Source organism: Nothobranchius furzeri, chromosome 3, assembly GCF_043380555.1.
Source record: "Nothobranchius furzeri strain GRZ-AD chromosome 3, NfurGRZ-RIMD1, whole genome shotgun sequence".
In the NCBI taxonomy this organism is placed as follows: domain Eukaryota; kingdom Metazoa; phylum Chordata; class Actinopteri; order Cyprinodontiformes; family Nothobranchiidae; genus Nothobranchius; species Nothobranchius furzeri.
Window position 1 is genome coordinate 89,029,267 of NC_091743.1, and position 71,628 is coordinate 89,100,894.

The 71,628-nt window shown below is 44.3% G+C and overlaps 3 protein-coding genes across 7 annotated transcripts in view; all 3 read right to left on the minus strand.

Moving 5' to 3' along the window:
* il13ra1 (interleukin 13 receptor, alpha 1) overlaps positions 1-6,821 on the minus strand; it is a 32,235-nt gene extending 25,414 nt beyond the window's left edge. The window contains exons 1-3 of one of the 2 annotated variants that reach the window (XM_054736408.2): positions 6,610-6,821; positions 6,146-6,279; positions 4,518-4,613 (exon numbers count right to left, since the gene is read on the minus strand). In XM_054736408.2, the coding sequence (XP_054592383.1) occupies positions 4,518-4,613; positions 6,146-6,279; positions 6,610-6,679 (300 nt within the window). In that variant the 5' untranslated portion in view covers positions 6,680-6,821. The remainder of the gene's footprint in view (positions 1-4,517; positions 4,614-6,145; positions 6,280-6,609) is intronic. The other variant, XM_054736413.2, reaches the window with a different exon arrangement.
* A 3,636-nt stretch (positions 6,822-10,457) lies between these two features.
* LOC107384779 (uncharacterized) lies at positions 10,458-37,523 on the minus strand. The gene is made up of 10 exons (XM_015958231.3): positions 37,237-37,523; positions 25,972-26,120; positions 22,455-22,611; positions 22,266-22,365; positions 19,741-19,904; positions 19,513-19,643; positions 19,295-19,439; positions 15,535-15,631; positions 10,826-10,895; positions 10,458-10,736 (listed from the first exon to the last, which is right to left on the minus strand). Exons 1-10 carry the CDS (start codon positions 37,490-37,492, stop codon positions 10,650-10,652), a joined length of 1,356 nt encoding a protein of 451 aa, XP_015813717.3. The 5' UTR covers positions 37,493-37,523; the 3' UTR covers positions 10,458-10,649.
* A 4,024-nt stretch (positions 37,524-41,547) lies between these two features.
* dock11 (dedicator of cytokinesis 11) overlaps positions 41,548-71,628 on the minus strand; it is a 129,646-nt gene continuing 99,565 nt past the window's right edge. For 3 of the 4 annotated variants that reach the window (XM_054736296.2, XM_054736303.2, XM_054736311.2), the window contains 19 exons: positions 70,952-71,072; positions 70,809-70,875; positions 70,563-70,610; positions 70,209-70,354; positions 68,795-68,910; positions 68,568-68,705; positions 64,689-64,871; positions 64,349-64,462; positions 57,702-57,917; positions 56,678-56,735; positions 55,008-55,114; positions 54,744-54,866; positions 53,106-53,219; positions 52,038-52,184; positions 50,323-50,533; positions 48,540-48,730; positions 48,336-48,436; positions 48,103-48,241; positions 41,548-41,804 (listed from right to left, as the gene is read on the minus strand). In XM_054736296.2, coding sequence (XP_054592271.1) covers positions 41,715-41,804; positions 48,103-48,241; positions 48,336-48,436; positions 48,540-48,730; positions 50,323-50,533; positions 52,038-52,184; positions 53,106-53,219; positions 54,744-54,866; positions 55,008-55,114; positions 56,678-56,735; positions 57,702-57,917; positions 64,349-64,462; positions 64,689-64,871; positions 68,568-68,705; positions 68,795-68,910; positions 70,209-70,354; positions 70,563-70,610; positions 70,809-70,875; positions 70,952-71,072 — 2,430 coding nt within the window. In that variant the 3' untranslated portion in view covers positions 41,548-41,714. Of the gene's footprint in view, positions 41,805-45,822; positions 45,839-48,102; positions 48,242-48,335; positions 48,437-48,539; positions 48,731-50,322; positions 50,534-52,037; positions 52,185-53,105; positions 53,220-54,743; positions 54,867-55,007; positions 55,115-56,677; positions 56,736-57,701; positions 57,918-64,348; positions 64,463-64,688; positions 64,872-68,567; positions 68,706-68,794; positions 68,911-70,208; positions 70,355-70,562; positions 70,611-70,808; positions 70,876-70,951; positions 71,073-71,628 lie in introns of all 4 variants that reach the window. The other variant, XM_054736313.2, reaches the window with a different exon arrangement.

The following is a 71,628-nucleotide window of genomic DNA, read 5'->3' on the forward strand; positions in this document are numbered from 1 at the left end:
CGAGGATGCCAACGTTCACATTTTGGACAGAGAGGACAGATGGTTTGAAAGAGGAGAAAAGGAAGCCATTTATGTCCACTGTGAGCAACCATCTTTGAACAGAGGCGGTGGTTTACGACACCAACTGTCTGCCATCTATAATCCAGTTTTGAGATCCCTTCCCAGATGCCTCAACGCCCATGCATATCCTGGGCCATCTGACCTCAGGAATTCACATGATAGGGTGGGGCCAGGCTTCACAATGAGCTCACCCGAAACTGAATAGGACCCACACCCACCCTCACACCTTGGCTCATAGAAGATCATCAGGGAGTCTTTTGTTCCCTCTTCGGGGGGAAACTCCCACGGGGTTTAAATCTGGGACTCACCACCATTTGACCTCAGAACTGAAGAAGCCCCTCGGATGAGAGGTGAAACGTCTCCAAGCAACTCAAAGAAGTCCAGATGCTTTTCTTTCAAAGCTCATTAGACGAAAAGGTGAGAAGAGAGGGGGGAAGGGGGTGGGGGTTGGGGGTTCCACAGTGGTCTCCTTTAAAAAGCAGCTGAAGACTCACTTGTTCAAGCTGGCTTTTGTTGGACCTTCTTCACCTCTCTCTCTTTATTCTGCTCTCCCCACCTATTCCACCTTCCTCAGGATCCACTGATTTCCCTCTTTCCTGTTCCCTCTCTCTCTTTCTTAACATTTTTTCTTTTAAATCCCAATTGCCGATTTTTGCTCATTTTAAATATATTTTTAAACATTTTCTAAATGCTTTTTTATATTTTTACTTTTTTTTTTTTGTTTTTGTAAAGCGCCTCGTGATATTTATCTTGAGAGGAGCTATAGAAATGATACTTTCTTCTTCAGCTGATAGAAGACGGCTATCCTGTTTGCAGCACGTGCAGAAAAAGTGTCTGTGAAAGGCAGCAACGCTTCAAATCTCATGACACATCTGCGTGACCATCACCCACAACTCTACAGTCAAGGCAAGGCAAGCTAACGTTAGCGTTTTAGCTAAAATGCGTGATCCGAGGATTTGGGTTGAGGGAGAACGCAACGAGTCGCTATATAAAGCAGCCGCAGCGCCGCTACCTGCATATAAACCGTGTCGCGGACCCCCCCATGTTGAAATGACGCTATCTATGCATTACGGGGCTCCCAGGGGCAGATAAGAGTTGGTCTCTCTCCGAGAATAATTATGAATTTAACAATGATTACTGCCTGATGACATTTTCCCACATCTGCAAAGCTCACTGGAAGGACACAAACCGAGGACAATATGTTCCTGATATAGGGTTTATTACTCAAGTAAGGGTAAAAAAGTATCTGATTAGAAGGCTACTTGAATACTGAGTATCATCTGATCTAATATTTTTAAAATGATGACATCAAACAGACATAAAATAAGAAGTTATGGGCAAATATTAGTATTTTAAAGACTAAAGGGGGAAAATGTAAACAAATAAACATAATTACTAAATAAACAAATTTTAGGCTAAATTTAGACACAAAATGAGGACAATATTTTCCTGACATACAGGGTTTATTTTGAAAATGTAACACGTTTAAAAAATACCGCGATAATACCGAAAACCGTGATAATTTTGGTCTCAATAACCGTGAGGTTACATTTTCACACCGTGACAACCCTAAGCAGGATCTAACCACCTGGCTAATGTGAGAGTCCATCCGCAGCTCTGGGTCCAAAACCACCTACAGGTTAGTGATGGTTGGCTTCACTAAGCTGTGAAAACAGGGTGGCAGGACAGGACTACCTGCAGTGGGAGAGGGAGGAACAAATAAAAGAGCCTCCAACTTCGACTCGTTCAGGTGTAAAAAGTTATTATAAAGCCCGTCACCTCATTCAGGCGATCCACAGCCGGTTGCAGCGACTCTTGAGGTTTTAATTAAACATAAAATTGAACGTAATATTTTAACATTTCATAAGCGGTTATTTTGGTTTAGATAATGTCAACAATAATATCGTTAATCGTCAATCATTTATTGGACAACATTTTGTCCAACTAAATTTGTTATCGTCCCAGGCCTAGGCGTGAGTCTCACTGATGAACACCTTCCTCAGCTCAGAGCCCAACCCCAGAGCTGCAGGCTTGAGCCACTGAGCCGATGATTTTCCATCAACTTTCTAAATGTAGAAGTGAGTCAGCTGTTTGGGTGTCTGTTGGAAGAGTAAAAAAAGCTCGCAGACAAATAAATACCATCAGAACATGAGTAACAAAACCAGAGACTAAATCTGACAGTAAGGAGGCCACTGTAAAATACACACACACGCACACACACACACACACACATACACACACATACACACACAAACAGACACCCCCCCACACACACACACACATACACACACACCACACACACACACACACACACACACACACACATACACACACACGCACATACACACATGTCAGTAATCAGAACATTATATCACCGAGCAAACATAATAACAGAAGAAAGAGACTGTAAACAAGAGGACAAACACATACAATACGCTTTAAAGACCTGCGCATGCCCGACATGGGCAATAAACAAAGGAAAACAACAAACAAAAACAGAAAGCAAAGAACAACCCAAAAAAAGAACCAGAAACCCAGAAAGACAAGAACCAAAACCAGTGATAACCCTACCATACATCAGAGGCATAACGGAAAAAATAAGAGCAACAATGAAAAAACACAACATAAACACACCAACAAAGCCATACACAACAGTTAGAAACAGACTAGTTCACCCAAAAGACAAAATATCAGCTGGACAAAAATGTGGAGTCATCTACGAAATCCCATGCAAAATATGCAATAAAACATACGTAGGAGAAACCGGACGCCAACTCAACACACGGACAATAGAACACAGAAAGGAGTGTGAGAAAGAAGCAAGTCGAAAACACACAAGAGCAGCAAAAGAAGAAGCAGAAAGTACAATAAAAAAGTCAGCCGTAACAGATCATTGCTTAAGAGAAAACCATATAATGGACTGGGACAGCACACGGATCATAACCACTGAACAACAAAAATACAAAAGATGGATCAAGGAAGCAATAGAGATAAGGAGACGTGGATGTGGGACCATGAACAGGGACGACGGAGTTTACACGCTGGACCACGCATGGGACTGCATCGTCGGAGAGGGGAGAGCGGGCAGTAGAGGGCGACAACGTCCTCTGCTGCCCGCAGATAAACGGAGAAGGAAGTGACGTCGCCTCTTCCGATGGCGTCCCGTCTGATGGCGTCGCCTCTTCCTCTGGTGGCGTCCCGTCTGGTGCCGTCGCCTCTTCCTCTGGTGACGTCCCGTCTGATGCCGTCGCCTCTTCCTCTGGTGACGTCCCGTCTGATGACGTCGCCGCCTCCTCTGACGACGTCGCCGCCTCCTCTGATGACGTCCCCGAAGTCGGCTCGTCTGACGACGTCGCCGCCTCCTCTGATGACGTCCCCGAAGTCGGCTCGTCTGACGACGTCGCCGCCTCCTCTGATGACGTCCCCGAAGTCGGCTCGTCTGATGACATCGCCGCTGCCTCGTCTGGGGATGCTCTTTGCACTCAAGAGGCCGACGCTCCATCCGGCCCGGCGTCTCCACGGTCTCCGGTTCCGATGGTGGTTTTGAGGGCAATGCCGGCCCAGCCTGCAGTGACTTTGTCGCCAGCCCAGCCTGCAGTGACTTTGTCGCCGGTCCAGCCTGCAGTGACTTTGTCGCCTCCTCTTCTGCCGCAGGCGCCGGCCTCCAGAGGCCCGTCGCCTCCTCTTCTGCCGCAGGCGCCGGCCTCCAGAGGCCCGTCGCCTCCTCTTCTGCCGCAGGCGCCGGCCTCCAGAGGCCCGTCGCCTCCTCTTCTGCCGCAGGCGCCGGCCTCCAAGGGCCCGTCGCCTCCTCTTCTGCCGCAGGCGCCGGCCTCCAAGGGCCCGTCGCCTCCTCTTCTGCCGCAGGCGCCGGCCTCCAAGGGCCCGTCGCCTCCTCTTCTGCCGCAGGCGCCGGCCTCAAAGGGCCCGTCGCCTCCTCATCTGCCGCAGGCGCCGGCCTCCAAGGGCCCGTCGCCTCCTCATCTGCCGCAGGCGCCGGCCTCCAAGGGCCCGTCGCCTCCTCATCTGCCGCAGGCGCCGGCCTCCAAGGGCCCGTCGCTTCCTCATCTGCCGCAGGCGCCGGCCTCCAAGGGCCCGTCGCCTCCTCCTCTGCCGCAGGCGCCGGCCTCCAAGAGCCTGTCGTCGCCTCCTCCTCTACCCCTCTGCTGGTCCCTCTGTTCCTCTGGGCCCTTCCTCCTGGTTCCCCTCCTCCCGCCCTGCTCCTCGTTCCTGTGGGCGTCTGGGATCCGCCCCTTGAGGGGGGGGTACTGTCACACCCGGTCATGTCTCCCCGTTTAGTTCAGCCTTGTGTCTCGTTGATTACTCCCACCTGCCTCTCGTTTCCCAATCACCTTAGCTCCCAACCCTCCTGTATTTAAACCCTGTCTGTTCTTTGTACTGTGTCGGATCATTGTTTCATTGTCCAGCGTGCTTAATAAATCCTGGTTGACCGTTCCTACCTGCTGCCTGTTTACTCCCCGGTCTGGATCCAGGCCTTTCCTCCGCTCCACTCCGCAGCGCGCTGACACTGCTACAGACTCAACTGAAGATGGATGCTTGAGTCGACACAAACACAAACAACTGTTTCTCCTGTTGAGTTTCTGTCTGACGCTCAGCTAAAGTCACATCCAGCATGGCAGCATGCAGGGTATCTGCAGGTTTAAGGGAGCCAAATTTAAGACTTTAAAGACCTTTTATAAGGCCACTTTGACCAAATTTAAGCTTTTTTTTTTAAATTAAATTTAAGCTATAATTTCCAGCTATTGCCTGGAACCGGTGCTAACCACGTCGCGAACATGGGATTAGCCATCCAGTTACCATTAAACTTGCACTTCCCCATGGCGCAAGCTCCCACTAGCATGCTCATCTAAAAATAGCCCCCTTTCACAACCAACCGAATGTGTACGGTTCCGCTTACGCCAACATCGTACACAAAAAATGCTGAACTAACTAGAAATTCACGAAAATTTTATAGAAATAAAATAATCTTGTTTATTGGGTTTTTGGTAATTTAAGACCTTTGGAAACTGTATTTAAGGATTATTTGTCATTTTTAAGGATTTTTAAGGCCTTAAATTTGGAAAAGCAAATTTAAGACTTTTTAAGACTTTTTAAGGACCCGCAGATATCCTGTGCATGTCATGGGGCCAAACCAAGGAAAGGAGGTGTGATATCAGTAGGAGGCTCGTGAGCTGGGAGCTGAAGAAGGGTTAGTTAATACTGAAGCTGTTTTACATGAAGATGTTATGAAATAGTTATAAAAGACTGGATGAACGTTAGATGTTGCTGTTGGGTTTTATATATTATTACATCCCTGTTATGCATTTTTCAGTAGAATGTGTCGTTCTATTCTAAAGGTGCATTTATTTATACTTACATGGAAACGTGTACATCCCTATAAAACATCTGCTTAATAAACGCTTTCTCCCTGTTTTGTATATTTAATTCTTGGTCAGTTTATTGGTATTTTTACTAATCTTATCTGCATTGAGCAGTGGCTCAATTAAGATTCAACAGTTGGTTAAATTTAGTGTTTAAAACAGCTTGGGTTCAGAAATCTTGTGCATCCACATTTATAAGTGATAATTAAGCAACCTGATGGTGCCAAACATACAGATATCGGCCATTGGCTGACCACGACCGCCTCATATCGGTACCGGCAATAGAAAAGCCAATATCGGCCGACCTCTAGACTTTATTATCGTTGTCTTGTTCAGCTGTCATAGCCTGTTGTAATGTAAAAATACTGAGTTTGGTCCACGACTTCGTCCCAGTTTTTCATTTCAGCCCAGTGTGAATTCTAGTTGGACACCCAGACAAAACAATCATGCAACCATTCATGTTTGTATTTTCAGAAACAAATGACAAAAACACTGAAATTTTTCGTAACCAACTAATTATTTTGTCATTTTCAACCTTGCAGCTGTTTGTTGTTGTTGATTTTAAGAAACCACCCTCTCTGAGGAGTAAACTCACTAAGCTAAACATACAGAAAAGGGGATCAGCCCCTAGGAGGACTGGGGGTTCTGGTGCTGGGTTAGGGTTAGTCGTTGGTTTGTTCACCACCAACATAAACATGTTTACTTACCATATCCTTATATCCTGTTATGTCCACTTTATATTTGCAGCTCGTGTCTGAACGTGGCGGTGGATCCCAGGAGAACCAAGGCTGGAAGTCAGTTTCCCAAACCAGAGTCAGATTTTGTGGCGGTAGAATTTTCCCTGAATGTGGAGACGGGAAAGAAGATGAGTTGTAGTCTTGTTACAAGAAGTGTGTGAAAGTTCCTGTTAGCAGCAGAACAGTAAAACGGTGTAGTAATCTAGGACACACACACACACACACACACACACACACACACACACACAAGCACAAGGAAGTGAGCTGTGGTTGCTTTAGATCCGGGGGGGCAGCATTCCCACCTCCCTGTCTGAACACGTACCGTCCTTGGAAAAAAAATAGCCTTGACGTCACTGCTGGGAAAACCGGGAAGAGGAGCGAAAGAGATGAAGAACTCGTGAAAAATCAACCTGAACTTAGTTAAAGTTTCATACCTGCTGCTGACGCAAACATTAGAAGCAGAAAGTCCATAAGGAGCAGGTCAGAGCTGTGAAACATCCTCATTCCCACCAGCTGCGGCGCACTTCCGGGGTCTGGAGTGGATAAACGATCCTAAACACGACCGAAGGAAACGGCTCTGTCCCAACATCTCACTTTCGATACGGAGTGAAAAAAGAGGAACGGAGGATCGGCTGGAGGCGGGCGGGAAGCGGGAAGTTACCTGACGTCACGCATGGTTACGTACCGAGACGCAGAGCTCCTGGAAGGTCAGAAGTGGGTAGAGAAGCCAAAGATTGCGTTCATGTTTTTACTCAAGTAAAGGTACGGTTGGGGTGCTCGTGTTTCATCTTATAGCAGCAGATTTCATTTGTAAAATTAACAAATAAATTACTGTGGTTGAAATATTTACACAAAAATGAGTGAAAATAAAATAAGTAAGCAGAAGAAACGGCTCTTATTCACAGCAAAGCCTTACAGACAGGGCCAGATTAAGACTTCGTTGTACCCTGGGCAACAATGTTCAAGGGCCCCATCATCACGACCCAAGGATCACCATAATATGGTCACATACAGAATATATTACTGTAATATGCAGTAAATATACTCAATGCTTGAATGCCTGACATCACGAAACCCGCTCAGGGTAACCTTTGACCCACCTCGTGTGGACTGACCAATGAGGAGAGGGTCTAAACTTGAGGCCCTCTCTTCATTGGTCAGTCTGCATGAGACTGACTCAACTGACGTTCAGTCATAGGCAGCAAAGCGTCTCTGTGCAGCGCAAAAGCCCGGGTGGACAGTTTGTTTAATATAGGGTGACCATATTTCCATTTACAAACAAGAGGACAGGGGATCTGTGCCTATGACGTCACACTATGGCAACGCCACACAAACCATGTTGGGACCCATTTTTTTGTAAGAACTAAATTAATATCAGATTCTGCCAATAAAAGGGCTCTAAAACAATTCATATGTAAATATTTTGCATATTTAATGCAAAATCTCATTTTTCTGCTTAAGTGCTGAAACTACATTTTATTAATAATAAATTATTATAACTTTTGTTTTACTACAGCATCAGTGTCATTTTGCCTTGGCCCCCAAAATATCTTGAAACAGCCCTGGTTGTGTGACAGAGTTTTGAAGGTGATCTGAACTTTGTCAGATGTATAAATATTACATGTGTATAACTCATTGTTTTATACAGGTAAAAACGTGTAGTGGAGATAAATCTACCTACATTTTACGTTGTTTTCTTGTTTTTATTTAACTATCTTCCTGTCCTGTCTGTCTCTCATCTTCCTGCATCTCCTCTAAACTCCAGAAAAACTGCTGCCTGGATTCTTACTTTTTCACCTCATCAGTTACTTTTGAGCAGATCAAAGGGATCTCCTGACCGCAAAGCGGAGAGCGTGTTTCGATGCTGCGTCAGTGAGGTGAAATCACCGCAGCACAGGTGATGAGCTCCGCAGTAGCAGAGCGCTTCAGACACAAATAAGACAGAAAGTAGAGAACATGTGCGGACATTAACTATTATGTGTTAATTATAGTTTTTTGGTTGCGCCTCTTTGAGAATGGACCGTGCGCTGGAAGCAGCAGCCTGGAGCGCACCAACGATCAGCGCTCTGCCGCTCTCTACTCAGAAGAGTCCATAAATGATGTAATATAGGTAGAAAACGTTTTTCCGGCTCCCCTGGATGTGTAGGATTTACAGCTCCCCCATAATTCGATCCCTGCACCTGGATGAAAATCCAGACATTTCCATCAAGAACCCCCCGGACGCCCCGGATAGAGAGTGAAAAGCGGACATGTCTGGGGAAAAGTGGATGTATGGTCACCCTAGTTTAAACCACCGTAAATATGGTCATGTGGTAAGTAGCAGCTACGCTAGGAGGGACTAGACTCTGTGGTGACGTCATAAATGCGACGTGTCTGATTAGCTGTCCTTTAAATAGAATTACAACATGTGAGCGACCCAGGTCGTAAGGCAAAGCGGATTAGCAAATAGCTCCTTTTGCTCCGTTGACTGGCATTCATTTTTTTGTTCTTCCGAGAACCCATGAGCCGACCGGAAGTGGAGCAGAACCCTGTTTTAGAACTGGGTACATTGAAAGAAAATACCCAAATCACTTACACACAAAGTCTTTAATAGGAAGTTTACTGATATTTACACAGTTCTTGCCCCCATTTATCTGTCAAAACATTCAGAAACTGAACACCACTGCTATATCTTTTGTAATAAAACCCTTATTTCCATAGGAAGCATTTAAGACCGTAGATGTTCATGAGCCAACCTGCAAAATTCCTGTAGGTCAGCAGATATCCAAAGGTGCATCAGCTTTGTGTCAACACTGGAAATAAAACCAGTCTGTGAGATTTTCCTTCTAATCATTATTTCGCTCTTGAAAAACTGTGCCAGTCTTCTCGATGCACTAATGCTCTCAGTTCCTTTCCGACGTCCAGACCAAACACACAGGAGGCTCTCCATGTGTGGAGACCAAGACATGGGCGGAGGTCAGCAAATAACAACAACAGTCACAAGATCAACGTTTAATTTCACACCACTCAGGAGCAGGGGCGGATTTAGGACTGAAGAAGATCCGGGGCTTAACACACACACGCGCACACACACACACACACATGACACGCACAAGTCAACATCATATATATTACAAATCACAAATATTTTCAAATAAGATTCACAAACCTGAGTCAACACCAGTATCATCAAAGCTGGGGTTCTGTCGCGGTACTTCTGTTCTAAAAACGCCCTCATGTCCATCTTCACTCATGCGTTTCAGGCAGAGTGTAGAAGAAGCCGGCTGCTGAAGGGCTTCTTCTTCAGTGGTGGAGGCTCAGGCAGGCTGTATACAAACTACTGCCAGCTGCTCCCTCTCTGTTGGACTTTGGTACTGCATGTTACTTCCACGTTTTAGATCCGGGGCTTTTCATAAAACATTCGGGGCTTGAGCCCAAGTAGCTGGGCCTAACTCCGCCCCTGCTCAGGAGATCACTGGCTACTTTAGTCTAGCTGCCACTCTGGCATCTGAGTGTGGATCAAATTTACAACATGTGCAATCCTTCCGTCTTCTCCTTGGTGCTCCATTGGAGGCTGTCAGCTGAGTGCCTCCTCATTCTCATTTCCAGTCCATGTCTGGAAAGCACCTGTTAGTTTAGACACTTCACTGCATTTCCGTACCTCGTTCAGTCACGAGGCACTTCTTCAGACATGTGCTCTGGGACATGAGGTCTTGAGCCACTCTACTTTCTTTCATTTGTCTTCAAAAGAACAAGAAGTTCTTCTCTATCTTTCATGTTTTTAGTCCAAATTATCTTAGAGAAGAAGGTTGGCTCTCTTAAGAAAAGTAAACCAAAAACAATGAAGTGTGCCACGTCATACAGGGACTGGGCAGAAAATCAGGAGCAGTGAAGGAAAGTTGCAACATACTTTATCAAATTATTTACTGTAAAAATAAAAACTTCCAGGTGCTTAACCATGACACACCCATCTGTCTCTCACCTTGGTGAATAGGACACCAGGATGCCTAGACACTCCACACCAGGACGGAACACCCCACCCTTTTCAAGGTTTCCAAAGACACCATAGAAATATACCTGAACAGAAAACCACTCAGGACAGCCCTTGTAGCAGAAGCTGTGTTGGTCCATTCAGACGGAAAATAGTAAGGTGGACAGAAACATCCAAAGAAGACCTTTGAAATGTCCTTTGAGGAGCTGGGAATGCTGTTAACCCCGAGGAGAAATGAACTCCGGCTCATGGATGTAGATGGATGAAGGTGGTCACACCAAACATTGGCCTCCTTGTCATGTAGTTCTGTTTATATTGTCATGTTTCAGTAGCACGTTGCACTTAGTATAAAATAGAGGGGTGACGAGACTATTAGACTCCACTGTGCAAGAAGAACTCTTCCTCCTTTAGTCGTGAAAGTCCAGTCCAGCTCAGGTAGCTCACACAGGTTCAGCAGGTTCAAGGCTTTGCAGCCTGACATTGTCCAGTTGCCATGCTGATGGTTCAGGCTTCATAAAGACATTTGTTGGGGATCGCAATCACAGACTCCGTGTTCTCCACGGGTTCTGGCATCACAATGCCAGTCTGGGGCTGAAAAATAAAATTACAAATAAAAGATTTTTGTGGAGACAGAGAGGCAGAACAGAGCAATGACGTTCTTGTGTTCGACTGAAACCCACCTTCTTGTCTCTGATCAAGCTCTTGATTTCAAAGTGGTTTGGGATTTTTGGACATAAAATATCTTTGTTCCTACAAAATGATACAAAGGATGTGAGTGCACAGAGCCACAGTGTTAAAGCTGCAGCAATGGAATATTTTACTCGTTGGGAACCCTGTTAGGGCTGGAATATTCTAAGTCCTTCATGCAGAAAATCCACAAGTCCAACAATGTGTGATTCCAAAAATATGTCAGTGACAGACAAGTGTGTAAAGCTCCGATAGAAGTGTAACGGGAACAAAAACACAGCCGATCACTGCTCCCATACAGAAGTAGGCTTGTTTTACTTAGCTGGATACTGGCAACAACCATGACGGAATTAGAGGAAGTGAAAGCATTCAGCATCATGAATGGTTGCTTCTCAGTGTTATGCTGAGGATTAAACATCAGCTAGGCAGAAAGGTTTCCTGATGATTGGCAACAGCAGCAAGGAGCCAGTGTTGTCATTCAAGGTGCATGTTAAAAAGTACCAAGGACTCATCTAGACGACATGTTTTCACTTCAGGAGAATTTATTTAGTTTTAGTTTGCTTCAAGTTTAGATAAAAAATTGAAGCAAACACTCCCTGGTTTTTTATTTAGCTTTAGTTGTTTTGTGTGAGAAAACAACTGTAAAAATCTTCTGGAGTTGATCAAACTTCCTTTCTGACTCGTGTCTTGTAGTTTATGGTTCTGATTGGATGGAAAAGACAGACAAATGTCCATGCATCCATCAATCCTCCATCCATTTTCGGCCACTCATCCGGGGTCGGTCTTGGGGGCAGTAGCCTAAGCAGGGAGCCCCAGACTTCCCTCTCCCCAGCCACTTGGACCAGCTACTCCGAGGGAATCCTAAGGTGTTCCCTGACCAACCGTGAAACATAGGGTGTTTCTCGATGCCAAGGAACCTCGCGTTGATGTCTTGGCCCCGCCCCAGTTGCCTAGGAGATACGGCATCAGGAACCGCCAAGACGTGTTCCAATGTTCATGTTCTACCGAGGTGTGTGTTCTCCATTTGTTAGCCGTTTAGCTAGCTGATCAAGGACACATGGGTCTGCTAGGCTACAAGACACCTGTCTTGTAGCCTAGCAGAATACACCGCAGTATATTCAAAAGTATGGCGGATCAGAAGCCGACGGCTACTTTGGGGGTAAATTTCAAGTTAAAAAGTAAATCAACTAAATGTTTTTTTAGAACAAAAGAAGCTATCTATGGTTGGTTAGTTGCCTGGTAGTTGCAGCTTCGGTGGCTAGCGGGTAGTAACTCGCTTATATGTTTAATTTAACAAATATATACGCTATTTAAAAAGTAAAAGCCCCATTATGTATTTATATTGCAACTTATATGTATAAAATATAACGTTATCTCCCGTGTCACGTGATGTTACATGACCGCCGTGGAAGTTGCGGTCACGTGATGCAAGTCTGTTCCATTTAACCATTTTCTTTGACCAAGGAAGGACAGTGTCCTCGTAAGCAAGGCGCCTTGCCTCGCAAGACATCGCCTCGCAAGGCCATGCGCCTTGACATTGAGAAACACCTTTATTCTCTCCAGCGTGTCCTGGGTCTTCCTTTAGACCTCCTTCCGGTTTGACATGCCCGGAAAATCTCACCAGGGAGGCGTCCACGAGGCATCCTTACTAGATGTCTGAGCCACCTCAACTTGCTCCTCTCAGTGTGGAGAAGCAGCAGGTCTACTCCGAGCCCCTCCCAGATGACCAAGTTTCTCACCCTATCTCTAAGGGAGAGCCCAGACACCCTGCAGAGAAAACTCATTTTGGCGGCTAGTACCCGCAATCTCATTCTTTCTGTCACCACCCAAAACTCGTGACCATACGTGAGGGTAGGACTGTAGATCGACCGGTAAATCGAGAGCTTTGCCTTCTGGCTCAGCTCTCTTTTCATCACAACCGATTGGTGCAATGCAAGCTGTACTGCAGACGCAGCACCAATTCGCCCGTCGACCTCATGCTCCATCTTCCCCTCACTCGTGAACAAGACCTCAAGATACTTAAACTCCTCCACTTGAGGCAGGACCTTGTCCCTGACCTGGAGAAGGCATTCTACCCTTTTACAACACAAGATCATGGTCTTAGATTAAGAGGAGCTGGTTCTCATCCCAGCTGCTTCACATTTGGTGGCGACCTCACTCCAACGAGAGCTGGAGATCACGTTCTGATGAAGCCAACAAGACCACATCATCTGCAAAAATCCGAGACTCAATTCGTTGGCCACCAAAATAGATCCTCTCAACATCTTGGCTGCACCTAGAAATCCTCTCCATAGAGGTTATGAACAGAATTGGTGACTAAGAGTAGCCTTGGCGGAGTCCAACTCTCACTGAAAATGAGCTCGGCTTACTGCCGGCAATGCAGACCAAGCTCTGACACCAGTCATACAGGAACCTAAAAGCCCGTATCAGAGAGCCTGGTACACCATACTGTCGAAATACACCCCAGAGGGCCCCCCGAGGGACGTGGTCAAACGACTTTTCCAAATCCACAAAACACATGTAGATTGGTTGGGCAAACTCCGACACACCCTCCAGGACCCTCCTAAGGGCTTAGAGCTGGTCCAGTGTTCCATGGCCAGGACAAAAACCACATTGGCCTTCCTGAATCCAAGGTTTGACAATCCGCCAGACCCTCCTCTCCAGAACCCTGGAATAGACTTTACCAAAGAGGCTCAGAAATGTGATCCCCCTGTAGTTGGAACACACTCTGTGGTCTCCCTTTTTAAATAGGGGGACCACCACCCGGTCTGCCAATCCAGTGGAACTGCCCTCAATGTCTACGCGATATTGCAGAGCCGCGTCAGCCAACACAGCCCCACAACATCCAGAGCCTTAAGGAGGCCTTGCCACTGAGGAGCTGTTTGACCACCTCATTTACCTCAGCACCAGAGATTGGAGAGCCCAACCCAATGTCCCCGGACTCTGCTTCCTCACTGGAAGATGTGAGATTGAGGAGGTCTTCTAAGTAATCTGTCCACTGATCCACAATGTCCCGAGTCGAGGTCAACAGCACACCGTCCCCACTATAAACAGCATTGGTAGGGCATTGCTTTCCCCCTCCGAGGCGCCGGATGGTAGACCAGAATCTCCTCAAAGCCATAAGGAAGTCCTGTTCCATGGTCTCATCGAACCCCTCCCATACCCGAGTTATTGCCTTTGTGTCCACTCGGGCCGCATTCTACTTGGCCTGCCGGTACCCATCAGCTGCCTCTGGAGTCCCAAAGGCCAAAAAGACCCTATAGGACTCTTTCTTCAGCTTGACGGCATCCCTAAATGTCGGTGTCCACCAGCGGGTACAGGGATTGCCACCATGACAGGCACCAACAACCCTGTGGCCGCAGCTCCGGTCGGCTGCCTCGAAAATGGAAGCACTGAAGATGGCCCACTCTGACTCAATGTCTCCCACCTCCCCCGAAACATTTTGGAAGTTCTGTCTAAGGTGAGAATTGAAATTTCTTCTGACAGGAGACTCCACCAGACGTTCCCAACAGACCCTCACAATACGTTTGGGCCTGCCAGGTCTGACCGGCCTCTTCCCCCACCATCGAAGCCAACTCACCACTAGGTAGTGGTCAGTTGATAGTTCTGCCCCTCTCTTCAACTGAGTGTCCAAGACATGCAGCCGCAGATCAGATGAGACAACAAAGTCAATCATTGTGCTGTGACCTAAGATATCCTGGTGCCAAGAGCACCTTTATGTCTGAACATGGTGTTCATTATGAACAATCCATGAGGAGCACAGAAGTCCAATAACAAAGCGCCGCTCTAATTCAGATCAGGGTTCCTCCCAAACACAACTCTCCAGGTCTTACCGTCATTGCCCTTGTGAACGTTTAAAGTCCCCCAGCAGAACGAGGGAGTCACCAGAAGGAGCGTTCTCCAGCACCTCCTCCAAGGTCTCCAAAAAGGGTGGGTAGTCTGAGCTGCAGTTTGGTACATAAGCACAGACCACTGTCAGGATCTGTCCCCCCGCATGTAGGCGGAGGAAGGCTACCCTCTCGTTCAACGGGGTAAACCCCAACATACAGGCACCAAGGTGGCAGGGGCAACTAGCTTGCCCACCCCTGCTCAGATATATATATATCCTGTGATATTTTTTATTAGAATGATGATTCCATCTGACCAATCTGTTGTGGTCTGCGGTGAGTGGCCTCTCCAAATTCTCTGAGGTGAGCAGTGCCAAGGAGCAGACAGCTGCGGTGAATCATCTCATCCACCATCTTGGATATTTTGTAGGAGTGAGACACAAACAAATTTTTGGATGATTATTCAACTTGGTATTATCTGCCTTGGGTGAATCTAGCCACGTCCCAAGCTATTAACCTTTTTCTCTTGTTGTCTCCCGAGCCATTTGACCAACACTTTTATCTTTTTACTCAACCTTCAGGAAACCTGCTTCCAGCCTCACCTACCCAGCAATAACAAATAATACCTCTGTCAAATATGAACAAATATCTAACCTCTCCACACACATCAGGAACAGCAAATAACCAACATACCGAGGTGTCCCAGGTTCCCTAAAGGGTACCACTCCCTTTGATGGAATGATACGTTCGTCACAGCAAAGCTCACAACAATGTTCTATGTTCTAGGAGCTCTAGTCACACATGTCGCTGTTCCTTAGGAATGTCACACAGTGTTGACCTGTATCAGTAATGAAAACAGATTTATAAACACTTACCTGTTGAAGCAGTAGATGGACAGGAAGACACAGAAACAGAAGAGGATGGGAAGGACGATGGCCACCATGTTTGTCTGTATACAAGGCATTGTGTTACCTGTGATGAAGATGACACACAGATTATACAGATTTAACAGAAAGCATTACTTTAAAAAGCTCATCTGGCTGGGATTGGTCACAGACAAAAAGTTACAAGTTAAAACTAGACATTATGGTACCATGGCAAAAAAAATGCTAATGCTGTGTGATTAAAAACTAAGTCCACCCTGCAGGTTCCTGAGTGTCTGGTTGAACAAGGATCTGCTGATCAGATGTACAGAGTATCTAACTGATCATCAGTCTGGGCTTCTCTAGACAAACAGGACTTTCTTGCTCCGGAGCATACCGGTGTGTGTTAACAAAAATCTGAGAAGAGTCAAAAGTCTTTTCCAAACAACGTGGAGTCCATCCTACCACAGAGAGGAAAACCTTCATGACTGGTCACATCTTAACAAGGTCACTCATATCTCGTCCTGGTGAGATTTTGCTGGCCTGCTTGAGTCCACCGTGAACTTATCTATCCTAGAGCTGGGCTTCCTGAGCGTTTCAACACTGATCCACAAAAATACAACATTTGTGAACCCAAATATTACCTTTACAACCATGGCCATAAAGCTAAATAAACAATGAAACCACAAACACCTTGAGTCTTATTATACAGCTTCTAACTGTAGGGTTAGCATACCTATGTATTTGGGTGCTTTTTAATCTAAATATACTACACTACATTTGGCCAATAAGATGTGATTTTCTATACAAATATGGAAATCCAGTCTGATTGGTCTTCTAAACAATTAAAACATGACAACTAGGAAACACTTTATGTGATGAATGAATCTGAGTGGATGGAAGGTGAGGTGTGATGATGTGTGAATGTGATGTTATCAGAACCCTCGTATCTGGAGAAACTGAGTTCTGAGTGGGAGTGAATTTGGTCTGCTATAAACTATAGTGATGGTTTATAAAACCACATCAGACTCAATCTGTCAAGTCTACGTACCCTCTTGAAGACCCTCGTGGTAGATCCAGAATGTGTGGAAGTCCGTGGACCCCAAAGGTACCGAAGTCCGTAGAAGAAACCACAGTGCCACTAGACCGGTCTCGAGATGTCTCCAGGTCATGACAGGTAGTTATTTGCGTCTATGGATGACTCTTAAGGAGTTGGAGCTGGTTCAGCTTTGTTCTGAAGGAACCGTTTGCGGTCAGCTGTAGCGTGCAACAGGTTTTGACAGCTTGTCAAAAGAAGCGACGGGAGCAGAGGTTTCCTCCATTGGCCAGTCAGAGTTAGGCTCAACTGCATCACTCAGGAAGTGATTCTGTTTAAATAATGGCCATATTTTGGTTTACTGACGAATCAGAACTTGCCATGAAAAGGGGGTTTTGCCAACAAACCTAAGAACACTCCTCCCTCAGATACGACGATGCTGATTTTGTGGATAAGAAAATATCTATGTGCAGTGATGTTAACTTTAACTTGCGTCATAGATCATGGTGAGTGTGTCTTGTCCAGTCACATATGCTGATTAAATATATGGGTCATATATTTAATTTCATCCTTATTAATCTGAGCACAGATTAATCAAAACATTCCATTTAACCATATTGTTCATTCCATTTCATCATTATTTTAACACTTCATTATTTATAATTCATTCTTATAAAAGTTCATTTCATCACATGATCTAATTATGAAAGTTCATCCTTCTTATTCTGTGAAGTAAAGCAGTCTTAGATAAGAGGAAGCTGGAGAGAGACCTTGGTCAAGCAACAGTATCTTTCTTGCAGATTAAAGGCACCAGTTAAGACTTATGTCTCCATATGACCAGATACTGAAGAGGTCAGACTGTAGGTGGAAAACTGACCATTTCTGGAGGCTACATAACAATTTATGGTAATGAGTTTTAGCTTTTCACTTTAACTATAGTAAAAATTCACCGTTATTTTAACTTTGTCAACCAACTATTTGCACAGAACATTTGCTGACAGCTGTATGCTAAAGCCAGGTCTCTGCTTTTTGCAGATGATGTGGTCCTGTTGGCTTCATCGGAACGTGATCTTCGGCTTTCGCTGGAGCGGTTTGCAGCCGAGTGTGAAGCAGCTGGGATGAGAATCAGCTCCTCTAAATCTGAGACCATGGTCTTGATTCAGAAAAGGGTAGAATGCCTTCTCCGGGTCAGGGATGAGGTCCTGCCCCAAGTGGAGGAGTTCAAGTATCTCGGGGTCTTGTTCACGAGTGAGGGAAAACTGGAGCGTGAGATCGATAGGTGGATTGGTGCTGAATCTGCAGTGATGCGTGCGTTGTACCGGTCTGTCGTGGTGAAGAGGGAGCTGAGTCAGAAGGCGAAGCTCTCGGTTTACCGGTCGATCTACGTTCCTACCCTCACCTATGGTCATGAGGTTTGGGTAGTAACCGAAAGAACGACATCACGGATACAAGCGGCCGAAATGAGTTTTCTCTGCAGGGAGGCTGGGCTCTCCCTTAGAGATAGGGTGTGCAGCTTGGTCATCCAGGAGGGGCTTGGAGTAGATTCGCTGCTCCTCCACATTGAGAGGAGCCAGTTGAGGTGGCTCAGGCATTTGGTCAGGATGCCTTCTGGACGCCTCCCTGGTGAGGTTTTCCGGGCATGTTCAACTGAGAGGAGACCTAAAGGAAGACCCAGGACACGCTGGAGGGACTATGTCTCTCACCTGGCCAGGGAACGCCTTGGGATTCCCCTGGAGGAGCTGGCCCAAGTGGCTGGGGAGAGGGATGTCTGGGCCTCTCGCCTTAGGCTACTGCCCCCGCGACCCGACTCCAGATAAGCGGATGATAATGGATAGATGGATGGATTTGCTAGCTTTGGCAGATCAAAGTAACACAGTGCTGTTTGTCACTGTAAATACCAGTAAGTGTGCAGTAACAACAGAGGAATAACGCAAGTCAGGTCATGTTAATATGGGAGAAAAACACACACGCTGAATACAAAGCTTCTAATCTACACCGAACACCCGACACCGAACAATATATAAAATATTGTTCCATCTTGAAGTTCTAATCTGGATTTAAACATAAAAAGTATGCTAAAGCCAGTGTTGCTCTTGGTGGGCACCTTCGTTTTAGTCGTAGTCCTAGCCTTTACGACGAAAATGCATTTCAGTCAGTTTTAGTTGACTAAAATTCAAAAAGGTTTTAATCGACAAAGATTTTTGTTATTTGTTTAACAAAAATTTTTTACAGAGTATTAGTCTCTAACAAATAAATGTATAGTTCAGACGTGCACTCTGAGCTACTGGAGTGTTTCATACCAACGTCATTTATTTTAGGGCTATGGGACAATCTGCCCCAGTAAAACAATAATCACTAGACTGGTATCTGAGTTCACTACTTTATTGATAATCACTATGGTGTGAATACCGTAAATCTGTAAATTGAGGCCTGCCTCTAATTCTGGCCCTCCTTCCAATAAAGGCCTGGAGCTCGATGAGCTTGAGTAAAATACAGGCCCGGGCCTGTATTAGAGGATTTACGGTAAGTTATTGATGCAGATCTGTGCATTATTCTGTAGATTTCCACAAAAGAAATTCATGATTTTCTTTCTTTAACAGAATGGACTCACAGAGTATTATACACAATTTTTAAATAGAAATAAAAAAATTGTTTCTTTAATTTGTAATAAAAGAAATTTCAAACGCACATTCAAAGTTAAACAGACTAACAGTCGAAGGAACGCTGGGCATTTACCGTAACTTGTCACTTTGCTGTTGTCGCTGGTAACTTTGGGGCAGTGTGCAGTCGTGGTGAGGTTGTACTGAATTTTGTACTCGCAGCATTTTTTATAGGGAATTGTTTTTGTGTCGTTTCCTTTGATGTCGTAGCACTGCGGAGGCTAGGGCACAGAAACAGCAGGATTAATAAAAACACATGTCAGCTCATCACAGCCACACCAAATAAACACTCACTATGTCCTTGTTGCACTCCTTGTACCACAGACAATATGTCCACGTACACATCTGTCCCACTGCAGGAAGTGACCACGCCAGTGAGAGGTAACCTTCCTCCTCCTTGACGCTCAGCTCTGTCACACCTATGACTGAAAAGAACAGAAAGCTCATTTAAAAAACTGCTAACTTCTAGATTTTACTCAGCACCAAATGATATCTGTAACACCTCCAGAACCTCACACCCACCTAACTTTGCCTCAAAGGAGGCGATTCCAGTTGGAGACTCAGCCACAACAAGGACAGGTAGAAAACTGTTGGCCTTCAGGAAACACCCACCCCTCCCATGACTCCAGTAGGCATCAGCGCACTTCTGCACACCTTTAAAACCTTCTTCCTTTTCCCCGTGGTACCTGAAAAAACAATAAAACGATGATTCTGTCAGGCGCTTCCAACTGATCCAGAGTCCTGCTGCCACAGTGATGAGAGTTAACAGAAGAGATCTGAGTTATCCAGTTTTTGCATCACTTCATTGGACATAATGTTGTTCCAGATGTTCCTAACAGAACACCTGGCTCTGAGACAGCAGGTTGGGTTCCTAGAGAACATGTGACAGAGCGTTTAGGCTTGATTTATGCTTGACGCATTTACTTTCCGCTTGGTGATGCGGCTCGCGGATGGAACGCGCTTCACAACTCGCAGCGTTTATGGTTCGTGCGGCTCGTCTCTGCGGTGAGCCAATATTCTCCCAAACTGTAGGGGGCAGCATGGAGCTCTACGGCATGCATCCAACACTACACCATAGTAGAAGTAGAAATTACTGTTTACAACATGGCATTCCAGCATTTTAAACAGCGTCCTCGTCTTTTCCGACAGTGCGAGCTATTTCTCTCCAAGAATTATTTACAACATGTTGATCACGGTGATCTCTGAGAGCTGAATCATACAAATGTCTGTATTTACGAACCTCTGCCATACTAGTTCTTGCCGGTCCGCCATGTTTTTCCGCGTCCGACCGTCCACGTGGTTAGAAAATTTCCTAGGTGCGTGGTGCGGAAAGTTTGGGCCGTGCAGAGGCGCGGTGGAGGGGCGTGGTTGTTAAAATGACGCAATTTTGCTGCGCGGAGCCGTGCGAACTTCGCGGACGTGTCAAGCATAAACCAAGCTTTAGTCTGTTTCCAGCTTCTGAGGCAGACACCTGCCAGCTTTTAACACTCAGCTTCAGACTTTCCTTTGTGATGAATCTTCTAGTTTAGGTTAGGTTGGATTATCTTGGCTCATCCCTTTTATGCTGTAATAGGCTCAAGCCTGTTTGTTTCCAATGTTGTTGTCGTTTACGTTGTTCTCTCTTTTACAGAGTAACGATGATGGATCCCTTTCTTTTGGGTTGTCTCGGTTCTGTTCTTTCAGACCCAGTTGGTCCATCCTGGTTCTGGTTCTGGTAATTCTGGAGGTTTCTCCTAGCTCTTTTCGACTGTTCCCATTCATTCTCTGCTCAGAATGGATGATTACAATATAGTGAAGCTCCTTTATTTAGGAACAAATAGTTTAATTGGTATTTTATAATTACAATTTAATATAATTTACAGGAAATAATTATTAGCCCTTATATAAATCGAACTTATTGCTTTTCTTGAAGAGCAAGTCACGACCAAATAAACTTTTGGTTTTTGCTGATAAACGATATAAATAAGTGTCTAATCGTGCTGTCGACACGTGAAGTCAATAATTTGGCACTTTGGTGCTTCTTGGTTAGAACTTAAATATTCTGTCTAAAACTGTCAGTGTTGCGCCATCGTCAGGTGTGTGTGTGTGTGTGTGTGTGTGTGTGTGTGAGCAGCTCCCTCCTCTCAGTCTGCCAAGCAACAGCATTTGTTGCATTTTTGAAACATGAAGTGGGAGTGGAGTACGACTCTGGTAAGGGGTGACTTGCTCTTTAACTGCTGAGGGAAGAAGAAGAAGAAGAAGAAGAAGAAGAAGAAGAAAATATCATTTCTATAGCGCCTCTCAAGATAAAAATCACGAGGCGCTTCACAAAAACAGAAAATGTAAAAATATTAAAAAGCATTTAGAAAATGTTAAAAAATATGTTTAAAATGAGCAAAAATAGACAATTGTTATTAAAATAAATGTTTAGAAAGAGAGAGAGAGGGAACAGGAAAGAGGGAAATCAGTGGATCCTGAGGAAGGTGGAATAGGTGGGGAGAGCAGAATAAAGAGAGAGAGGTGAAGAAGGTCATACAAAAGCCAGCTTGAACAAGTGAGTCTTCAGCTGCTTTTTAAAGGAGACCACTGAGTCCACTGATCTCAGGCTCAGGGGGGAGAGAGGTCCAGAGTCTGGGGGCCACAGCAGCAAATGATCTGTCACCTTTGACCTTTAGCCTGGTGCTGCACAACCAGTAGGCTTAGATCACTGGACCTCAGGGACCTGCTGGAGGTGTAGGGACTAAGAAGATCACCAATGTAAGATGGTGCTTGTCCATGTAAGGCCCTATAGACCAGAACCAGGATCTTGAAATGAAACCAGAACAAGAAGATACTTGTGTGCTGACAAGGAGCTGATTTGAGCGGCCACCACTACTGAGGAACAATCAGGCTCTTATGTCATACGCTTTATGCTGAGGTAAAGCTGTAAATTGTTTGTTGCCACACTATTTTTATTTATTTCAATCCAACTTATTTAGTCGCTTGTGGACGTGGTTTCCCCTGAGATCCAACCAGCTGAGGAACAGAGTAATCAGGAGTCTACAAACCAGCAGAACTGGGTTCCTCACCGATAAGAGACGTCCACTTTTGTTGATGGGTTGACTGGGATCCAGGAACAGTTGGGACTTTTACTGTCAATATAACATTTGAAGTCCTTCACCAGCTCCACTGGAACAAAAACAACAACATGTCAAAAAACAGCCCCTCCCCCTCAAAACCAGATGGAGACAAAGAGTGGTCTATGTCCTGGCTCTTACCACGTTTCTTTGGTCTTGTAATGGTTTTAATCACTGGTTGACTTCTGTTCCAACCACTGCAACTAGTGGTAGTCTGGACCGAGAGCTCCCACCAGTCCGACGGCACCTCCTCAGTTAGATAATCATCACTGTAGTATGTTTGAGTTGTTTTAGCATTCTGGAAGATAAAGACACACAAAGTCTGATTTAAGAGCTCTAAAGTGCAGAAAACCAACAAGAAACACGAAGATTTCCCCGTGTCGTGGTGTAGTTACAAGCTGTAAGTCAGGAAAGAGCTTCGTGTTCAGCTTTCACACTCAGATGGGTCCCAACTTAGTTGCTCTGGTCAAGAAACGCACGCCTACTTGGTGTTTCTACATTTAAATGTAGAAACTTATTTTTGTTTTATTTTAGTTTGAAAATTTTAATTAAATAAATGTAATGATGTGAAAACTAAAGAGACAGACAGACAGACAGACAGACAGACAGACAGACAGACAGACAGACAGACAGACATAGATAGATAGATAGATAGATAGATAGATAGATAGATAGATAGATAGATAGATAGATAGATAGATAGATAGATAGATAGATAGATAGTAAAAGTTTGGGCAACCTTGCTAATCTTCATGATTTTCTTCTATAAACTGTTGATTACTTCGATCAAATTTTTCATTTAAACATATCATGTAGGAGACACACACAGTGATATTTGAGAAGTTAAACAAAGTTTACAGGATCTACAGAAAATGTGCAATAAACGTTTGAACAAAATTAAACAGGTGCACTAATTTGGGCACCACAAAAAATAAACGGTCTCAATATTCAGTAGATCTTCCTTTTGCAGAAATAACAACCTCTAAACACTTCCCATAGCTTCCAAAATAAGAGTCTGTTTCTGGTTGAAGGTATTCTGGAACATTCTTCTTCCCAAAACGTTTCTAGTTCATTCAGGTTAGATGCTTCCGAGCATGGACAGCTCTCTTTAACTCACACTACAGATCAGGACTGAGATGGCCATTCCAGAACGTTCTACTTGTTCCTCTGCATGGGTGCCTCTGTGTATGTTGTTATAAGATCCAGCCCCGGTGCAGCTTCAGCTTTGTCACTGATCCCTTGACATTGGTCTCAGAAGCTACGCGTCGCTCAACTTTAACAAGATCCCAGTCCCTGCACTGCCACACAGCCCCACAACATGATGGAACCACCACCACGTTTTACTGTAGGTAGCAGGTGTTTCTCTTGGAATGCTGTGTTCTTTTTCCTCCATGCGTGTTATGCCCAAAGAACTCTATTTTAGTTTCATCGGTCCACAACACCTTGTTCCAAAATGAAGCTGGCTTGTCCAGATGTGCTTCGGCGTTCCTCAAGCAGCTCTGTTTGTGCTGTTGGCGGAGAAAAGGCTTCCTACGCATCACCCTCACATACAGCATCTCCTTGTGTAAAGTGCACCGAATAGTTGAACGATGCACAGTGACTCCATCGGCAGCAAGATGATGTTGTAGGTCTTTGGTGATGTCTGTGGGTCGACTGATGGTTCTCACCTTTCTTCACTTCTGTTCATCTCAGATGTTTCTTGGTCTGCCACTTGGAGCCTTAACTTGAACTGGTCTTCCATTTCCTCAATAGAGCTCCCAACTGTGGAAACTGATAGCTGAAATCTCTGAGACAGCTTTCTGTGTCCTTCCCCTGAACCATGATGGTGAACAGTCTTTGTGTTCAGCTCATGTGAGAGTTGTTCTGACACCCCTGTGTTGCTGCTCTTCAGAGAATATTCAAGGAGGAGGGAAACTTACATCTGCCCCCTCTCTAAATACTTTCTCATAACAACACTCACCTGTGTACAGAGGTCAAGGGTCACTGATCTTACCAAACCAATTTAGTTCTGAAGGTTTTAGAATAAATAAAATGACAACAGAAACCTAATTTATGCACCTGCCTAATTTTGTATAAAAAAATGATTGCACATTTTCTGTAAATCCTAGTTTCACTTCTCAAACATCACTGTGTGTCTCCTATCTTATATATATAAATGGAAACTTATCATAACGACCAACAATTTATGTAGGAAAACCATGAAGATTAACAAGGCTGCCCAAACTTTTGTTCCTGTCTGGGTTCTACCTATAGTAAATGGACCTCTTCACCCCACTTTGATTTTAAGAAGCTTCTGATTTAACACAGTATGAAATAATACATTAACTAGATCTTCAGTTGAAACGCTAACTCTGGATTCAGCTTTGAATTTAAATATTTATTTAAACTGTGTGTGTTCAGATTCCTCTATAAGCCACACGTGGTAGGCGTCCCACGGGAGCACAGTGAAGCAGGTCGGATTAACGTTTCAGCCGAACTGTCTCCTGAGTGATGCACCACAGCAGACTGAGAGGGTTAGCGATGGGTACCGAATTCGGTACTTTTTTTTTTCCATATTACCGACTGAGCACCGATTCACATCATTTGAAATGGTGCCTCGTTTCGGTACCCGGCCTTCATAACAGCTGCGCATGCGCAAGAGCGTTAAGTCGTCGGTCGCTACGAGCCAGTTGTAAACAGCAGCATGGTAGAAAGAACGCACGCTAACGCTTGGGTCCAGTTCACTAAATGTGATGGGTAACTGGGTGATGATGAAACCAGCGACAACGATCTAAGTGAGACATCCTCATCTTAATCTGCTCCGGTAGGTAGATAAAATGTTTAAGATAACGTTAGCTTGATTTGTTAGCTTCCGTTCCGCTAATGGTGCGTTCACTTTCTCCTCGGAACTCCGAATTTCCGACTAGCAGAACGTGAACGCGCTCTAAAGTTTGGCTTCACTTTACTAAATGCGACGGGTGATTGGGTGAAGATGAAACCAGCGACAACGATCTAAGTGTGAGGCATCATCGTTTTAATCTGCTCCAGCAGCTAAATAAACTGTTTAAGATAACATTAGCTTGATATGTTAGCTTCCATTGCCACCATTGTTATCAGCTAATGGTGCGTTCGCTTTCTCCTTGGAAATTCTAACTTCCCAGTAGGAAAAATCAAAGTAAAAAGGATACACAGTAAAGATGATACACAGTAAATTTAGTTCACAGTAAAGATGTTTGCTTCAGTTTAATTATCAGCTTATAAAACTACAAGGACGATGTTAAAATACAAACAGTTGTATGTTATTTATCATGATATTTATCAAAGATGGTCATAAATTGAGAAAAATATATAGTAAATTATAAAAGAGAATTAAAATATTAAACACTCAAAAGTATCTAAAATTGGTACCGTTAAGTACCGGTATCGATTCCTAGGTACCGGGAATTAGTACCGAATCGATTCAAATATCAAAGGTACCTATCCCTAGGAGGGCATGGAGAGAATTTCCAGCTAATTTTAAATCAGGTAAACACCCGACCACGAGACGAGTGTGTCACAGTGTGAGACATGAAGGCGTCTGGAGAAATGCGTCTGCTGGAGGCATCAGAACACCTCAAACCGATGTGTTGTTTGTCTTTTCTTCATCAACACAAACATCATCACCTATTTTCTTCCTTACTGATTTCTTGTGATCTACATGGTGGATGAAATATTCGACCACACAGCTGGGCGGCAGGTTCTCCGGCCTGTTCCAGGACCAGGTCAGATTCAGAGTGAACAAACTGATCCATTTGTAATCCAAGGATGTTGGTGCAGGAAGGACATGATCTGCAAAAGCAAAAACAGCAATTGATGCACATCCAACTGAATCTCTGGTGTTATGACCCATGACTAACCCACACACACCCATGAACTGTATTGATCTGTTTATTTCCTCCCATAATTTCAGTATTTATATAGAAACAATCTGAAAACATTTGCAGGATTTGGAACACTAAGACAAGCGATGCAGCAACAGAGCTGATCAGAGGGATAAATGCAACTGAAAACAACAATACATGCTACTCGGCTTTACTTGTAGCTTTTTTAACAGTTTGAGCTTATTAGTGTTTATTAAAGAACAAATTTGAATGAACAAACTGACATCATTTCTCCTATATGATTTTATTGAGTGAACTTTCACAGGTGAACACATTCAAAAGGGCAGACAGTCCCACATTCAGGTTTTAGATAAAAATATTATACAACTGTTGTTTTTAGGGCATTTGCTTAGTTTGTTTACTAGGGAATGTGTGAAAATAGGAATGTGACAGATGTGATTTTAGGAGATCGTCCAAAAGGCTGATTTAGGGTAAAGATGGAGTGGGACGGGGCACGGTGGTGGAGCAATTCAACTCAATACTTTGTAACATAACCTTTGTTAGCAATAACAGAGGTCAAACGATTACTATTGGTCTTTACCAGGTTTACACACACAGGGACGAAATTTTGATTTCAGAAGTGGGGGGGACACAGCAGGCTTGTGCGGATTTGGGGTGGGGGGTGTTATGTAAAGACCCCTTGACACGTCATGTGCCCATCTCAATAATTTTTCCATCCTCAATATATATATATATATATATATATATATATATATATATATATATATATATATATATCAAAGTTAAAAAATTTACAGCTCTATTATTATTTTTATTTATTATCATTATTGAAGTGCAGTTTTGGCTGTTGACAATGGATAGGCCATTGTATTTATTGTTTTGGGTATTTTTTTATTGTTTTTGGTGCAACATTTTCTAACAGGGAGTGAGATTCCTTTTTTATTTAATTTTTGTTTGTTATTTTGAATTCATTTAGAAGTTCTGGTTCTGGACATTTCAATGTTAAATGAAGGTTTCTTTGTTGCATTTTAAAGGGTGTACTTGCATTATTATGATATATTAACATTATATTAGTGGTTATTTTGGTCTAGATAATGTTGACAATATCGTTTATCATCAACAATTTGTTGGACAAAATATCGTCCAGCAAAATGTGTTACTTTCCCAGGCCTAGTCAAAAGTATAAAAATTATTTATACATAAACGGTCCCTCCTGAGATCTGGCCGTTTGTTCATTTGCTGTGTTAGAGGACATGCTGAACTAATGTTTTACACATGATCATCACCCTAACATTTGAGTGTATAAAAACATATTAAATATGTTTTTTTCCCTTAAAAGTGTTTAAACAGTTGTTGCATTTCAACACACAAAAAAAAATGGAAAAAGTAAGATAAATCTAATGAAAAGTGTACATCTTTGACATTAAGCTTAAAAAAATCTGTTGACGATGATGATACTGTTCATTTTTCGGAGCTTTTTAATGTGAACATATACATTGCAATAGATAAGTTTACAATAAAGTTAAATGATAAAAGTTTGAAGTTACACTTCTACTACTACTACTACTAGTAATAATAATTATGATGATAATAGTAATAATAAAAAAATAATAATTATAATAATATGAATAAATTGTGTCTGAGGAGTCAGTTATGTGGAGGAGATGAGTTTGTAAAAGTTAGTTTTGAGTATGTTTGTGAAGGAGGAGGTGAGTCTGAGCTTAATGCAGGTCTGTCACATGTTCCAACTTACGTTTAGACTTTGAAAGAAGTCTCTTATATCCACTTTTCGTTTTCTTGACATGCTGCCTCCTGGCTGTGCCTAACTACCAAAGACTCACAAATGAACACTTATTCAAATGTTATGTAGTGGAAGCTGAGCTGAGCTCTGATATTACACAGCGTCTAGTTGACGATGTGACTCAGTACCGGTGTTCCCTAGCGGCTCCAAACTAGCAAAACAACGTGAGCACGTTCTGACTGTTTACAACTTGAGTGACAGCAGCAACAGCCAATAATACGTTAGCAAGTATCAGCAGAGCCAATAGATTAGCTTTTGGGCGGGTCTAATAGTAAAGCGGTTTCCGTTTCGGTCCTAGTGCTCAACCAAATCCATTTAATGGAGCGTAACATTGTTTTTGGATGGAAAAAATTGCAGGGGACCAAAACTGCCTTTTGAAAAAGTGGGGGGGACATGTCCCACCCGTCCCCCCCCAAAATTACGTCCCAGCACACACAGTAGCTGGTATTTTGACCCATTCCTCCATGCAGATCTTCTCGAGAGCAGTGATGTTTTGGGGCTGTCGCCGAGCAACACGGACTTTCAACTCCCTCCACAGATTTTCTATGGGGTTGAGGTCTGGAGACTGGCTAGGCCACTCCAGGACTTTCAAATGCTTCTTACGGAGCCACTCCTTTGTTGCCCGGGCGGTGTGTTTGGGATCATTGTCGTGTTGGAAGACCCAGCCACGTTTCATCTTCAAAGCTCTCACTGATGGAAGGAGGTTTTGGCTCAGAATCTCACAATACATGGCCCCATTCATTCTGTCCTTAACACGGATCAGTCGTCCTGTCCCCTTAGCAGAAAAACAGCCCCAAAGCATGATGTTCCCACCCCCTTGCTTCACAGTAGGTATGGTGTTCTTGGGATGCAGCTCAGTATTCTTCTTCCTCCAAACACGACGAGTTGAGTTTATACCAAAAAGTTCTACTTTGTCTGATTTGAACTACTACGAGTTCAAAAAGTTCTACTTTGGTTTCATCTGACCACATGACATTCTCCCAATCCTCTGCTGTATCATCCATGTGCTCTCTGGCAAACTTCAGACGGGCCTGGACATGCACTGGCTTCAGCAGCGGAACACGTCTGGCACTGCAGGATTTGATTCCCTGCCGTTGTAGTGTGTTACTGATGGTGACCTTTGTTACTGTGGTCCCAGCTCTCTGCAGGTCATTCACCAGGTCCTCCCGTGTGGTTCTGGGATTCTTGCTCACCGTTCTCATGATCATTTTGACCCCACAGGAGGATCTTGCGTGGAGCCCCAGATCGAGGGAGATTATCAGTGGTCTTGTATGTCTTCCATTTTCTGATCATTGCTCCCACAGTTGATTTTTTCACACCAAGCTGCTTGCCTATTGTAGATTCACTCTTCCCAGTCTGGTGCAGGTCTACAATTCTTTTCCTGGTGTCCTTCGAAAGCTCTCTGGTCTTGGCCATAGTGGAGTTTGGAGTCTGACTGTTTGAGGCTGTGGACAGGTGTCTTTTATACAGATAATGAGTTCACACAGGTGCCATTAATACAGGTAACAAGTGGAGGACAGAAAAGCTTCTTAAAGAAGACGTTACAGGTCTGTGAGAGCCAGAGATTTTCCTTGTTTGAAGTGACCAAATACTTATTTTCCACCCTGATTTACAAATAAATTCTTTAAAAATCCTGCCATGTGAATTCATGGATTTTTTTTCACATTCTGTCTCTCACAGTTGAAGTGTACCTATGATGAAAATTACTGACCTCTGTCATCATTTTAAGTGGGAGAACTTGCACAATCGGTGGCTGACTAAAGACTTTTTTGCCCCACTGTAAAAGAGTTTCAGGACAAAGAAGGAAAGGGAAAGTCAACGTCAAACAAAATGCAATCCTGTCACATGACTAAAATATCCAGAGCACCACCACCAACACACAACTTTTCCTCTTCCGGCATCACTACATTGTGCCCCCTTCACACATCTGTCTGCCCCCTTAAATATGCCTTTGTAGAACCGGCCCTGAGTAAAACTGGATTATATTTCATCTGATTGACCTAAAATGTGATTCTGGAAGCTAAACCGTCCAAATGGGAGATCTATTACAGTTAATCAGCCATGGTGGGCTCGTGGACCAGAAACAAAGTCACATTTATTTTTATTGCAGCGCTGCAATGATGATGATGCAGCTCAGTGCTGCTGCGGATTCAGATCGCAGCTGATATTTAACAGCATCTCCAGTAAAAGTGGCCGCTCCCATTTCACTGGGTCATACATAAAAGGTATGAAGAGACTCCAGGAAGTTTTCTGCTGCAGTCATTTTCGTTTTAATAATTATGTTGGGGGGGGGGGGGGGGGGGGGGGGGGGGTCGGGTAGGTTCACTGGAGTTTTTGACAATTAAAAATTGCGCCCACACTTTGATAATGTTACTGTGGCCTCAGGACGCATCTGTCTGGAGTGCATCAACGATCAGAGCTCTGCGCCTCTCAGGTCAAAATAATCCCCAGAGAGTCCACATGGATAATGTAATATCAGTAGAACCAGGATAGTTTTCGGGCTCCCCCTGGGTGTGTAAGCTGAGGGCTTCCAGTGGAGCCTGTCACCCTTTCAGGTGAGCCGGGCTCCCTTTAGCTCACCCGTAATTCGAACTCTGCGTATCGCACAAGTTGTTCGCGAACTGTCTGCTAGGTTGACGGAACCTAGCAGACAGTTGCCGGAACGGTCCTTTCAAAATAAGACAGTTCCCGGATCTTGTTTTGGCAAGATCCGGCTCAAATCAAGCCCTGGTGATAAGACATCAGAACCCATGTTTTAGCTCACCTGGATTCACAATCATTTCATTTAATTTAACACGGTGAATAAATGGTGAATGGCCTGTATTTGATATAGCACCTTCTAGAGTCCTGGAACCCCCCAAGGTGCTTTACAACACAATCAGTCATTCACCCATTCACACATACATTCACACACTGGTGGTGATGAGCTACGATGTAGCCACAGCTGCCCTGGGGCGCACTGACAGAGGCGAGGCTGTGTAGCACTGGTGCCACCGGTCCCTCCGACCACCACCAGCAGGCAAGGTGGGTTAAGTGTCTTGCCCAAGGACACAAACTAGAAAATAAAAAACAAAACGTGAATGTTTGAGTAATAAATGAAACTTAAATTACATTTGTAGCGGTGAAAAATGGATTATTTATTTGTACTTATGACCAGGAAGATGAGATCTTCTATATAAATATAAAATATTTCATTGCTTGATCTTTATTGTAAATACAGTGATCCCTCGTTTATCGCGGTAGATGCGTTCCAGACCTGGCCGCGATAGGTGAAAATCCGCGAAGTAGGGACACCATATTTACAGTACAGTACTATATTGAATTATCGTATGATCACATTCTCTTTGTGGGTAAAACTCAAGAAAAAAATTTGTACTAGGTTTTTTTATAGTTTTATTACAAAAAGTGCATTTTATGATGAAACTGATGAAAAAAAAAACAGGAATTTCTTGATATTTCGCATAGAAAAATACCGCGAATCGGTGAAAAATACCGCGAATCGGGGAATTTCCCTTGAATAAGGCTCCAAAGAAAAAATCCGCGAAGTCGTGAATCCGCGATAAATGAACCGCGAAGTAGCGAGGGATCACTGTATCAGGATTCTAGGACTGGAACCTTCTTCTGGGCCAGGCTGAGGTTGAAGAGGTGCTGCAGAATCCCACAGAGCTGCTCTGCACAGGCCTTCAGTACTCTGGGGCTGACACCATCTGGACCTGCAGCCTTGTTCCTGTTCAGTCTCTCCAGCTGCCTCTTCACCTGACTTCTAGAGACAGATAGGTGGGAGGGGGAGGTAAATGGGGCAGCAGCATCTCCTGACTTGGTTGAAGACAGATTTATAGAACCAGAAGAGTCCATGACTGCGTTAGAGGACAAAAGAGCTGGCGTGTGACAGGAAAATGTTGGATCAGAGGAGGATGGGATGTCTGATTGACTGGGGACAGGCGAGGAGGATGCTGGGTTTGCTCCTGAACTGAACCTATTGAAGAACTTGTTCAGTTCATTGGCTGTGTCCAGGCTGCCATCTGTGCAATCCTTCATCTGCTTGAACCCTGTGATCTTCTTCATCCCTGACCAGACATCTCTGATATTATTCCTCTGTAGTTTGTTCTCCAGCTTCGTCCTGTATGCCTCCTTGCTGTCTCTGATCTTGATCTTCAGTTGCTTCTGTATACTCCTCAATAATTCCCTGTCTACCTCCTTGAAGGCTCTTTTTTCTCATTTAGCAGATTCTTCAGTTCACTGGTGATCCAGGGTTTGTTATTAGCGAAGCATCTCACTGTTCTGGTGGGTATGCTATTGTCCACACAGAAGTTTATATAGTCAGTGACACATCCAGTCATGGCATTGATGTTCTCCTAATTTCCTTGGCAGAGAGTCATCCAATCTGTGGTCTCAAAACAACTCTGCAGGGCTTCTTCAGTGTCCTGTGACAATTTTCTCACAGTTGTTCTTGTCACAGGTTGCCTCTGAACAAGTGGTTTGTATTTTTTTTTACAAGTGGTTTGTATGTATGTACCTGTATGTACCTCATCTGTGCATGAAGTGAAACTTTGAACAAACTTAGTTTGGTTTACAAGCACAAACAACAGCTTTTTCCTGGGAACGGGGAGGAAGAGACTTGTGCTGATATATATTTATAAATGTGTGGCAAATTGTAAATAAGCATTTACAGCCTACTGGTATATGACAGTGTCTTTTTGTAGGTTAAAATAAAAATGGATTAAAAGAAATAATTACTGGTAATAAATATAGAAAAGAAATGGGATAAAATAAACTCTGGCTTCTGCACTCCTTTCAAACATGTATAAAAACATTTTATGGTAATGAGTGTTTTTAGGCTATTTGCAGAACTTTTCGTTCCATTTTCAGGGGTGGACCGTTAAAGCGCCCGAGCGCCAATGGCGCTAAATTTTCTCGTTGGGCGGTAAATACTTCACGACTTACCGCCCGGGTGGCGCCCAAGCTTTATTTGTCATTTACACACCGGCTTTCGCCTACATCATGGCCCCGCCCAGTAGGAAGCTGCCGTTTTCGTTTCGCGCGCGTGAACCTGCGCGCCTCTAGCCACCTACTGCACTTGTACGATTCGTGCACGTACTGCACGATTAGTTATAGTCACGTGAACTATAAGTTCACTATTAAAGACGAAGTGGAACCACGCTAGAAACACACAAGCACGCAGGAAGATCGCGCCACCACAGGGATGGGATTTCTTGATGAAATCTCCGGCAAAACGCTTTAAAACTGGTGAGGAGAAGCGAGACAGTTCGAAACGGTATGAAGCAGAGAAGCCTGTGCGTAGGTGGAATGATTCTTGGCGGTTTAAAGAAGACGGGAGGCGCAGAGAATGGCCGTGTTCGAGTTGAGCCGAGCCTCGCCTGGAAAACTGACTAGAGCAGACGGAAGCAGCAGGGGGAGTGGCTGAAAGCCGGCGTTTCACCGGGGACACACCGGCCGCAGAAGCGCCCGAAGCGAATCGCTCATGAAGTCCGGCCACTGCTCACCGCTCCCCAGTTCAGATCAGACGCGCCCCATTCGAGGCGCGCCTCGGCTCCGCTGAGGTTTTTTTTTAACTACCTGGTGTCCTCAATTTCCTCAGCTCTTTTCCTCTACGTGTGTGTGTGTGTGTGTGTGTGTGTGTGTGTGTGTGTGTGTGTGTGTGTGTGAGTGAGTGAGTGAGTGAGTGAGTGAGTGAGTGAGTGAGTGAGTGAGTGAGTGAGTGAGTGAGTCAGAGACTATGGTGTGAACCAGTTGTTTCTGCCAGTTGAATCTCTTGGATTTTCCTGCATGTGTAGCTCGGGGGTGACGATGGCTGAAGATATCGCGTTAGCATTCACACTTGTTCAATTTTCAATTTTAATTCTGGTGCCTGTTAGCAGCTGAAACACATCCTCACGTGCTTGTGGATATCATATATTGTATATGAAGACATGACTGTAATAATAAGTAAAGGTTATCAGCTGTAGCTTCAGTGTGCTCATAGGAAACGTGACAAAAGAAAACAAAACACATTTCTCATTGTGGCCTATATAGTTGTCATCATCAACGTAACATGATTTACAGAATACATGTGACCAACTAACATTTCATGTTCTACCACCGGATGTTTGGATCAAAATATGAACCAATCAGATCTTAGATCAGGTGAGAGCCAGGTGTTTCCCGTCATCCCCTAGGTTTTGCAGCCAAGGGAGAGCAACTGCAGTGCCTTGCTCCAAAATCTGCGGCCGCCTTGATCTCATGAGGTTATCGTTGCCTACGTATGCATGACGTCAGAGCAAGTCGACGTCAATTCAGACACAAATCTAACCGGCATGCACTGCTCGCCGATCACTGCTGGTCTAGTCTGCACAGAACTGGCTCATCTCGAACACAGTTAATGGCTCGAATACAGCAAAGCGGAGTTGGTGATGTACTGCGTTGTATGCCGGAAGTATGCGAGGACAAAATGGTGTTCTGTTGAGGGAACAAACAAATTCAAGCTTGAATACGTTATTATGTTTGTGAATGTGTACAAAATAAAGGTTTATTACATTTAAAACGGTTCAGTTGTTATTTTGACTCATTTTGGCAGCTGACCAGCGGGGCCGGTAGATTCTTGGCGGGGCCGGTAAATATTCAGAGTTACCGGCCCGGCTGGCCGGTTGGTTTTGAAGTTAATGTCCACCCCTGATTTTTATGTTTTTTTCCTTCTCTGCTATAGCCGGTTATACCTGGCTTATTGTTGATATTCTTGCACGTGTTTAAAATAAAGCTCTGTCCATCCATCCATCCTTTAGTAGGCTATTTAGATTTAAATTTTAATTTCATTTCATCCCAAAAACTTAAAGATCGCGGCTTTAATTGCAATAAAAACAAGTTATGTCCATAATAAACAGAAGCCTGCCCCCATACGCCGCAATCTTTAATAAAATGGACATGATTGCTCCACATTACCGCCGGTCAGACCGCTCATAAACGCAGAGGCGGTTTTACCATTAGGCATAGGTAGGCGGCCGCCTGGGCCCCCCTTGTGTTGGGGGGTCCCCTAGCCCTGACCACCAGCACCCTCTGTTAATGCCACAATATTCTTATTACCAACCTGTGGCCGCAGACGGGATTGGACATGCGCACATCTCATTACCATAATTCCTGAACCGTTCAAGATATCATTAAAATTCCAAAAGTGCTGAAAAGATTAAAAATGGGGCTTTTCGTGCATATACAATGCATTACGGTAGCCACCGGGATTCCCTGTCTTGAGCGCAATGAATCACAACACAGATTCAGAGACGTGCTGAGTTTGTCATCCAAAATGCTCCGTTTTATAACTTTTGAATGGCTGATCAGATTAAAAAAATTCCAACGGTTCCTAAAAGTACATAAAAGCAGCTTTCCAACGATCTATAGCATGAAGCAATCAGAGTTATGGAAAATATCGCTACAAGGGGAAATCCTGCTGTACAGCCTGATTGAAACGGAGCGCAGCGCCGCGGTGAAAGCGGATAATGGAACGGGGAAGCTAATTAGCATAAAATGCCTCAAAGAAAACCAACACGATCTATTTGGTGTCCCAGAAGGCTTATATCTGAAGACAGTGCCCACGAAGAAGGACAGATCTCCGGTGAACCAGGATATGAACGTTTGTTCAGTCTTTTTTTTAATTTTTTTTATTTGAACAACCCTCAACTATTTGCTAATTATAAGATTCAGCTTCATTCCAGCATTATTTATCTTTTTACAGTAAATAATTATATTTGCTAAAACAAAAGTTTTTGGCATAGCAGTGCACGGTGTGCCAGAGAAGCACCCCATGGCAGTGTGAGGTGTGCAGGACTCTGCCTGCAGCTGGAGAGAAACTGCTTCAAGGTCTACCACATCAAATAAAAATGTCAGAAAGTTTACAAAAATAAATGGCCCTAAAAACTGCTAAAAAAGATACCAAGGTTCAAACTTTTTTAAGAATAGATGCATTACAGTTCAAAGTTGCCCAGCAATTTTGAAGTTCCTGTTCAGTAATAAATGTAAAAAATTCTAATCTGTTATTTGCTTTTTTCACTTTTAAGCTGATTTTTTAAAGGCTTGAATAGAAATAAATTCTAAATACACTGAACAATGTTCTGAGAAAGGAGAAGAGTTACACACACTTTGTGCTTTTTATTACAATTTTACAGCCATAAGATTAAAAAAATACCAGGCGGCCCTGTTATAATTATGGTCATAAGAGGATTATTAAGACGGCGATGCACAAACAGTAAGTGATTGGTAGTCGTTCCACTCCAATCCAGTTGGTGGCAGTAATGCACCAAATTGTTGTTTGCCAGGTGCCATAACACCACAAATAAGAAGGAGGAGAGAGGCGGCAGCGTTCGTAACAAACTCAAAGCAATAGTCAAAACATGAAGCATGAAATGGAGTTATCCTAGTGGCTCCAATAAGAGAAAGAAGCAGCTTGCTTCATAAAAGCTTTTATCTTCACTTCTGAAAGTGACATCGTTTCTCTATGTAAACATCAAAAGGAAGCAGAAAGGAAAGACAATGGAAAATGTTTCAAGGGAGGAAAACATAGACCAAAATGGAAAATAGGAAGAAAAAAAAACTAAGGCTAAAGCACAGGAGCGCTGACAGGAAAAAGAAAGCAGGGCAAATATAGAAAGCGCTCAAAGGGAGGGAAAAACAGGAAAAAAGAGGAGGACTAATAAAAAGGGAAAATAAGAGGAGAGAGTTTCGTAAATCCAGTTAAAGGTAAGATTGTCGAAAATTTAGTGTAAGGGGCCCCATGTCTGTGTTCGCCTTGGGCCCCCAAATTGCTAAATCCGCCCCTGCTAAACGACCTCCCTGATGCCGCACGGCTATGCGGCATCTTGACAGCGCTGTTTTGTAAAAAAAAAAAAAAGGCTTTAAGCCAAAGAAAGGCTCGTTTTGTGTTTTTGTCTAAAATGTTCAGGACAAATCAGAGTCTGGCTTTCACTTTACCACTGTACACAGTAGCCTTTCACTCATTTTCTGTTTAATTACTTTAAACATTTGGCGGCGGAAAAAAAACACCCCCGTGAGTAAAATCTTAAATTTTCATTATAAAGAAAGCCTTGTGTACCTTTAATTAGACTAAAGTCAGCCTGAATGCTGGTTTTAATATGCTTAAAGTTCAGATTCATTCACGGTAAAACGCTTTGTTTTAAATAAATAAACTAGATCATTATATTAAACTGTTAGGTGCAGGACTGTGGACAGCTAGTTAAAGGGTGAGATTAACTGGAAAGCCCAAACTAGAGCAGTTTACCTGCTCCAAATGCGCGCGCCAGCAGCGCGGAGGCGCAGCAGAGGGCAGCGATCATCTGAGCGGCGGTCATATTAAATCCAGACAGAAAACATCCAGGAATCACGGCTGATGACCGACAGACGGGATGCAAACTGCGGACAGCTCCGAAGAAACGGCCGGGAAGAGCACGAGCAGCGATTGCTGCCGGAGCGCATTCAATCACCCTCTTTACGCCAGGTATCAGCTGGGAGCCGAGCTGCGCGCGCATGCGCGACATGGAGCAAGAAACCACAAAACATGTGTCCTTCATCCGCTCCTCCAGGAAGTAGTCCGGCTCTAAATGAGTCTGTGAATCATTAAGCTGATTATGTGAACGATAATGGCTTTATACGACAACAAACTACACAAAGTGCACGAGAGCAGAGAAAGTCCAGAAAAATCACTTTGCGTGTGCGCGCGTGTGTGATACACTTCCCATTATTGAACTGCTGGTGAAAAGTAGCTACTCACTACTATTGAGGTCAGAGATCTAGTCTGACCTCGCGCTCCGGTTCCACTTCTATAGGAGCAAATGTCTTTTCCACAGCCACGAGTCACACCAGGTAGCCATACCACACCGTGAGCGTTTTCTCCATTAACACAAGGATTCAGGTGAAACAGGTGAGAAAGCCCCCACCTTAGAGCAGACTAAAAATGTTTGTACACACTTGACTGATAGCGAAGCACCTTCATTTTTTTCAAAAAGTCTACATTTCTTTAGTTTCTAATTCTCCAGCCTTCATTTTACTCTGCACTCTCCATCTCCTATCAAATTTGTCTGTGCTGTGCTGTTTCTTCGTGGTGTGCCCACTCCTGTCAAATTCAGCCACATGCACAGATGACAGCTGGGTCCAGCAGGACTCCAGTATCATTGCAGGGCTCCACTCAGGAGCTCAGAGACTCACAAGACATCAATCTGAACTTAAACGGGTCACAGGAAGCCGGAATTTACACGACTCAACTTGTGTTTGGATATCCGACGGTTGTTACACAATCAATCATATCTGATTGTCTGAAACACTAGTGGTTACAGCAGTGACTCTCTCTTTACACTTCTCTAATACGTTGTATACCTGTTGTATCATTACAAAGTTGACTAGGTCTTGGGTGGGGGCTGTCCCAGCGGCAGTCTCCCAGGGGTCTCCACGCTCTGGTGGGACCTCTGGGTGTCTGGAGCTTCAATCTCCATCCTTTGCAGATCTTTGGGGGCGGGTTGTTGACCCCTCATGTTCACTATTGAATGCTCCTGTAGAGAAACCCCATTTACACAGGCACTTGTACACACACACACACACACACACACACACACACACACACACACACACACACACACACACACACACACACACGTGGCTTTTTTTGACCCATAACCTAAGGCCCTGTCCACACGTAGACGGGGATCAGCCAAAACGTAGATATTTGTCTACGTTTTGGCCTGTCATCCACACGAAAACGGATCTTTTTAAAAACTCCGGCCAAAGTGAAGATCTGCGTTTTCTCCGTTTTGGGTGTCTGCGTGTGGACAGACAAAACCGGAGTTTTAAGGTCCGCAACGTCACTTTCCGCGACAAAAAATGCTGACATCACGTGTGCGGCCTGTGTTTACACTAGCCGACATCATGGATGCCCTCAGAGCCGCGCTCGCTTTATCAATCGTCCAAGCGCTTTTTGCTTGTTTGTTTTTGCAAGTGGAATTACTGCTCCTTGCGGAAGACCACAGGAAGACGAAAAGTTACGCTAACTGGATACAATTCGGGGGAAGTACTGCCGCCTACAGGCCTGGCATGTCCTTAACAACATATTTATCCGGGTACGTGTGGACAGAGTTTTTTTAAACGAGGTGGTGTGGATGCAAGTTTTTGGAGGGGCGGATATTCGTTTTTTATAAAACCCCGGCTACGTGTGGACTAGGCCGAAGGCTGTGGTTGGCACTAAATGCACTATAATTATGACCGTGTGCTTTTCAGCCAAAAAAAAAAACTGAGTTGGCAGCCTCATATGTTGCAACTCTATTCAAACACAGATGTTTTGTAAAGATCTGAAGGAAATCTGTGTTTGTGCCAAGTTACAGAAGTCTAAGGAACATCTGCAGTTTCAAATCGGTTTAATACAGACAACCCACAAGCAGAGACATTAACTCCTGTTTAGCTTCAAATGATTTTCAGTCCGAATATTGGTTTTTAGCTTTTATTGAAAAACAAACATTAAAAAGTAAGTTTGACAAGCAGCCGCACCGTATCATCAATGTAATTAAACGAGAAGGGCAATTTAAAAAAACATTTTCCTGCTAAGACATTTGGACTGAGCTACAAAATATCATACAAACATACACAGATCCACAGGAGCATTTACATCATGTCAACAGATTATATACACCTGCTTAAATACGAATTATTATCAGCTCATCTCAGTGTAGCACTTGTGAAATATTTTTACTCATCAGCCTGCAATTGATTTCATTACTAGAGACGGAGGAAGTGTGTTTATGAAGGCAGAGAACAAAGGCACAGGACCTGATCCAGCTCACCAGACCGCTGCTGATGAGGCTAGACATCAGAGTCTTTTAAAGGGACTTCCGGCTTTTTACGTGTTCCTGTTAACAAATTATAAATAATCACCATCTTGCCTGAATTAGCCTAAATCAAAGAGTGTTGCTGCCATCAGAAAATAGCTGCAATCTCATCGTTTTAAAACAGCTTGTGTATAAATTCATACAGGTATTACCCACCGTGTCAGCACTCCCTGTCCATCGAGGGTCATCAGCAATTTATTACAAGAATAGTTCAAAACCTTTGAAGTGGGTTTTCGTGGAAAGGTTATTAACAATCACCGTCTTACCCGTTCGAGATAGCTCTTTGTACGGTCTCGACTTGGCGAAACAGAAAAACTTGGACAGACTGATTGATGAGCTAACAGCTAGTCGTGTTTTGTTTCTGCCACTTTCTAACACTTAATCCCAACCCTGTTACTATTATGTTTCTGAGCCCTGACACAGTAGATTTCACATTATACGGTTATTTAGAGAGACTTCTGTGGTCATTTGCTGTAAAAACTACGGTTATCCCAGCAGAGTTCTGAACATCCAGACAAACGATTGGGCAAATATTGATTTCCTGTTCTCGTACAACTCTGACCTTCTGTTAACACGTTAGGCTAATTTTGACTCATCTCAGGAGCAAAATATTAATAGAAAACAATAATATTTACTAAAAAGTGATCTTTCAGGGAGCAAAAACACCCGTTATTGTGGAATGAGTGCTCTGATGTGAATTCATAGTGAGAGGCGAGTTTTGACTGGAAACTCTCAGATACGGATGACAGGCCAATCACTAATTAAACCGATCATGCTGAATACCGGACTACTCTGATGATCAGCTGATTTCTGGGGTGCATTTCTACTTCATGACCATCTTAAGGTTACAATAGAAGATGAGCACCAACTGCTGGAGTAGTTTTCGGACACTTGGCAGCTAACTGGTCCCGTTACGACGGCTGCAGAACCCGCTTAAACACCTCTGAATGGTCCTTTTAAAGGAAACTTCATAAACGAGGTTTTATGAAAGCGCTGGAGCCATTTTCACAAGGCTACACGCAAACTAGCCGTTAGCCCACCACTCTTGCAAGATGTAAATGGAGACCTCTCACAAAGCCCACAACGTTTGTAACTTCCACACAAACACACGGTTCAAACGGTTGAAATATTCCTGTAAAACTTTGACTAAAGCCCCGTTTCCCCTGGTTTGACATTATTTTAACAATCACCATCTTTAAGGTATAATTTTGGGGTCAGCCTCTGTTGTTGAGACCCGTCTGTTGTTTAAGTCTCTGGAATGCACCAAGGGCCTACAAATACAAGAATTTGCATACTAGTACATCTGAATGCTTTCGGTTTTAGGGCGTGTCGCAACAGAACCGGTTGAGTTGGTAAACCTAGTCACAGCATGTTTGTTAGCTTAGCACGAGTGACTCGTCTGTGAGCAAAAATCAACAGAGGCAAGACCGTGGTGTATCACTCAGGGGAAGGAGCAGAGGAACAGATGTAGGAGTGACACCGGGGTGCTGCATAGATCTCAAGGGGGGCGTTGCTCCAATACAGACGAAACTCTTTTTTGTTACCAGGTCAGAAAAAAGTGCATCACTACCTGGTTTTACTCGGCGTTAACTCACATGCACACATTCGGTCTGAGCTGCTGAAATACATTCTGATAAATACTGATTGCTCTCGTTGTGTACTTTGCCTCGACGCCGGCCCAAAACTCCACTGAACATTCAGGAGAGATGCAGATAGACAGATCTTCACCAGGAATGGGGTGGAGGAGTTCTAGCAAGAGCAGGCAGGTAGCTGCCCTCCTATCACCCACTTTACATCCTGAAGGGAACAGCAATAGGATAAACACGATGGAAGGAGGTTGGAGGGGGTGGTGTGTGTGTGTGTGTGTGTGTGTGTGTGTGTGAATAGGTCAGCCCAGGTCGGAGGACGTCCCACTGATGGCACGAAACACATGAAGGGAGTTCTGCAGCAGCGAACGCATCATGTCCTCCTGGTAGATCTGGAAGGTCCAAAGGAAAAACACAATTACAATAAAACAGTCTTCACCATCATGACCACTCCGAGCTAACACAGTTAAAGGGACTTTACGGACTTTTGAATTTTTATGCTCGTGATCGCCCCCTCAGGCCAAAAGCGTAACAACAGCTTCAATAGTAGGCTCGTGCACGAGGCGCGCATGCTGTACGTGCACACTCCTTAACAAAAACAACAGCTGAGACAGTCCCGTGTGTGTGTGTGTGTGTGTGTGTGTGTGTGTGTGTGTGTGGCCCAGAGGACAGAAGAACACAGCAAATTAATAAAATAATGTGCCTCTGTCTCTGCAGCTGCACTTTCTCGTCGGCCGGCCGAACGTGCAGTGTGTGTGAGTGTGTGTGTGTGTGTATGTGTGTGTGTGTGTGTGGCCCGGAGGACAGAGGACAGGAGAACGCGCAGCTAATTAATTAAATAATTTGGTTCTGTACCTTTCTCTTCAGCACAGCCGACAAAGGTTTATGATGGGTCAGTCCTCCTGCATGCTCAGATCATTCCCTTCCCTTGCTTGAAAAATTGTTCCAAAATGAAAGTTGAACCCACATCTTTTTTATCTGTGAGTTCAATGCTGTTCGGCGAGTCTCAAATAAAAATTTGGGCATCTTACTGTAAAAAAAAATACCATTAATGTAAAAAAGAAACTCTAAATAACAAACTATATTCACACCTGGAAATCGAACCCAGGTCTTCAGCCTGAGAGTCTGACGTCTTACTAGGTGAGCTAAAGCACCAGTAACATTAGATGTATCTAACATTTATATCCTTGATGACAGCTGAAACAACGTCAAACCAAAGAACGGTTCGGAGTGAAAATGGCTATTTTGTTGCTAATTTGCAGGAAATATCTAGAAGAAAGTTCTACAGAAAGTAGCTAAGGGTCCTCAGAAATGTAGCTAGCTTTGTCACTAGGCGTTAGGAACAGCGACAAAGTGGCACTGCCTCTCTCTCTGCTGCTAAAGCTACGGATAGCAAATGCTACGGGCGATGCCTGAGCGTGAACGCGCATGAAGCAGCCTGCTCGACCCGAGCATCTCTCTTTTTCTGTGATTTTACAGAAAAACAGGCAATCACAGTAAAAATGCCAGGGCTCATTCTACAGGACCAGGGCATTGCAGGAGAACGTATGAAGAAGACATTTATTATTTCTATACGTGTTTGGGCTGTCACACTTCCTTATAGTCCCTTTAATACATGCTAGCTCAGGCCTTTTCACCATGCTAACAAATCCAACCATTAACCCAAAACGAAGTCAAAGTTACATTTAGTGCATGCATCAATAATAATCCTCTCCCAGTTTTAAATGGCCTCCAGATCATCAAATGTCCTCATTGCTGCCTTATTACAACTGCTTCAATCCCTTAATTTCAGTTTCATGCAAATGCTGTCTAAACCTTTCACAACACGAACGTCACAAGGACAGTTTCAGCAGCAGCACTTATTATAACACATCACTTCCTGATCATTTAGAACAGAGTATAGAGAGACTAGAAGAGTCAAAGAAAAACGTAGAAGTTGACATCCTTTGAAGATGTCCCTCAGAAGACCTATGGGGACTGCTGAACTGCTGTATAAAGGCTTGTTAATGACCTAAGGCATGTCCTTCTAGAAGAGTGGGACATCAGGCCTCAGCAGACCATCAAAGCACGAGACGTTGTTGAGAAGCTGTAGTTGATGCTCGATATCGCGTGACAAGTTTATGAGACACTGATGTTTTTGTGGATGTTGACTCTGCAGTCTGGCTTTAGTTGCAATAAACTATTTAAGATGAGGAAATCATCATTGCATACTTCTACCTAAATGTCCTACTTTCATGAAATAACACTGCTGCAGCAGTAAGCCAAATATCCTCAAGACTAGGGATGTAAGAAAATGTCGATTATGGCAATATATCGTGATATTTTCCCCAGCGATATTACATCGATATTCAAAAGCTGTGCATCGAAAATATCGATATCACAATATATCGTGATATTTCCCCCCAGCAAAATTATATCGATATTCAAAAGCTGTGTATCGAACATATCGATATCGCAATATATCGTGATCTTCCCCCAGCGATATTATATCGATATCCAAACGCTGTGTATCAAAAATATCGATATCGCAATATATCGTGATATTTTTTCTTGTAAAAATGTATCGATATTCAAAAGTCATGTATCTTTTTTTTGGAAGAATTTACATGGAAACATTTGTGTATTTTCTTTTCTTGTGGTGCAATTCAAACGCCGACCACTAGTTGGCAGCAGTGTGTAATGGGTTTTGTTTCTACCATTGAAATGTAAATCCCTCTGTTAACGGTTAAACATGTTAAGTATCAGTTTGGACTGTTTATTGAATTTTCCTATAATAAATTTAGTCTAAAAATCGCCAATATCGTCTGACTGAATATATCGCAATATATCGTGATATATTGTATCGTCTCCCCTGTATCGTAATACGTATTGTATCGCCAGAATTTCACCAATACACATCCCTACTCAAGACCGTCTTCAAATGGCTCCAAAAGCCAATATTTTCTTAGCAGTTCAGGAAATGTATTCATATGTGGTTGCAAATGAACGCCTCTGTGAATGTTTTCATTACACGTTTATTTTGGCAAAAATATCAAATAATTGCAGCTAACCTTATTGCCAGTGGCGTCAGAAGAGCTACATGTCGCTGAGGATGGCGACAGATAAAAAGGATCAGATGAAGTGATTGTGTGATGGGGTGTAAAGGCTTATAAAATTACATAAGTATTATAAAATCTAGAGTATTTGAGCTGTCTGAAGACAGGGTGCTCTTATACTAGCTGTTAGCTCATCAGTCAGAAGGTAGTAGGATGTTGGAAACACAGACAATGAAACAAAGCATGCTTTTTGACAAACATGCAACACACACACACACACACACACACACACACACACACACACACACACACACACACACACACACACACACACACACACACACACACACACACACACACACACACACACACACACACACACCAGGGTAACAACATAAACAAACCAAAACCATGAGTGTGTAACATTAAAGGTCTAACGTAGCTGTTAAGAGTCTGGAGGTGTGACGGTAGGAGTGACAGTAGCACGACGTCATAAACAATCCTCCTCTGGTCCCGCCTCCTACTTAAGGAGACAGGTTGTGCAGCTACAGCTGCATGACTGCATGTTTAGAAGCCATCTGCTTCCATTAGGATCTGGGTGCTGGCGCCACGTCCTCAGACAGACCGTGGTTTTGAATACGCTTTCCCATGTGTGGCTATGCAAACACCCAACCCTTAACCAGGACAGCAATGTAATCACTATTTGATTTAAGGTAGGGATGCACCGATACGATACTGGCACCGGTATCGGCACCGATATCGATACCAATATCAGTGTCGGTATCGGTAAAAGTTAACCGATACCAGGAACCGATACCAATGCAGTTGCTTGAAAGTGGCTTCATTGTAACTTGTCATTTCTGTTCAACTATTTTAGTTTTGTGATGATTTCCATTCATATATTTTACTTTTTATCTACCTCAAAGTCTTTTTCTGTTGAAAGCAGAGAAAAAAATAAAATCTGTATTCCAAATCATTGCATTTTTTGGTGTGGTAGAAGTATCGGTATCGGTAATCGATATCGACGAGTACCCAGATCCAAGCATCGGTATCGTATCGGTTTGGAAAAAAGTGGTGTTGTTGCATCCCTAACTTAAGGCACCTCTCGTTTGCACGTGTACAACATGATGAGTAGTGCCAGTGTTGGCTGAGATCCAAGGCTTTTTGTGTTTCCGACAGGATCGTCGGAGGAGGAAATCAACGAGAGCCAAACACCTCCCAGCTGTCCACTTGAACAGAAAATCCTCAACTTCATGGCTGCTCCACCAACATCCCTCCACATGAACCCTTCAGCTTTTGTGTTCATCTATAATTGATCTGGACGGAGACGTAAGCCACAAAACAAGATAAATGGGTGAAACAGAGAGATTTTTACCTGTTGCTCCTTAAAGCTAAGGGCCAGCCCATTGGGAAGAAAAACAACAGTAGCACAGTTAGTTCAGTCAAAGCAAAGGTCAGATGTCAGCCAGTAAATATAAACAGTACTGGTGATCTGAGGTTTTCATAGCTGATTTCACCTCTTCATCCAGGATGAAATCGTAATGCAACAAACAGCTTGTAGGATTATTTAGAGGCACCGGTGCACGCAGCCTCACCTCCGTCAGTGCGGCCCAGGGCGGCCGCGGCTACAACGCAGCTCGTCTCCATCAGTGTGTGAACGTTTGGAGTTGTCTGACTCAGAAAGGTGCTGTACAAGTGCAGGTCTTAATTCTTTCTGCCTCAAATGATCAAAGTTATACAAACTCCCCCAATTATGCTTTAATATATTTAAGGATCCTGTTGCAAGCTCTCGCATGCCAGAAACAATGGAGGTAATAAACATACATACAGTCATAAGGAGCGCAAAGATAAGCGAGAGCCTGTTGCTGCGAGTGGAATCAGGCAGGTGATAAGGAGGAGTGGTCCAACTGGAGACATCTCAGGATGTGAAAGTCCTCCGTGGACGAGTTTTGGACTTTGGGTGAAACCGAAACCAGCTTACAGATATAACGATCATATGGGTTTGGCTGAGATATATAACTGACAAATGATCACATGCAAAAGTGCAAATCAAAGAAAGTGCTCATTTTAATTTAGCACATGCAAGCAGCCGGCACCACAAAGAATTTTTTCAAATCCATACCCCCTCATCATGGTAACTACACGTATGAGTTCATATGATGCCGCATTTCAGTTGAAGGCATCGATCTGGCAGTAAAGGAGGGAAACAGCGCTGCCGCACGTTAGCTTGGCATGAATGAATCCATGGTTCGGCGCTGGAGACGGCAGCGGGAAGAACTCATTCACGCCAGCTTCACCCGGGGATGATGACAGCAACACGGACATCGCCACAGAAAAGGTATGTGATGAAGCTCTTCTGAGGCTGTTCAGCTCCAACACTGAAGAAGAGGACTTTAATGGCTTTAGTGCGCAGGAGGAAGATGAGAGCAAATGACTTCTTCTAATAGGCAAGTGTGTTTTATTTACTAACCAGGCATGTTTTGTGTGCAGTTGTTATTTTCTAATCATCCAGGGCTTATTAATGCTGTGTCAGCGCTGTTCTTTTCTTCTAAACATGCAAATGACCGGTAATAACGTGTCAGTGCTGTTTTTATTTTATAACATCCAGAAATATGAATGCTATCAGTGCTGGTTTCTTTTCTAAGCATGCAGGCACGTTCACCCGTGTTTAAAATTCCTTTTGTTGAATTAAAACAACAACGAAAAACCTTCGTGTAACATCTTCCTGTCTAATTATCGTACGTTATGGCCGTGCATGCGCTGTGCGCCGGAGACCTGCATGAGGCTGCTGCGCCGCGGCTTGTATTCGAGTGTGGTGTGTGTGTGTGTAGAAAACCTTTTTTTTGTTGGTGCGGCTTATATTGAGGTGCGCTCTATAGTCTGGATATTACGGTAATTTCACTCTGGAAAAAGAACGGTTGAAATCAATCATTAAAACTGCAAACTAAACGTGACCTCGTGGCAACGTAATCTCCATCTCTGGTTGGTTCTATTCTCATCGAGCTATTTTGGTACATTTGGGTTTAAAGGACCAAACGGCAGGCGACTGCGAGACATTTGATATGATGGATGGAATCAGTTTACCAGGAAACATTCAACAGGAAATTCAGTTTGGAATCATTGCTGGATGGTAAATGAACCGTTTCCTGCTGAGTCATTATGGCTCGCCTAAGTCGGATCATAAGCAGAGTTGAACATTAAGCTGCTGAAACGTGACGAAGGCTGCTGAGTGACGTAGACGTGGGTGAGAGGGAGCAGAGTGCACACGTCTACCAACATCGCCCTCATCAGCGTCCGCTGCGTCGACACGAAAACCTAAAGTCAGAGAGAATCCACCTCACTGCAACACACACACACACACACACTCGCACACAAGCGCGCACACACACACACACGCACACTCGCGCACGCACGCACGCACACACACACACACACACCATCTTCAGCAGCCTCGCCTCTGTCAGTGTGCCCCAGGGCAGCTGTGGCTACATCGTAGCTCATCCCCACCAGTGTGTGAATGGGTGAATGACTGATGGTGCTGTAAAGCGCCTTGGGGGGCTTGGAGAACTCTCTGAGGCCCCTGTGGCCATGTTTTTATGGAAGCAGTGTCGTGTCGGAGCTTCAGCTGAAAAGCCGAGTGAGAGTTTAGCTCTACCTGCTCATGGATGATGTCTGACAGCTCCTTCACCATCTCTTTGAAGTTGGACTTCAGACCTTCATGGTACTCCAGCTGGTCCTCCTTAATGAGCCTCTCGTTGATGTCCAGGGCCATGCTGCAAGCCTCCACGAAACGCCTGCACGTGTTAGCAAAAACCAGCAGGATAAACTGGGAGCACTCGTCAAATCAACAAGAAGCTTCCTTGTTTGGTTAATGAGGTCAAAGGTCACCTGAAGATGTCTTTGAGTTCTTTGGCTTTCTTGCTGCCTGATGGGTTTGGTTTGCTGTCATCCAGGAATGCTCTGGCGTACGCCATGGGGCCCGCGTTCACCTGCGGCAAGACAACATACCTGTGACTGTCGAGCGTCTTGGCAACAACCAGAGAGGACAACAGCCTTCCTGTCAGGACCACAGAGCAGTCCATCAACACCGACCTGGACAGAGACACAGCCCTGCAGTTTGAGCTGCAGCTGGATCATGTCCACCTCCTGGCTGGAGCACAGCTTCGCGAGCTCCGCCGTCCGAGCCTTCATCTCGTCGATGGCCACGTCCACGGGCTTCAGCTCCGCCTGCTTCTCCCCCACCACCTCGATGCGCTTCTTCACATAAGGGAAGGTGTGGGCAGCTGGAGGAGAGAGAGCAAGCAAGCTGTTCGGATCAGGAGAGGAAACAAGAGAGAACAAGCCGAAAACAGCAAACAGAAGCAACATTTCTCAGATGCTAGCTCACGCTCGGCATCGAAGGTCTCCGAGTCCATGAAGGAGTTTACGTCAACGTTCATGTCCTACAGATCTTACGGTGTGACTGCTACACCAGGGTATCTGCAGGTTTAAGGGAGCCAAATTTAAGACTTTTTAAGGCCACTTTGACCAAATTTAAGCTATTTAAGCAGGGCAGCAGTAGCTCAACAGGTTGGGTGGGTAGTCCAGTAATCTGAAGGTTGCAGGTTCGATCCCGGCTCCGGACAGAGAATTCTGCTGTTGTGTCCTTGGGCATGACAAGTAACCCACCTTGCCTGCTGGTGGTGGTCGGAGGGACCGGCGGCGCCTCTGTCAGCGCGCCCCAGGGCAGCTGTGGCTACATCGTAGCTTATCACCATCAGTGTGTGTGTGAATGGATGAATGATGCACTGTAGTGTAAAGCCCCCAATTATGGGGAGGGTGGCTGCTTATACTGAGCCAGGATTCTCTGGAGGTTTCTTCCTGTTAAAAGGGAGTTTTCCTCTCCACTGTCGCTGCATGCTTGCTTAGTATGAGGATTGCTGTAAAGTCACTGACACTAGTCAGTGACTTGATGCAATTTGCTGGGTTCCTTATATAGGAAACATTATTTCTGATTGGCTTAATGAACTGTGAATTGGAATGTTTATTATGTGAAGTGCCTTGAGACGACTCTTGTCGTGATTTGGCGCTATATAAATACACTTGAATTGAATTGAAAGCGCTTTGGAGTCCTTACTCTGACAGGTGCTATACAGGTGCGGGCCATGTATCATTTTTAAAAATTAAAGCTATAATTTCCAGCTATTGCCTGGAACCGGTGCTAACCACGCCGCGATCGTGGGATTAGCCATCCAGCTACCATTAAACTTCCACGTCCCCATGGCGCAAGCTCCCACTAGCTTAACCAGCTAATGTGCTCATCTAAAAATAGTCCCCTTTCACAACCAACTGCATGTGTACGGTTCCGCTGATGCCAACATCGTACACAAAAAATGCTGAACACCGACTAGAAATTCATGAAAATTGAAATAAAAGAATCTTGTTTATTGGGTCTTTGGTAAATTAAGACCTCTGGAAACTGTATTTGAGGATTATTTGTCATTTTTAAGGATTTTTAAGGCCTTAAATTTGGAAAAGCTAATTTAAGACTTTTTAAGGACCCGCAGATACCCTGTAAACAGACGTACCGGCACATGACTGTTAGCAGTGGCAGCCATTTTTATTTGGACCAATTCCGATATTTAATCATTTGTTGGTGTAAACAAAGAGAATTGTGAGTTTCAGTAAAATCCATCCAGCGGATCATCAGATTTTCAGGAAACAAACACAATAAAGTAAACAGAGCAGAAGCGAAAGCATCAGCTCGCTGCTGCAGGACTGTGACTCGATCCAGGTGAAGAACCGAGCATCCAGCTGTTGTCCTTAAGCAGGTCACAGATCAGTGTGTGAGAGGTCACAAGCCACAGGGATGCATTAATGACGGTGTGGGCCATACTTGTGAGGACGGTCCTCCTCTTGCACTGCTCCTCCACGCCACCGTGCTTTTTGCCCGACATCGTGTATGGCGTCTCAAACACGAAACGGCTGATGTTGTGACATTTCTCAAAATCCGTCTTCTTCTCCGGCGCCTCCTTCTCATCGAAGTATGGCTTTACGAAGGTCACCTGGATGTGAGCTAACCTGGAGTCCAGCTCTTTGGGGTTCACCTGTAAAGCAAAGGTCAGCTTTAAGCAGGGTACTGGCCAGAAGCTGGTAAAGTAGCCATGCCATCTTGTTGTGGGGTGGGTGGAGTCACGTGCTGCCGTTCGAGTAATCGTTATGTTGTGGTATAAAGGCTGACAATTTGGCTTTAAGTGACAGAAAAGGTTAAATCACATGGATCATCAGCGATGGGAATAACGCGTTACTAAAAAAAAAATTCTTTCAGTAACGAGGAAACTAATTAATTACGTCTTCTTTTATCAAAACGTCGTTTCTGTTACTGATAAGGAAAAGCGTGCGTTAAGTGGCGCGGTGTGTTGACGCTGTCATCAGCTGATCAGGAGCTGAAGAGGCAGATGTTTTCATCCAAGAGCATCACGGCCGTGAAGAACGAGGAAGACGTGATGAATATCTACGGCTGCAGGCGTGAATCTGCAGCCGTGCCCTTCTTAGCGTGACAGCGGGACGTCCCGAAGGTCCGCTCACCTGTTCACCGCTCAGACGTCCTGATCTTCTACCTTCCTAGATCATCCAGCTGTAACCTGTTCCTGATCATGTCTTTAGTCCCGCTGTAACACTGATGCATCAGTCTCAGACGTCATGGAGCTCAGGTGTTATCAGAACTACCTGTGTGTGTTTACCACCCAGCTTCAGCTCTTCTGTGGTTGGGTCTGACCCACGTTAGTAAATGTAAGTCCTCCATCAGGCTTGTGCCTCTTCTAGTGTCATTTTAAAGGATTTTATTTATTTATTTATTTAACCATTACTAGATTACCAGCAACAGAAATGCTGCTAAAAACACACAATTATGTGAAGCTGGAAAAATTAAAAAACTGTACAAAATTACATTCATTTCTGTAATTTAACTAGACTGAGAGACCATCTAAAGGCTCGGGAAACTTTACAGGTGTTTCTATTTGCAGTTTTAAATTTTAGCTGATTGGGGTCTTGTTAAATATTACACAGTGACCTTTTCATAGTCTAGATTAGTGTAATGTTCCTGTTAGTAGTTCCTCCTGTTAAGTACTTATTTATTTAAATTATTCAGGTTTATAAAAAACATTTGGACATACATTTTATTATGTTCCAGTCATTTATATTTCACTATTGTAGTAATTCTTGCATGCTTTAATGAAAAAAGTAACTAAGTAGTTATTTTTCTTGGTAATTAGTTACTTTTATAATCTCGTAACTCAGTAACTGAGTTACTTTTTTGACAAAGTAATCAGTAACTATAACTAATTACTTTTTTAAAGTAACTTTCCCAACACTGCGGATCATAAGTCAGGCTTTATTTCATTAAACGGAGTCGGCGTCCAGCTTTTCTAACATCTCTGAAGAAAGCAGAACGACTTTAGCCGTAGGGCTAAAAACCTAAAAGACTCCTTCACGTGAACATTTCTGTACCTCATCCTGCAGAAAAGATATCATCTAATGAATACACCAGTGGTGAGGCTGTGATGCCAGCTGCCCACTTTAACTACCAAACCTGCTGTCCGTCTGCCCCACCTTGTTGGAGTCCTGGATGATCCGGACGTTTTCTTGGCCAAACTTCTCCCCGTAGAGCGTCAGCAGCCGCTGGGAGATCTCCGACAGGCCGGTGAGTTTGGGCTCTTTGTAAATGTACTCCCTCCCATCCTCTTCTTCGAAGAAGGCCTGCTCAGAGAACAAATAACTAATAATAAATATAACGGTTTCATACATCAAGAGACACCATATAACACACACATTCACACACACACTGTTTAGCAGAAGATAAAAAACTTTTCCACTCCTAAATGATCTAGTATTTGGAGTATCAGTCAACTCCACTGGTCAGCCATGACCTTAAAGAAGCAACTGATGTCCATTCACCAGGGAAGGGTCAAAGGTCATCATTAAACTAGGGATGTAAGAAAATGTCGATTATGGCAATATATCGTGATATTTCCCCCAGCGATATTACATCGATATTCAAAAGCTGTGTATCGAAATTATCGATATCGCAATATATCGTGATTTTTTTCTTGCAAAAATGTATCAATATTCAAAAGTCGTGTATCTAATTTTAGGAAGAATTTACATGGAAACATTTGTGTATTTTCTTTTCTTGTGGTGCAATTCAAACAACGACCACTAGTTGGCAGCAGTGTGTAATGGGTTTTGTTTCTAACATTGAAATGTAAATCCCTCTGTTACGGTTAAACATGTTAAGTATCAGTTTGGACTGTTTATTGAATTTTCCTATAATAAATTTAGTCTAAAAAATCGCCAATATCGTCTGACTGAATGTATCGCAATATATCGTGATATATTGTATCGTCGCCCCTGTATCGTAATACGTATTGTATCACCAGAATTTCACCAATACACATCCCTACATTAAACAATGGGAAGTCTATTACTCCACAAACAGTGGAAAGTATTTAGGACTGCAGAGATCCCAGCAAGTTCACCCAAGGGTCAGAGGTAAATATTCAGAGGAAAGATTTTCCTACTCTACAGCTTCATGTGAGACTTTTCAGCCGGGGGTTAGAGGTTAAAGGTCATGACAGACCCCCCCCCCAAAATAACCCCAGAGCTCTGTAACAACCTCACCTGTCCATAAAAACCAACCCTGAAGTAGGTCCCGAGCAGCCTGCGGCCAGACTGGATCACCTCCATGATTTTGATGTAGGCGCGGTGCAGCGTGTCGTACAGTCGGCTGAGTTTCTGAAAAACAAAACATCTCATCATAGCAGGATGTCCATTAAAGGTGCGGAACACTGAAACCCTTTTTTAATCATTATTTCTGATTATAGTCAATCAGATTTTTGTGCAGGCTGAACTTAAAATAGTCTCCTACACCTATCTCCTGCTTTAGCTTCTGACAGAAAACAGACGGTGAAACTCTAGGATTAGAAAATCCTGACAGGTCTACGTCACGCTGTCACTAACACTCATGGACTCACTCATCCTGACTCACGGTAGGAAAGGTTGTTGTTGGTTTAGCGTCCAGGAAACAGCAGAGAACCTCTCGGCTAGCAGAAGCTAACTGTTAGCATTATCAACCGCACCACACAGCAGAACTCCTCAAGGCTTGTGTTATTTGTGGAGGTAAAACATCCACTCTGCTAAAAAAATGGAGTCAGTGGTAGAGACGTGTCGCCGTTAGCAAATCAGAGTTGAAATGTTAAAATATCAGGAAATAATAGTCCGGATCCCGCCGTCTGAAGCTACTTTTGCCTTCAGCTGTGTACTTCCTAATTATGGCGAGTCTAAAGCTCTGTACATGTAGGGGACAGAGGCATTATGGGTAGAATGATGAAGTTTTAAAATAACATGGAGAAATAATGAGGTGTGTGTGTGCAGGTTTGTGTGTGTGTGTGTGTGTGTGTGTGTGTGTGTAAAGGACTAGTAAAACAGGAAGTAACCCAGATTACTGTTACGCCCCGGCTCGAGGGATTGCAACATTAGGTGGAGGTTCAGAGACTTTGTGGGAGATGAGTGTTTTTCACAATAAAAGCGGCCTACAAAATGGTAAATGGCCTGTATTTGATATAGCGCCTTCTAGAGTCCTGGAACCCCCCAAGGCGCTTTACAACACAATCAGTCATTCACCCATTCACACACACATTCACACACTGGTGGGGATGAGCTACAATGTAGCCACAGCTGCACTGGGGCGCACTGACAGAGGCGAGGCTGCCGAGCACTGGCGCCACCGGTCCCTACAACCACCACCAGCAGGCAACGTGGGTTAAGTGACTTGCCCAAGGACACAACGACAGCGACAGATTGAGCGGGGCTCGAACCTGCAACCTTCAGATTACGGGGCGAGCTCTTAACTCCTGTGCCACCGTCGCCCCCAGGGCCTCTCTAACAGCCACACAGGCCGAGGCCATCAAGTAGACCTCTCTGATCCGTCTCAACTCTTTAAAGTTGCACCAAACAGCCTTTTAGGCCACACCCACTGGTGACAGGCTACACAAAGCCAGACCAATGGTGACAGAGCGACGTGGGCATGGCCAATCAGCTGGTTGCACGGTTTCTCTCATTTCAAGATATACATTTCTTTCCTATAATCCATCCAGCACACGGACTAGAATGATCAGAGACATTAAACGTGCAACAGTTGCTGTCGGAGCCCTGACGACTCAGAACAAGCCAAGAAGGTTGGGACCAATAAGTGGAGAACTGGATCTCCTCTGATCAAGCCACCGACCTTCCCATAGAAACCAGGCACCGTTCCCGTACCTCGTACTCGTTACGCTTCTCGTAGATGGGGATGATGAGCTTGGCGATGTGGGTGATGAGTTCGTAGCGTTCAGCTTTCCACAAAGCTTCAACACAGACCTCCAGGTGCTCCAACAGGACCTCCTGAGAAGGAACAGTAGAACCCATGCAGACACCATCTAAATATTGCTTTGTTGGAGTTCGTACAGTCAGGACCTCTGACCTTGTCGTGTGAATCTGCTTTTGCAAAAAAACAAACCAAGAAAACATGAGCAGAAGCCACACCTCAGTGTAATAGACATCCTGTATTCCAGTGTCTTCCTTCATAGCTGCTTCCTCTTCGATGTTAAAGGTGACCTTCTTAAACGCCATGAGGCCGCTGGGAAACAACTCTGACCAGACACACACAGAACACCTTTTGAAAACCTTGTATAAAGTAAAAAATACACATGTCACCTATACAGCTGCATAAGGACATAAACACTCGGATCTACTCCCCGCTGCTTGATTTGATCTTACACTGAACTATTAGTGTGTTGTGGTGGTGCTGAGTTCATCTAAGCTACACGGAAACCTGAAGTAGGGCTGAGAACAACAACAACTGCCTCACATTTGTTTAGAGGATTATCTGAAAGAATGATTTGCATGAGATAAAGACGAGTTGTGAGGCTTTTCTTTGGCTAGACGTCTCCTTTGCATGTTGGACGTAGCAGCGGACTGTGAAGGATTTTATCAGTACTGCAAAACATTTTCCTGAAGGACCGGTGTCTGGGGCCACCACTGTTTGTCAAGTCTGCAGACTAGCATCCATCTAAAAGGCTAGGCTATCCAGAGTTATCTCTGCAGTTATGCTGCGTAAGGGGTTAATTTACATCTACTTAATGGACCATAAGACATGAGATTCCATAATGAATGTAGGTGGTCTATGTGGTCTGTGTGGTCTACAGGCTTATGGTTGGTTTATGCTTGACGCGTCCGCGAGGTCCGCACGGCTCCGCGCGAAAAAGTTGTGTCATTTTAACAACCACGCCCCTCCACCGCGCCTCCGCACGGCCCAGAATTTCCGCAACGCGCACCTCGGAAAATTTCTAACCACGCGGACGGACGGACGCGGAAAAACATGGCGGACCGGCAAGAACTAGTATGGCAGAGGTTGGTAAATACAGACATTTGTATGATTCAGCTCTCAGAGATCACCGTGATCAACATGTTGTTAATAATTCTTGGAGAGAAATAGCTCGCACTGTCGGAAAAGACGAGGACGCTGTTAAAAATGCTGGAATACCATGTTGTAAACAGTAATTTCTACTTCTACTATGGTGTAGTGTTGGATGCATGCCGTAGAGCTCCATGCTGCCCCCTACAGTTTGGGAGAATATTGGCTCACCGCAGAGACGAGCCGCATGAACCATAAACGCTGCGAGTTGTGAAGCGCGTTCCATCCGCGAGCCGCATCACCAAGCGGAAAATAAATGCGTCAAGCATAAACCAAGCTTTAGACTGCTGGAGGACACACTGACCACTTTCCACACTCGACTACTGTCTTCTACTATCTGCTCTTTAACTGTATTATTTCCGGCTATTTCAGCTGTTAACTTTATTTTCTCTCTAAGTGTTTTTCTCCCCAGAAGAAGCGACAATGATGTTCTGCTGAGCTGTGGTGGCCTCATGGAGGGGGCCATCGTCTAACACACTGCTGCTAACCACTTAAACATTCTCCCTCTCCTGATAATAACTTTTTACTGTCTTTAACGTTGGATGTGCTACTACTAGTTTACCCGTCTAATTATAGATCCACTAGGATAAATACAATAAAGTTTATCTCTCACCAAATAGAATATTTACTAAGAAATCACAATGTAACCATAGGCACACTACTTGGTATATATATTGTGTGTGTGTGTGTGTGTGTGTGTGTGTGTGTGTGTGTGTGTGTGTGTGTGTGTTGGACGTACTTTTCCTGTGCAGGTACTCTGTAACCAGCGCACCCACATGAACATAACACATGGCAGCCTGCAGACACAGAAAACTCGGTGAACAAGAGGAGAAACCAGACGTGATCTTTAACAGGTTCATAAACGAGCTCTGGAGACTATCGCGGCCATGGCGGCGGGGCGTCACGCGGACGGCTTCGGTTCGCATATTTAACTTGAAAGTGACTTTCCATCAGATCAAAACTGGCTCCTAACGAACCTCCACAACATGCAGTCAAACCTGAGAGATGGAACGTTGGGAACGTCGTCCCGGCGTCCTACGAACGTCCAGCTCATTCAGGTTTATGTTGAAGTAGTTTAAAAGGATTCATATTACATTACACTGTGAGAAAAAAGTATTCTCTGAAAATTCTAAAATTACTGTCAAAAGAATAAGAGATGAAACGTGAAAAAATACATTATAGAGATAAATGTTTTAAACAAGTTACTGAAAAAACACCCAAAAATAAAAAGAAAAAATATACAAATATTGACTTTTTTAAGGGATATTCTGAATATTACTGAGGAATATTCATAATGTTTTACATTAGAAATGGTTTAAAAGAGAAATTTTGAAAAATGCAGGTAAATAACAATTATCTAAATAATAATAATAATAATAAAAATGAAACTGTGTAAATATTTAAAGTGTCTTTATCTAGAACTAACTAGAGTTTGATGTTTACTTAATTACACGCTGAAGTGGGTGGCGTTGCACCATTTAGTTGCAGGAGCGACACCCATCACCTTATTTGTCACAAACACCCAAAAGATCTCCCAGAGGAGGAACCTGAGAATGGGGGGCGGGACCCACAGGCTGCTCGTGTGTTTGTGCAAGGCGACAGTGTTTGTCTGATCTTTATCACCCGAGCGGAGGCAGATTATTACTGAGTAACTGAGAAAGTGGAGATTTTACGCAAACATGAACTGAAACAACAAGAAAAAGACACACCTGTGCTTCTTGTTTTCACACAACACACGCAACAGGAACCAGAGGAGGAAATACCTCAGACAGGTCTCCATTCTTCAGGTGAGCCCTGGCCATGCTGTCCAGCCAGGTCCGTCGGAGCTCAGGTGTGCTGGCGTAGGAGCGGGCCAGGCTGTACTGCAGGTCCAGCAGCATCTCTGGGTCTTTCTCGTGCTCCTTCATCTGGGCGGTGGCCATCAGCACCGTACGGATCCGTTTGGTGAGGCCTTTCACCTCCGAGGGGAACGCCGTGGACTGAACCAGAACCAGAACAGGATCAGGATCCAACTTCATCAGTAAATAAGCAGATTTCATTCTGCCTTACATCTTCTCAGGAGAACAGCACAGGGTGGTGGAAATCAAAATCTGTCTGCCTTATCGATGGGTGTCTCTCAGCGGCACCAATAAAGGCGTCTTATTTTATGTTTAAACAAGGAGAAGTGGACCATAAACCATGCTGGGGGGTAAATGGTAAATGACCTGCACTTGTATAGCGCCTCTCAGAGTAAGGACTCCAAAGCGCTTTACACTACAGTGTATCATTCATCCATTCACACACACATTCACACACTGGTGGTGATGAGCTACAATGTAGCCACAGCTGTATGGCGTTTAAAGCGTGCCACAACCCGTGCACGCGCATTGGGTCCACAGCGCGCGTGTGAACGGGACTCGCGAGCGCAAATATACATGGCGAGAGGTCATTTGTGCACTGAGAGGGAGCAAACTGTGTCTGTGAGCGCACAAGGATGTGCACAAGTGACAAACCTGCGTGCGCGCGTTGTCAACGAGCACACGGCAGAGGAAAACGTGCGCGCGCGGCAGCCTCTGTGCGCGCTCGGCAGCCTCTCTGCGCGCTCGGTTTCTGACTCCTGCTCGCTCGGCTGTAAGGGCTTTTGGCACTCTGGAGGCGTGGCCTGTGGCAGAACTTCCCTGTCCTCTGATTGGTTAGTTTACCCCGCACTTTACTCTCTAGCTATCTATATAAAAAAATCTGGTATTCAGCAGTTGCTGGCTTAGCTCAGCTGCGAGAGCGGGTGACTCTCACTCTAGAGGATCCAGGTTCGAGTCCGGGCAAGGAAAATGTAGTAGATGTCATGTTAATTTTTCTTAATTTCAGGTATTTCACAGTTGTGACCGTTCAACTGTCATTAAACGTCCGAATGTTTGCTGGGCAGTGTTTTAAAAGGTGCACATAAGCTAGATGATTTTAACCATATAAAATTACATTTTTTGTGATACTGGAAAAATACATACTGAAATAAAACTACTGGTTGAAAACTTTATGACTGTGGTTGTACAATATATGACTCACTAATACACTGCAAACTCCCTTAGAGTGGGGCTTCCAGAGAGAGAGAGAGAGAGAGAGAGAGAGAGAGAGAGAGAGAGAGAGAGAGAGAGAGAGAGAGAGAGAGAGAGAGAGAGAGAGAGAGAGAGAGAGAGAGAGAGAGAGAGAGAGAGAGAGAGAGAGAGAGAGAGAGAGAGAGAGAGAGAGAGAGAGAGAGAGAGAGAGAGAGAGAGAGAGAGAGAGAGAGAGAGAGAGAGAGAGAGAGAGAGAGAGAGAGAGAGAGAGAGAGAGAGAGAGAGAGAGAGAGAGAGAGAGAGAGAGAGAGAGAGAGAGAGAGAGAGAGAGAGAGAGAGAGAGAGAGAGAGAGAGAGAGAGAGAGAGAGAGAGAGAGAGAGAGAGAGAGAGAGAGAGAGAGAGAGAGAGAGAGAGAGAGAGAGAGAGAGAGAGAGAGAGAGAGAGAGAGAGAGAGAGAGAGAGAGAGAGAGAGAGAGAGAGAGAGAGAGAGAGAGAGAGAGAGAGAGAGAGAGAGAGAGAGAGAGAGAGAGAGAGAGAGAGAGAGAGAGAGAGAGAGAGAGAGAGAGAGAGAGAGAGAGAGAGAGAGAGAGAGAGAGAGAGAGAGAGAGAGAGAGAGAGAGAGAGAGAGAGAGAGAGAGAGAGAGAGAGAGAGAGAGAGAGAGAGAGAGAGAGAGAGAGAGAGAGAGAGGTTCTTGCCTCATTAATGTATTGTTTATTTTTTTCAGTATTTAATTGACAAATTATCCTTTCAAATAATTAATTGATGAGTTACATAATTGTCCATTTAGAATTGTTGAATGGACTGAGTCAAGTTTGGTGCACTTTATATATTTCAAAATATGTTTTTTTTAATGATGCATATAAATAATTTAAATGTTAATTTAATGAAATATTTCTATTTTTTCATTACCTCACCCTTGTTTTGACAAAAACGGGACCTTGCTGGATAATATCATGGAGAAACTATTTGTTCACAGTACATGGCTCAGTGAGGATCTGTGTAAAGGAGGAGATGCTCAGAAATCCTTACTTTTGTTAAATCAGTTGTTGAACCCCCACTCCTCTGTTTGGTCTCCTTTCTTATTACAGCCCACCACTTCCAGTCTGGGTTGTAACAATCTGCAGACAGATTTCTGAGCATCTCCTCCTTTGGTACACAGATCCTCACTGAGCCATGTACTGTGAACAAATAGTTTCTCCGTGATATTATCCAGCAAGGTCCCGTTTTTGTCAAAACAAGGGTGAGGTAATGAAAAAATAGAAATATTTCAATAAATTAACATTAAAATTATTTATATGCATAATAAAAAAAAACATGTTTTGAAATATATAAAGTGCACCAAACTTGACTCAGTCCATTCAACAATTCTAAATGGACAATTATGTAACTCATCAATTAATTATTTGAAAGGATAATTTGTCAATTAAATGCTGAAAAAAATAAACAATACATTAATGAGGCAAGAACTTTTTAAACTTGAGCATACCTACACCCACAAGTCTATTTTTACCTGGTTAAAACCATCTAGCTTATGTACACTTTTTAAAACACTGCCCAGCAAACATTCGGACATTTAATGACAGTTGAACGGTCACAACTGTAAAATAATATCACAGGAATTAGGAAAGAATAATATGACATCAACTCTATGTTACTTGGCCGGACTCGAACCTGGATCCTCCAGAGTGAGTCGCCCGCTCTCCCAGCTGAGCTATGACAGCAACTGCTGAATACCAGATTTTTTTTATATAGATAGCTAGAGAGTAAAGTGCGGGGTGAACTAACCAATCAGAGGATAGGGAAGATCTGCCACAGGCCACGCCTCCAGAGTGCCAAAACTCCTCACAGCCGAGCGAGCGGAATTAGGAACCGAGCGCGCAGAGGCTGCCGAGCGCGCACGTTTTCCTCTGCCGTGTGCTCGTTGGCAACGCGCGCACGCAGGTTTGTCACTTGTGCACATCCTTGTGCGCTCACAGACACAGTTTGCTCCCTCTCAGTGCACAAATGACCTCTCGCCATGTATATTTTCGCTCGCGAGTCCCGTTCACACGCGCGCTGTGGACCCAATGCGCGTGCATGGGTTGTGGCACGGGTCTGACGCGATACAGCTGCCCTGGGGCGCACTGACAGAGGCGAGGCTGCCGAGCACAGGCGCCACCGGTCCCTCCGACCACCACCAGCAGGCAAGGTGGGTTAAGTGTCTTGCCCAAGGACACAACAGCAGAATTCTCTGTCCAGAGCCGGGATTGAACCTGCAACCTTCCTATTACTGGACAACCCGCTCAACCTGTTGAGCTACTGCTGCCCCAGCCCCAGGTAAAATTATAAAGCATCAGAAATCATAGGTCTACGGCAGCCTAAACACCTGAATGCTGCTTAAAGAGCAAGTCACCCCCAAATCAACCTTTTTGCTACTAAACTATATAAATGAGCGTCTTGTAGCGTGATGAAGGAGCTGTTCCACCGAAGGTTACTTACCCGCTCTCCTCAGGAAGAACTAATCTGCATGAAACTGCTTCAAGGTCTCATGCATTTGCTTCTAAACTGTTTCCTTTCCAGCTCAGGAGAAGAAAGATGAACTCTTTCTTTTAATAAATCAGAAAAACTCTTTTTAATAAAGCTAATCAAACAAAGTGTTGGTCCAATAATAAAATGTGAACCATTCTGTGAAATGACAAAGTTTATGATTAGTAGATTTTAATAAGTAATTTAACTTTAAATATTTCCTCTAGACATTCTCATCCACGTAAGGTTAAAAAGTCACATGACACATTTCCTTTTTCTGATCCAGTCAGAATCTTCCAGATCTGACGGAGGCGTGGTTTTGGTGGTGCTTGGTAAATCCCCTCTTGGTGTCCCTTGTTGATTCGACCATAAACCAAAACATCTGAAGTATAAAACTATGCCCACGTCATCTTTAACGCCAGTTCAAAGCGTTCTAGAGAAGTTGTCGGAGTGGCCAATCCGTAACTTTCCTCTTCAGCCGAAATAACCAACGACACGCTGGATAAAATCTGTTGCTGTTCCACCTGCTGCAACGGTTCCTTTCAGAATAAAAGCTGAATCATCACGACCCAGGTTTGGGTCTCGCTAGATGCCAATAAAACTGTCGTGACCCGGGAGTATCTCAAGACTGGGCTGGTCAGCAGTCGCGGCTGTGCTACAGGCTTCGGCTCCAGAAAGGTCCAAGCTGGACCTCTACACCTCCTGATCTAACGGGGACTTCCGCCAAGGGTACGTAGACCGGCAGAATGGCGTCTCAATGTGTGTTATAATCTCCAACCTAAAGCTTAGAGCGAAGACAACATCTTCACTCCCATCAGAACTAATCGTTTCTCCAGATTTGCTGGTTCTGAACAACATTCCACATTACACCATCTTCAGTCTCACTTCACCTTAGTTACACCATACATTTAGTGTTAAAGTTAGTCTAGTTTTAATTTGTTTAGTAATAAATCTTTAAACTTTTAAAACTTGACTCTCATACTCTTGTCTCTGAGTGAATACCAAGTGTTACATAATCCCTGCAATAAAAAGTTCCAATCTTCAGGTTTAAATTATACAAAGATCCATAAGATTTATTTCATATTTCCTATGGAATCTCACGTCTTATGGTTCATTAAATAATATGTAAATGTAATCGTTACAGTCTAATCGTGCTGCAGACACGTGAAGTCAATAATTTGGCACTTTAGTACATCTTAGTTAAAATTGAAATATTCTGCCAAAAACGGCCACTTTTGTGCGGTCGTTAGATAAAAACTCTACACTGTATTTGAATTTAAACCTGCCATCGCTATTGGCTAAAAGGTACTCTATGATGTTAGCAGGAACATTACGATGTCACGATGTTGTGGGCACCTGTGTTAATGTATTTGTTAGTGGCTCCGCCCTTTCAGTCTGCCAGGCAACAGTATTTGTTGCATTTTTCAAACAGGAAGTGGGAGTTGAGTAAGACTCAGGGTATCTGCAGGTTTATGGGAGGTAAATTTAAGACTTTTAATACCTTTTTAAGGCCACTTTGACCAAATTTAAGCTTTTTTTTTAAAATTCAATTTAAACTATAATTTCCAGGAATAGCCTGGAACCGATGCTCACCACGTCGCGAACGTGGGATTAGCCATCCAGTTACCAATAAACTTGCACTTCCCCATGGCGCAAGCTCCCGCTAGCTTAACCAGCTAACGTGCTCATCTAAAAATAGCCCCCTTTCACAACCAGCTGAATGTGTACGGTTCCGTTTATGTCAGTATCACACACAAAAAATGCTGAACACTAACTAAAAATTCACAAAATTTTTATAGAAATAAAAGAAACTTGTTTATTGGGTCTTTGGTAATTTAAGACCTTTGGAAACTGGATTTACTGGAAACTGGATTATTTGTCATTTTTAAGGATTTTTAAGGCCTTAAATTTGAAAAAGCAAATTTAAAACGTTTTAAGGACCCGCGGATACCCTGGACTCTGGTAGGGGGTGACTTGCTCTTTAAGAAGACACAAAGCTTCTTATAGAAATAAAACAGATGCAAAACTATGAAATTAAATGAGTTAGTTGTGAGCTGGGCCCTTCCTGATGTCTACAATAAATGTTCAAAAACAATAAATACAAATAAAACACATTTTATCACATTGAATAAAATATACTATAAATCTACAGTCCTGCAGCCGGGAGGCGGAGGGACACTAAAACTGTACCGTTTGATGGATCATTTGATAAATATAGTAAAACTGCTGTGGGGGAAATCTAAATGGCCTGTATTTGATATAGCGCCTTCTAGAGTCCTGGAGCCCCCTAAGGCGCTTTACAACCCAGTCAGTCTTTCACCCATTCACACGCTGCTGAGGATGAGCTACGATGTAGCTACAGCTGCCGTGGAGCGCAGGAGAGACGGTCAAACATAGGCGCCACCGGTCCCTCCAACCACCACCAGCAGGCAAGGGGGGTTGAGTGTCTTGCCCAAGGACACAACGACAGAATGAGCACGGCTCGAACCTGCAACCTTCCGATTACGGGGCGAGCACCTAACTCCTGTGCCAGTGGCGTGTGTGATGTCATCACACTCATTTGAACCTAACTTAAAATCCCCAAGAAGCCTAAAACTTAAATTGGGATTGAGTCAAACCCAACAAAGGTATCAAAACACCAGTTTTGTGGGGTGGACCCCACCCGGGTGGACCCCCACCCCCCTGGGACCCGTTTAAACTCTGAATGATGTAAAGTTTACCAGGAGGGGCCTCTTCACCTGGTTCATCAAACTCCTAATGTCATCTGTGGGAACACTTAGACTTTTTCCTCCATCAAAGACCAACTTTGTGTTTTCTCCTATAATCGAGCAGCTGTGGCGGGTGTTGCTGCACCAGAGTGCTGCTCTGCTCTACCTTCATAGCCTTGTCGCTGTTTGCAAAGTTGTTGATGATGGACAGAGACTCCTGGAAGCGGGAACTTCCCGTCAGCGCCACGTCGGAGATCAGCTGGCTCACTGCGATGATGATCTGAGGGATAGTAAGAAGTCAGGGCAGGAGATGAGTAAGACGGAGCTTTAGACCGACTGTGTTACGGGAATCCAGAGGGAGCTAATGGAAAAGCCGTTAGCCACTCTGTTAGCAGAGCTGCCTCACCTCCTACTACATTCTGCACCTCCTGCATGAAAGCTGACGAAGTGCTAAGAGGAGTAAATCCCAAAAGGATAAAGGAGAATAAACAAGTATCTTCGTCTACCTGCAGGTGTGTGCGGAGGAAGGTCTTCCTCTTGGAGAACTCATAGTTGTTCCTCATCAGCAGGTAGAGCAGCGAGGACGCCTCGGCTCTCAGGTGGCTCAACTTGGAGACGCAACATTTCAGCACCTCACAGCAAAGGTCCTCGCACAGCGTCACGCGGCCCTTAAAGAGCACCGATGGGAACTGACAGGACAGTATGTTAGTGGATTAAAAGCGGATTGTGGACAGGGACTGTGATTAGGTAGCACATAGGGGAACATGGGGGTACAGCAGAAAGACAGCAGGTGACTACACCCCCCAAAGTGCTTAACAACACATCCAGTTCTTCACCCGTGCACACACATTCACACACCGGCGGTGATCAGAATCAGTAGAGTTGTACTTGGTGCAAGAAAAAAAGAGATAAGCAAATATAGATAAAATAATATAAAGTAGCAACAATTACAGAAACGGCTGTTGTTTACAAGACCGTGTCGGTACTGATCAGAGCAGAGCAACACAGGGTCATGTGACTGAAACCAAGCAACTGGAGTGGGCAGTCCTAAGATCGTCACTCATGAGTCCAACAGCAGAGAGGACGAAACTGTTCTCGTGGTGAGAGGTTCCGGTCCGAATGGATCGGAATCTCCTGCCAGATCGGAGAGAGTCAAAAAGACATTGTCCAGGGTCACCGTTATCCAACCTGCACACCCCAAAGTCCTGATGGCGTACAGGTCTTGTACAAAGAGGAGCTTGTAGCCAACGACCTCAGCTGCAGCCTTTTCTTGTCCCTGACCCCGGCTTTCCACGGGAGCCGTCAGCAGCACGTTACTGCAGCAGCACGTCTTGCTCGCGTAAGCTGCTGCGTGGCCCTTCCCACGAGACGCGAAGCAGCAGGGGAGCGGCTGTCACCGACCGAGCACGAAGTCACACGAGTGACTTCGTCAGTAAACACAACAACAAGCAGGAGAAAACTACAACATGGTTTGTGTTTCATGTTCTGTCCGTTTTATAATCGCCAATACGGACCTGAAAAACAAAGGAGACCGCTAGCTAGGTGATAACTTCTCACGGGGCCGCACAGTTAGTAACCTTTTTTAAAGTAAAGCAACCGGAAGGCAGTACGTTCTTTATGCTGAAAATCTCGGGAGCTTCTCTCCATTTCCGCGTCCGATTTCCTGTCTTTCCTTCCCCAAAAATGTCGAACTTGACCCGTTTCAGAGGCGTCGCGCGTAGAAAACAGAACCGGCGCGTAAAGGCCGCGACATGCTGCTCCTGAGACGCGGCCGACTCGCGCTGCTGTCGGCTCCGGTGGAAAAGGTTCTGTTGACCACAGCGGTTCCTATCAGCAGCTATGACGTGCTGCTGACGGCTCCTGTGGAAAGCCGGGGTGATGGTGGCTCCAGCGTACCACACGGTGGTTGGCGAGTTGCAGATGGACTCGACTGCGGTGTAGAACTGCCTCATCGACTGTGCTAGCACCATTCTTCAGCTCTCCTCTGCTGGGCCTTAGTTATGACGGAGGTGATGGTGGGCTCTTGGGGGATGTCCACCATCGAGATGGGAGTGTCAGACAGGGTTATGGGGGGAAGTAATGAGCTACACTGTAGCCACAGCTGCCCGGGGAACACTAATGGAAGCAAGACAGGTGCGACCAGGCCCTCCGTCCAGCTCCAGCAGGCAAGGAGTGTGAAGTGTCTTGCCCTCGGACACGAAAGCAGGATTCTCTGCAGTAAGCTGGGAACGGCCCTACGACCCTCCGATTACCAGTCAATCAGCCCAACCTCCTGAGCTACTGCCGCCCCAGTGGAGCCAATGACCTCAGCTGCAGCTGAGTTTAAGTATCTCGGTGTCTTGCTCACGAATGAGGAAAAACATAAAACATGAATGATTTTTAACTGGCTGACAAGTTTGAAAGTAAACAAACACAGGATGATTACGTGCAACAACTGCGGCAGACTGAGTGGAACTTGATTTCGCAACCCTCCAGTTACGAGAAGGGCACTCCACTTCTCTGCCACCGCCTCATTTATACTTCTCTGTCTGCGTTGGCATGGAGACACACAACACCATTGTTCTCGCAAGGGCAGACGGAGTACGGCCCACTTCTAGACTGCAAGCCTGTGATTGGTCAGGACGCCGCTTCCTTTCTTCCACTTTGTCAACAGCACCGTCATCCCTCCCCAAAAAATAAACGAGGACTGAACATATCTAGCGACGGAGCAGATTGAAGAATGTCTCTCAGGAAAAGTCAGACGATATGAACTTTAAAGGGACATTATGGAAGTGTGACAGCCAAAACATGTATAGAAATAATAAATGTCTTCTTCATACGTTCTCCTGCAATGCCCTGGTCCTGTAGAATGAGCCCTGGCATTTTAACTGTGATTGCCTGTTTTTCTGTAAAATCACAGAAAAAGAGAGATGCTCGGGTCGAGCAGGCTGCTTCATGCGCGTTCACGCTCAGGCATCGCCCGTAGCATTTGCTATCCGTAGCTTTAGCAGCAGAGAGAGAGGCAGTGCCACTTTGTCGCTGTTCCTAACGCCTAGTGACAAAGCTAGCTACATTTCTGAGGACCCTTAGCTACTTTCTGTAGAACTTTCTTCTAGATATTTCCTGCTAATTAGCAACAAAATAGCCATTTTCACTCCGAACCGTTCTTTGAACGTTGTTTCAGCTGTCATCAAGGATATAAATGTTACAGATACAAAGGATGTCACTGGAGCTTTAGCTCGCCTAGTAAGATGTCGGACTCTCGTGCAGGAGACCTGGGTTTGATTCTGGATGTGAACATAGTTTATTTAGAGTTTCTTTTTTATATTAATGGTATATTTTTTACAGTAAGATGCCCAAATTTTTATTTGAGACTCGCCGAACGGCATTGAATTCACAGATAAAAAAGATGTGGGTTCAACTTTCATTTTGGAACAATTTTTCAAGCAAGGGAAGGGAATGATCTGAGCATGCAGGAGGACTGACCCATCATAAACCTTTGTCGGCTGTGCTGAAGAGAAAGGTACAGAACCACATTATTTAATTAATTAGCTGCGTGTTCTCCTGTCCTCCGCCCCCCCCCCCCCACACACACACACACACACACGGGACTGTCTCAGCTGTTATTTTCGTTAAGGAGTGTGCACGTACAGCATGTGCGCCTCGTGCACGAGCCTACTATTGAAGCTGCCGTTACGCTTTTGGCCAGAGGGGGCAATCACGAGCATAAAAATTCAAAACTCCCTTTAAGGTAGGAACAGCTCTTGTTGTGTTGAGGTGTGTTTACATCACCAGGGCTCATTCTACAGGACCAGGGCATTGCAGGAGAACGTATGAAGAAGACTTTTATTATTTCTATACATGTTTTGGCTGTCACACTTCCATAACGCCCCTTTAAGTAGTAAAAAAGAAGAAGACTCAATATGTTCTGATGACTTGGTGGTTATTACAGGTTTATTACAGGTTTCTTCTCTTAGTGCCATGAAGCAACAAGACGAATCCTTTTCTCATGACTTTCCTGAACTTCCTGAGTTTTATGTCTTTATTATGTCTTTTATGTCATATTGATGTTGAGTTCGTCGTTTAGCCCAGTCTTGTTAACAGAACAACTTGGATTGTTTCCAGGAACTGTTCATCCCCTGTCAGAGGCTTCGTGTTATTAGATTATTGTTGCCGATTACCCCGAGGAGGCGTTTACCGTCTCAGACACTGTTCTCGTACGACTGTGACACAGCAAACAGGCCAAAACAGAGTCTTCTCCCACTCCAGAAGTTGGAAGTTACATCAGCGGAAGTTGAATTTGTTTAACGTGCCGTAAAAAATATAAAACAACAGAAAACATGAGGGAAAAGGACAAAAACAAGCATCCAGCAGAATTTAACAGAGTGCTGGTTTTTGATTCAGACCTTGCTGATGAAAGCCCGGAGCGCGGTGAACACGTGTCTGATCGCAGCTTCTGACTGGCCGACTTTAAGGAAGGTGAGGTAAACGTCAAACACCTTCCTCATCAGGGGGTTGTGACCGTCGCTGTCCAGCAGCTGGGTCTGAAACACACACACAGACCAGAACTGTCCACCAACAGCCACGTCCCTCCTGCTTCTGTGTTTTAATACATAAGAGTGTGTGTTCTGACCTTAAAACACTGAGTGAAGAGAGACAGGACGTCCAGGACGCTCAGGCACACCTCAGTAGAGATGTTGCCTTCCAGCAGAGACTGATGGTGAATTTCTGCCTCCGAGGGTCCCATTCCTTCATCACACACACACACACACACACACACACACACACACACACGCACACAGAGATGTTTGCAATTTGATATAGAAAACATAACAAACACATTGAAGCTGCTGCCAGTGGCTGAACAGGGTCACCATGGAAACACTATATTGTATTCATAATGTTGAACTCCTCTTTGAGCACATCCCTTGAAGGATCATAGGTATTAGCAACACCTGTGAAATTGTATTTGCAGGAAAGAAGTGTGTCCCGTTTATTGAAGTATTTTGTGTTTAGAGTTTTTGACGTCTTGTCCATGCGTAGTTCAGTTACGCTCATAGCTGCTAGCCAAAACTCTGGAGTTAAAAGTTTTCTGGCTTTACTAAAATACCTGTCTGTACTTATTTGATTGATGGTAGTTTTACTTTCTATTAGACTCCAAATGTAAATATTTGGCACGTTTCTAATTCATAATTTGTAAGAATGTAGTCGGTGATATTAGCATTAGCATACCTATGGGTTTTTCCATGTATATTAGCATTGCGCTAACCACTTGCTGCCAAATTGCAGCCTTTGCGATTAGAAAATCTCCTTTTGTCACATCGCAATTTAATTGCACATGCAGTTAATCGTTCAGCCCTAATATACATGCAGCTCTATGCTAAAAGTGTATTTTCAAAGAGGTAATGATGGATTTCTTTGTAAAAGTTGTCCATCTTTCCAACAGAAACATTTGCGTGGACCAACGTAACGTGATAACAACGTAACGTGATTACGTAATTCCGTAAGATTCATGTTCAGCCAATCAACTACTTTGACGCCACCGGCAGTCGACGGACCCCGAGCCGATCCTGTACCGACACCGGCTGGATCCTGCTCCAGAGATCAGTCAAGTGCGTGAGCCAGAGCAGACGGGGGCAGATAGTTCTAGGATGAGATGCTTATTTATGTTCTGTAAGCAAAGGTGTGCATACAGGTGTTTGGTCAGTTCAGCGGTTTCCTGCTGTGCAGATGGTCCACCTGAGATCTTTCTACACTTCTTACATGCACGTAAAAGAGGAACATGTGATTATCTACTGGACTTTTTATCGCTGATATCTTTACTGTGGTCTGTTTACTTTTACCTCGCTGTTTTATTATTTTCACATTAAAGTCAACAGTAACGGCACGGAGGGCCGACTCTGTATTCAAATGTTAACAAGCCAGCTTGATTTTGTAGATTACGTAACCGTATCAGTCCAGATTTGGTTGTGTTTACCTGCGGTTAGTGTACCGGTCCAGAGAGACAATGTCAAATGTTTTGCATATGAACTGGAAGGCAGCGTTACCAGTGTTGAGTGTGAACGAGGGCTCCATGGTGTTGAACTGGTGCATCTTGGTTTGCAGGAGGCTGCTGCGGTGTGAGCGGATCGCTGGCATGGTCAGAGACTTCCTGTCTGAGGTGAAGAGCTTGGACACAAACACCTCCTGGCTCCTGAATGAGACAAAAACAAAACAAAACGTGAGAAATCCGACCAAGATCATGACATCATCTCTACTCTGGAGATGTCAGCAATGGAGGAAATAAAAATTAGCAAACGTGGGCGATTTGGATGAAACGAGTCAGCAGTCACGTCTCACTGAAACTGAACGGAAGTAGTTATGAAACGCTGCCAGATGAAACTGCTGTTTTCTAGTCATACCTGCTGATGTTCCTCTTTCCGCTGTAACGAAACTGGACCACACAGATCCTGCAAAGATGTGGCACAGAAAGCAAAAACAAACAAAACTGCATATCATTATTTATTTATTGCCTTTTAAAGTACAGTAGTTCTTGTTTCATGGACAGAGAAACTCAGAAACAACACGACGAAACACGTTTCACACAATTATTTAGCTACGTCGTCCAGAGGAGGGGAAGAAGGTTTTTACTGCCACTCGCTACTCACTCAAGCAGACTGAGGAAATTCATTATGTCCTGCGGGCTGATTTTATTCCAGTAGGCCATCAGAGTCTCTGCAAACAGAAGACAAGGCTGAGTGTCGGTCAGAGCCGGGCCATGCTGTGTTTCTACTGAAGGATCGTCACCAACCTTCTGACAGGGTCTTGACTATGTGCAGGAAGCAGAACAGGAGGTCCTTGATCTCATACTGTCCCAGTCTGCTGACAGGAGGCTTGGGGCTGCTGCTCATGGTGGAGGCGCGTCTCTGCAGCTGCAAACGACACAAACACCAGATTTTTTTTCCTTTTTTAATCCAAATAAAACAAAGAAAGACGACAGCAATCAAGTACTTACAACAGAGATCATAAAAGAAAAAGAAATGAAAAAGAAATACATGTATTGTAGTGACTATCAAGTCCCACTTTTAGTCACCCTCAGGTGCGGGTGGAGGCAATGACTCGCTTCAACAATATTGTCCAGGCAGAAAGCGGGTTTGGGTTTATTGTCCCATTTATTGAATATGTTGACGATCACAAGCTGGGTCCAGAATGGCTATTTCTTGTCCAGGTTTATGTAAATGATGAAAGTTATAACGGCAAATTAGATGTGGCATATGAAACCAAACGAAGCGGTAAAAACCGTGTGACCTCCCGTCACCCAGAAAACGCCAATGCACTGCCACCTCAACACCTTTATAGGCTCCGCAGTGCCACCAGTGGTCAAAGGAAATACAAACCATAGTGCAATAAACTGAAATGTACATAAAACATTATCAAAATAAACTTAGACCATAATATAATCTAAACCAAAACAATAATGGTTCCTAC

Bases quoted from the DNA above. Each gene is read 5' to 3' on its own strand.
- LOC107384779 (XM_015958231.3), bottom strand. From the start codon at position 37,492: ATGTCGCGCATGCGCGCGCAGCTCGGCTCCCAGCTGATACCTGGCGTA. The intron at 15,632-19,294 runs GTAAATGCCCAG...TCTTCATCACAG, and splicing joins CAGCAAAGTGACAAGTTACG to GTAACACAATGCCTTGTATA. The intron at 10,737-10,825 runs GTGGGTTTCAGT...TTTATTTTTCAG, and splicing joins GCTTGATCAGAGACAAGAAG to CCCCAGACTGGCATTGTGAT.